The sequence below is a fragment of the Thalassophryne amazonica genome, chromosome 9, assembly GCF_902500255.1.
Source record: "Thalassophryne amazonica chromosome 9, fThaAma1.1, whole genome shotgun sequence".
NCBI lineage: Eukaryota > Metazoa > Chordata > Actinopteri > Batrachoidiformes > Batrachoididae > Thalassophryne > Thalassophryne amazonica.
Window position 1 is genome coordinate 46,198,790 of NC_047111.1, and position 72,089 is coordinate 46,270,878.

General features: G+C 41.6%; 2 long non-coding RNA genes across 2 annotated transcripts; one reads left to right on the forward strand and one right to left on the reverse strand.

Annotated features, from left to right (window-relative positions):
* Positions 1 to 20,924: 20,924 nt before the first annotated feature.
* Positions 20,925 to 48,566, reverse strand: LOC117517076. The gene is made up of 4 exons (XR_004562641.1): positions 48,536 to 48,566; positions 44,448 to 44,545; positions 23,401 to 23,407; positions 20,925 to 20,937 (listed from the first exon to the last, which is right to left on the reverse strand). It is a non-coding gene; the product is annotated as an uncharacterized LOC117517076 (long non-coding RNA).
* Positions 24,699 to 33,233, forward strand: LOC117517075. Its single transcript, XR_004562640.1, has 3 exons — positions 24,699 to 24,711; positions 25,276 to 25,279; positions 33,067 to 33,233. It is a non-coding gene; the product is annotated as an uncharacterized LOC117517075 (long non-coding RNA).
* Positions 48,567 to 72,089: the final 23,523 nt, after the last annotated feature.

Consider the following 72,089-nt stretch of genomic DNA (forward strand, 5'->3'; position numbering starts at 1 on the left):
ACACTAAGCATCACATCATAATCAGTCAAAATTCAACCTTCAGTTCTTTTACTCCCAGTCGTTAGCGGCTACGAAAACAAGTTGTGTAATAATAATAATAAGTACATTCAGCTTCTCATTCCCAGTTCAGATTGACCCCAGCATGCTAAAACAAGGTTGAATTACACGTACATTCTCGGGTTTAAGTGCAAACAGCACAACACCGTTTTCATAAGAAAGAAGATGAAGGTACAAATGTTTAACAGTGATAACATATATATATATATATATATATATATATAAAATCCTTAACAGTTATGTAAAAAATCCTACCAATGGGTACATGATCAAAGCGCCATAGCAGGGTATCAAACGTCATAAAAACGGCTTCAAGCTGACAAAGGCGTCATTCCAGAAAACCTTCTGAGTCGTGTATGACAAACGAAGTATTTTGCCTGACGGTCTGACTGAACCCTTTGGATATTGAAAATTTAGTCTGATTTTGGACAGCCTATCCTGTTTGATGCGAGATTGCAGACACCTTTCTCATGCCTGGTAACAGGACCAAGTGGATCAGGAAAAACTTTTTTTGTTAAATCATTATTGGAGGACTGTGATCATGTAATGAAAGATGTGCCGGAAAATATTGTATGGATTTACACCTCATTCCAACCCATGTACTCTGAACTGAGGGCGAAGAATAAAAACATTAAATTTGTGCGAGGTCTGCCTGATTCTTTCGACCTTTTTCCTTCTGGTTAGTCTCACCTGATAATATTGGATGATCTCATTTTTCAGGCAGCTGATGACCCCGGAGTTGTAAGAGTATTTACACAGTACAGACACCATAGGAATATGTCGATAATTTTAATAACTCAGAATGTGTTTCATCAGGGGAAATACAGCAGAACAATCAGTCTCAACACAAGCTATATGGTGCTCTTTAAAAACCCACGTGATGAGCTGTAGATGAATAGTTTAGCTCAACAAATGTTCCCTCAATAAAACAATATTTTTTGGAAAGCTTAGAAGACGCAACCAGCGAACCATACCAGATATTTATTCCTGGACTGTACACAAAACTGCCCAGATCAGTTTAGACTGAGAACGGAGTTGTTGCAAAATCAGTGGCTGGCTGTTTATATTGCAAAATCCAGCAGGAGACGATGAGCTCACTTTTAAAAAGGAACGCCGATATTCTTAAAACTCTAATCAAAGCCAGCCCACATCAGCGTCAAGACATTTTGAGAACGGCGGCTTCCGACCTTCTGCGTGCGTTATCTGAGATTGCTGTGAATATATAATATATAATATATATATAATATATATAATATAAGAATAATAAGGGTAATATCATCCTGAATAGGACACAATTCAGCACCCTGAAAAGGAGGAGAAAAGGTTTACGGCTTTTAGCGGCTAAAAAGACCAGCTTAAAGAGTAAACGCAGGAGTCTTATACAGACTGGAGGATTCTTGTTGCCACTACTGGCTGCTGCACCGCCGATTATTACTCAACTCATATGAGGATAAATGACGTCAAAATCGACTCAGAAGATGTTTCTGTAACGCCCCAGCAACTTGAACAGATGACCTCAAATACGCAACAGTTGAATCCTGGTGGGGCAAGACATCAGACAGTCCGCTGAAAATGATTTGGATTTTAAAATGAGGGCAGTTATAGCCAAGGATGGACAGAGTCCTTATGAGAAAATTAAAAAATACGAGGCTCTCCTGCAGCGTTATTTAATGCTTATCAGGCAGGGGGAGAATGAAAAGAGGGCACATGTTTCACCCTATGAAAAGGAGTCTGTTATTACATCGAAAGAGGAGGAGTTCACAGGTACCGTGAGGGAGGTGATAGAGAACCTGCCCTTGAGAGACCGTAAGAAGGCAGAGTATATTATGAGGAAGATTTCCACAGGTAATGCTGCTTGGACCGCATCGGGTGAATTTATTTAGAACGGGCGGGCTGTTAAGGGTTCCCATGCAACCGATCTCATGAAATATCTGAGCTCTTCCTTCAAAAAATCCAACCCTCCAACAGGCTGGGGCTGTTGTCTTACTGTTTTGAATGAATATAATATTCCTGTGACCTGCATTTCAAACCCTGCAGCCCACGAAGAACTGCAGAAATTTAACAAAAGCCAAAGTATATCGCCAGATGAGTCACCACTTGCAACCAAATCCCATTGTCTCTCATTTTGGCTTAGAGCCAGATATTCCACATCGTAGTTTCGGAGGTTAAACAGGGATAAATCCCTTTTTCCGCTGAAAGCACTGTGGTTCACTATACCCAGGACGACGTATTTCGGCATGACCCCCAGAAACAGATATTCCTGATTGGAAATTCTGGAATTGTGAGGGATAACATAGGTTTTCACATTAATCCGTGATAACGGATACAGCGTGTTCCCCTTCAATTACGTCGCATTGTGGCCGAGACGAACTGCTGGGGAGACTGAGACTTTTTTAACAAAAAGAGACGCTCCCAGGATGTTTAACTTAAAAGTGCTGTTATCAGCACACATCAGGCTGAAAGCGTCACCTGTGCGAATCTGCTTAACTCTAAGGTCAACATTATTTAACAACGACCTCTCGCAGAAAAAGATGTCTGTGTGTACGGACCAAGCAGCTGGATTTCTCTCGACTGAGCGGTGAGGTGCGCTCTGCTCACCAGACCTTCGTTGGGCCCATCATCAGCTGTCACGGTTGAATCCATCACGCCTGCCGTGTCTGGCCTGCTGTGAACTGAGATTTGAGTGATTCAGCTGAGAAGTTCAGTAGTGTTTCAATCATAGCCCTGTGAGGATATGTGGTGCTGGACTGCGAAATTAACCTGTCACCCAGAGTGACATCGCCCTGTGAAAAAATTGTGTTCAGGGGGTAATTTATTAGCCCCACGCTGCGTCAGCATCCAGATTACTCCCGTCAGCATTTGTAATTTTCACCCGGAGATGAATCAGCATATTACTTAAATCCAGGTATCTTTCTCCGTCTCCGGGGATAAAAAATTCGATCGGCCCGGTGTCAGTCAGCGCTGATATCGGAGTTATTTCCACATATTAACATGTATTGACATATTGACATATTAACTGTATATTGACTGTCCTCTATCAAGAGTTGTGTCGCTGGGATGGTAAGCAGGTCTAGCTCGCTCATGGCACAATCGGATGAATTATATCGTAACAGGCTCATCCTTAAGAAAAAATATCACGAGACGGTCTTCTCTTCTTGGGGTTCCAGTGGACTAGCTCACGTTTGTGCGAGACTCTTCGTTTTTTACCCCTGCCTATGCGTTTCCCAGGAGGGCGTTTCCTGGGGCGTCGCGAGAGTACTATGATCACAGATCCTTCCTGCATGCCAGCTTCTTGAGGACAGGACACCCTTTCAACCACACGGCTCACCACATCAGATGCGATATTTCTGGCGGCGTTTTTCAGGTGAGGTTTGGTAAGCGCATATCCTTGTTTAAATAAAGGGATGACAAAGTTGAATAATTTTGAAAATATGTTACCCAAACCTTTCCCGTACATAATGGGGGCGCCGGAAAAACCGTGACCGACCTGATTTTCATAATAAGGAACGAATCTATAAATATCAGGTTGCATTGTTTTTGTTCTTAACCCGTCGGTTTAAAGTGTAACGTGACATTCAGTTTCCCGTATGTGAATTTAACGGGCTCGTCTTGATCTGTATGAATCTCAACGCGTATCTTTTCAATATGTCTTTTAGAAACTGGAATATAATAAGCAGGGTTGAATCTTTGCGTGATAATTTCTCCAAACTTCCCTTGGATCTCGAAACAGCGGAGCAGAGGAGCAAAACTGTCACCCACCGTCTGAGCCTGAACAACGTCTGTGTAACAGAAAAAAAATGATATAACCTGCCTTTTATATCAGGGAAATGCAGGGAGGTCACTGCCCCCGGCCTGCATCTCAACCACTTATCAGGCTGTAACCCCAGCATGTACGCCGTTGGGGTTTCAGAATGTACGTGGCAGGTACCGTTTCCTTCCCACACAAAACCTTTTTGAATATCGTCATATTTTAAAGAGATCTTTGGATCTATATTCTTCAAACAAGAGTTTATCTGTGTTGCAATAAGGTCAAAGTTGTCATAATATCCTGCCTCAAAAGAAGTTGAGTGAATGGAGATTTTGTTCTTGGACGGAGGACCTGTAATTTTGAAACGTAGAGCAATGCTTTTCTGGAATATTTAACCAAGTGTGAGGATAAGAAATCTCCGTCAGCGCCACAACCCACTCTCCCTCTAAATCCAGGTGTCGAGCCAAGTCCACCTGGTAGCATGAAATCGTGTTATCTGGGAATACTTTTAGGCTGGTGTTTGAAGGCAGAGTCACATAAAATCCTTGTCTCAGGTCCCGATCTATTTTTCATATGCCGGCTGAAGATAGATGTCGTCACATTTATATGGCCATCAGTTGGTCTGCAGGAACCCAGGAGTTAAATTTTTCAGGCCAGTTCTTCCATCTGACAAATACAAATTTCTTCCCCTTGGTAAAACGTTCACGAATAATTTCTTGAACCTGATACAGTTTGTTTTTTGATATTTTAACCTTCTGCAATTCTGGTTCATAAAATGAACCTTCAATGATCTCGCCGTCATAGTCCCTTAATTTATAGACAGGTGAGAAATGTGGCATACATTCTGACACTGTGAACATTTCATCTGTAAGACTCTGTTGATATTTTTTATCAAAAACTCCCCTGAGCTTGGAGATCCTGACTATATCACCAACCTTATATTTAAACTTCATAGGCCTTGTGCATAGGGGAAAAGTCCCATACAAATTTTGAAACACTTGATCGACATTTTGAGCATTAACCTCAATCGGACTCATCTTAATGCTTTTATAAGACGCATTATAGGCTTTAAGCCGATCCTGCAGCACGTCAATGTAACGATGTGTATTGTTTGCAGTGAAAAACCTCCACATCTTGGTTTTTAGTGTCCAATTAAAGCGTTCAACGACTGAGGCCTTCAGATTGCTGGCAGTTGAAAACTGTTTTATGCTGTTTTTTTTTTCATGAGGGCTGAAAAAACCTTGTTGAACAATTCTATCCCAGCATCAGTCTGCAACTTCTGTGGGACTCCGCTTTCTTGTAAAATGGTGGCGAAAGTGTTTGAGACCTCACGACCTGTTTTCGTTTTGAGAAGCCCGGCATATGCTTTTTTGTAAATATGTCTATGACTGTTAAGAGATACTTATAGTCATCGTTATGAGCTGATAAAGCCTGCATATCACAGAGATTAGCCTGGAATTGTTTCATAGGTGCTGTAACAAACACCCTATTTCTGATAAAATTCATCCTTGCAGGTTTATGTAAAGTGTAAGCATCTTCCCCGCACAAAAAATACTCCACATCTTTCCTGGAGGGTTTAACCCCGGATTAGGCTTTGATAGCCTTCTGTAAGCGTTCCACACCGGCGAAGCTTCCAGGATTGGAAGGGTCATAATACACATTTCTCATCAGTCTTTCTTCAGTCATCATGTAAGGGATCAAGTATGTGAATGATGAAAAAACAGGCAATCCTAGTTTATATAGAGTATATCATTTTATTACAAACACGCAACTCAAAAAAACCCCAGAAATTATTGTTTTACACAGGCAACTTAAAAACAGAGAAATTATTGTTTTACACATTTTTTATCATTAATTTAAAAAAAAAAAAAAAAATAGAAAAAGAAGTTACTATTTAATCATCTGCAGGGTTTGGTGTAAAACATCCCCGCCATTATTCAGACAAATCGCTGTATTAAGTTTCTGTAGGACGGTCAGGACTGGAACTCTCCAGGAGTTGTTGTCTTACACTGTGACAAAGGACGTCCACGATAAATGTGTACAGTGTAAAGAGGTGGTAGGGATTAAATCAAGGGTAACCATAACGGAAATCCTGTGTAAGACAATGTAGGCAGAGTTATCCGCTATTTACGAAACGGTTCTTAGCTCGTTTTCCTCCCAAAACTCTGGAGCGGCCTGATTTTTAACAGAGTCCATATAAAAACAAAAAGCTCTGCAGGTGACGATCAGATCAGGCCGTGCCAGACATCCTCCATTTCATGAATGTGAGTGGGATTTTCATGCTCCAAACAGCTGGATATCTGGTTCAACACTCCACCAAAATTGTCACAGTGTTTTAGCTCGTTCAAGATGTTTTCAGCCACACCCTGGACTCTCGCCGGTGAGGGAAATATGTAATGGCTCGCCAGCAATTTGAGCACTGCAGGAATAAACCGTCCAGAGGCTTTTTATCACACGATGGAAATTGATTGGGTAAAAGAATTCAGATACCTCTTCCAGGCATTCGTGCTGCGTCGGACTCGGATGCTCGACCTGACAGCCGTAACAGAGTTCCTTTCTACAATTCGCAATCACTCCTGCCAGCAGATGGATGATGGCCAGTTTCGTTGTTTTCAAAAATTCGTCGGAGAGAAGTCCATCCGGCTGGTCACTGATGACTGGTGTGATGCATGTCCCGCCACACAGCGCTTCTTGTATCAGGTGGGGTGGGAGGGATGTTTCACCCCAGACCTCCACCGGAGCCGTAGGTTGACCCCCGACGTAAACACTGGGGGGTGATCCTGGTCCATCGTCTAAAATTACAGATAGTGACCAAGGGTACACCCCTTGGGCTTCTTCGCCCCACATCACCAATGCTTCAGCCGAGGAAAGCTCGCGGTAACCCGGCCAGGATTCTGGCGGTGAGGTGAAGAGGTCCTGCGAACAGCCTTCTTCCTTGTAGCCGGGGTAATGAACCTCACGATCGACGTCCTCCTCTGGTGGGGGTGAAGCTGGAGGAATGTGAGCTGATGTGAAAGCTTGAGTCATGATGTCGGTTGTCGAATGGTAGCACATCCTGGCCTGCTGATGAATATATATATAGTTGGGCGGGGTGGGAGTGGCCAGATTCCCCTTAACAAAAGAAAGGGGTCAGGTTTCTTCTGACTCCGATAATGTCTTTATATTCCAGCCAGCACCTAAAAAGCCCGCTGATTCTGTCCCCATATGCTGAAGACATTTTTTCCCACGTCGGTACCGGGGCTTCTACGATGGCCCGCTGATTATCGTGGATGCATTCGAAGGTCATCCTGGCTGTAGTGGGTATCCCAGCAGGATATCTTAAACAGAGAGCTGGCGTAACCGGTCCATGTAATCTGAAAATGTTTTTTGTTCTCAGCACGGATTGTCTGAGGAGCCGCTAAAACATCCTCTCTCAAATAAGCAGCGACCACGGTGGACATAACGCTCCAGTCATATGTGCACAAAGTCACTTTCGGGGTGTGGGGCTCGATCAACAAACCGGAGGGTAACATGTAAAAACTCAGGGTTGCTTTATACGCTTCGAAAATATACCTCAGACAGGCTCCTGACTCAAAATTCACTACCCCAGCCAGATGGTTAAGCAGTAGAGACGGTTTTACATGATTTATGTATAATTTTACCTTCTTAGGCGCTGCCCCATCCTTAGAGACAGTTGTAATATTTACCGGAGTTTCGGCTATGCAGCGCGAAATTAAAACACGTTGGGCCATCGCGGTTTGAAAAGCGAGATATTCCACCTCAGGACCAGCTTTAAAGGGAGACGCACACACACACACGCATGCATGTGCGCACGCACACATCACCTGCAATGAGCGTTTCTGTCAGAACCGTTTTTAAAAGGGTTAATCCCACAGGGCTCCCAGACTAACCAATTGTTTAATGGATTAAATAATTACATTTTATAAAGAATTAAATAGTTCCATTTTATAAATCATTATTTTATATATAATATTATAGCATCAGAGATTCACGGAAGGGGTGAACCCCAGTGGATGCAAATTGGGCAGACATACCCGTACTTGCTCAGACTAGCATTCAATGCAAATTAGGCTGATATGACACCTGTGTGTGAACTAATTATGGATGGGCGGGACTCCAGAGGCGGGCTCACGCTGATTGGCTGTGACATCATAGGGGTGAGATTAGGGGAGGGGTTAGGGGCGGGCTCATGCTGATTGGCTGTGACACGTCATAGGGGCGGGATTAGGGTAGGGTTTAGGGGTGGGGCTTATTGACATAGTCAATTCTGATTGGCTGTGACGTCATCCATCAAACTTCTGACAAGAGGTGGGGTATTATTCTCTCTGAAGCTAATGCCACTTTTAAAGTTGTGTTACAGTTCTTCAATCAGAAATCAAAGTAAAGAATAGCCTTTAAAAGCTAAAAATGAAATTATAGAATTTGGTGGTGACTACTGAAATTATACTCAACAAAAATATAAATACAACACTTTTGGTTTTGCTCCCATTTGTATGAGATGAACTCAAAGATCTAAAACTTTTTCCACATACACAATATCACCATTTCCCTCAAATATTGTTCACAAACCAGTCTAAATCTGTGATAGTGAGCACTTCTCCTTTGCTGAGATAATCCATCCCACCTCACAGGTGTGCCATAGCAAGATGCTGATTAGACACCATGATTAGTGCACAGATGTGCCTTAGACTGTCCACAATAAAAGGCCACTCTGAAAGGTGCAGTTTTGTTTTATTGGGGGGGGATACCAGTCAGTATCTGGTGTGACCACCATTTGCCTCATGCAGTGTAACACATCTCCTTCGCATAAAGTTGATCAGGTTGTCAATTGTGGCCTGTGGAATGTTGGTCCACTCCTCTTCAATGGCTGTGCGAAGTTGCGACAACGAACTGGAGTCAGGTCGAGACCCCGATGAGGACGACGAGCATGCAGATGAGCTTCCCTGAGAGGGTTTCTGACAGTTTGTGCAGGAATTCTTTGGTTATGCAAACCGATTGTTTCAGTAGCTGTCCGAGTGGCTGGTCTCAGACGATCTTGGAGGTGAACATGCTGGATGTGGAGGTCCTGGGCTGGTGTGGTTACACGTGGTCTGCGGTTGTGAGGCTGGTTGGATGTACTGCCAAATTCTCTGAAATGCCTTTGGAGACGGCTTATGGTAGAGAAATGAACATTCAATACACGAGCAACAGCTCTGGTTGACATTCCTGCTGTCAGCATGCCAATTGCACGCTCCCTCAAATCTTGTGACATCTGTGGCATTGTGCTGTGTGATAAAACTGCACCTTTCAGAGTGGCCTTTTATTGTGGGCAGTCTAAGGCACACCTGTGCACTAATCATGGTGTCTAATCAGCATCTTGATATGGCACACCTGTGAGGTGGGATGGATTATCTCAGCAAAGGAGAAGTGCTCACTATCACAGATTTAGACTGGTTTGTGAACAATATTTGAGGGAAATGGTGATATTGTTTTTTTGGAAAAAGTTTTAGATCTTTGAGTTCTTCTCATACCAAATGGGAGCAAAACCAAAAGTGTTGCGTTTATATTTTTGTTGAGTGTATTTTTAATGCATTCTGTCATATTTTATTTTAGGATTGATTATTATTATTAATATGCATATGTCGTGGACATGAACGAGCGCAGCCCAGTCTCACATTTTTTTTTCATGCTCCCGTGATGAAATAAGTCAAATTTTTGTGACGGGGCTTTTTTAAACTCACTATGACTAACCCTACTCCTAACCCCAACCCTAACCCTAACCATAACCTAATCCTACTCCTTCCTCCCACCCTTCATAACCACCCTCGACCCCGCCCGCTTCACTTTTAATTTCGTGCAGCCATCACACAATGAATTAGAATGAATTTGTGCTGCCATGATGAAAATGAGGTGCTTTTCGTCAAAATATCACAAACCATTAGATTAATGTATATTTCGTGCTGCTGAATCAGGACTTGGACTTTGACGAGCGAAGCTCGTCAGCATATCGCCATGTAATTTAGGTTCTTCATTCTTTATTTTGACTAAATGCTTCAGGGAAACATTAGCATGGCAAAAACCTCTCAGCTTTTGGGGGAGCACCGTCCCCCCAGACCCCCTGCCTTTTTAAGAATTTTTCTTTATTTGCCTATCACATGCCTGGAAAAGCTCTTTGCCATCTAACCACGTCATTGAGGTCCTTCAGACGTTTTTCAGTAAAATGGTTCTTGGGAGCATGAGCATAACTAAAACCTTTCAGCTGCTGGGGGGGGGGGGGGGGGCTCCTCCCCCCAGACTCCCCACCTTTATAAGCATTTTTCTTTTTTGTTTTTGCTTTTCAGCTGACCCCCCTAATTACAGCCCTCTTAACCCCCTCCTACTTTAAGCATTTTTTTATGTAGATGTAAATTAATATTCAAGGTTTTCAGATAGTTGACAGTAGGGCTGTACAATATGGCCAAATTATCGTATCTCCATATTGTCATATACATTGTCATGTAAATGTCACTTATATACATGCTGTCCATATTCTTGAGCCAATTAGGTGGGTAGGGAACGTTCCCATGGGATAAAAAAGCTTTTCAACCTACCATCCCTGTTTCTCAAGACCAGGCCTTGAGGTAGCTCTAATCTCCCTCTCTCTTTTTTTTTAAAGATATTTAAAAAAGTGTACCTTAGTAAACACGAGTAAAGTTCCACCTTATATTTGGAATGTATAATAGAAGATATACCTTACTGAATTTTCATATCAATATGATATATGATATGACTATGATCTGACACAAAATGCAGCAACAAAAAAGTAATAATACCACACTCATTTTGCACTGATCATAAGGTTAGGATACTGTGCCCTCCAAAAGTATTGGAACACTTGGAATTTCACACATTTTAATTTGTTTTTGCCATTTTAAATGCAAGAAATACAAAAAATAAAGAATAAAATTTCTAAACCTCAACCTCTATCTCTCAACCTCAAACTGAAAGCAAATCTCTAAAACTTGATAAAACCTGTAAATAATAATCAGTTTTATTGCCAGTTTTCTTCAGACAAGTCATTGAATATGTCTTGGACTTTATTTACATCAATTATTAAGAAATACAAAAGTTTCTTTCACCAAAACATCAAATCTAGACTTTCATCTCAAATGTACTTTCTGTCAGATTGTAGCTGAACTTTCAGGTCTTCTTTTTAAGAAAATCCTCCTCTACACCACTTCATCAGGAAGCTGAATTTTATATTTTTAATTAATTTATGTCAAGTTGTAGAGAGTTGCTTTCAGTTTGAGTTCAGGAAGATAATTTTAGGAAAAGAAAATGTATCTGAAATGGAATAAACAAATTAAATTGTGTGAAATACCAACCCCCAATCTTAATTCTCTTTTGTACCCCTACCCCTACGCCTACCCCTTTAAAACAAGGGGTAAGGAGAAGGGGTATGCCTCTAGCCCTATGAATTGAGACACCACTCTGCCTTATGAGAAAAAAAACTGCCCATGTCAAACTGCCGTCTTCACTGTTTGTTAACATGGCAACCGAAGCGAAACTTGTTGCAGTAGCCTGTTTGCTTTTTATTTTCTTGCCTTTCTGCGTAAATGCAATGAAATAGAAGAGGTCGCAGATTTCTTTGATGGCAATCATGTCATGTTAATTTATTTAATTAATTTGTAATTAATAATAATAATAATAATAGTATTAATAATTCATTAATAATTAATTGATGTTAATAATACTACTAATAATTAATCAATAATGGTAATAATTAATATTGTTTGATTAATCATGAATTGATTGATTAGTAATTAATTAATTAGTAATTAAACTAAATAAACACTTGAAATATATCAGTCTTTGTACAGTAATCTCATTCACATAAAATCCTTAGAAAATTGCCTTGCATCAGTGAGAAGTTGGATGTCCATAAACCTCCTGCTTTTAAACTCTGATAAGACTGAAATGATGATTCTTGATCCAGTGAGATATCAGCATCAATTTGACCAGTTAATGCTTAGCCTAGGCTGGTGTGTCATACATCGCTCTGACAAAGCGAGGAACCTTAGGGTAATTTTTGAACCTACATTTTCCTACAAGGACTGCTTTCGTCCATCTGCGAAATATAGCAAAGATTCATCCCATCCTGTCTAAGGCTGATTCTGAGACCCTGATCCATGCGTTTACCTCTTCTAGACTGGACTACTGCAATGTTCCATTTTCTGGTTTACCGCAGTCCAGCATCAGGGCTCTCCAATTGGTTCAAAATGCTGCAGCCAGACTTTTACCATGAAGCAGAAAGTTTGACCACATTACACTCATTTTGGCATCCCTTCACTGGCTTCCTGTCCCAGTGAGTCAGAATTTAAGGTTCTGCTGCTAGTCTATAAAATTATAACAGACTGGCACCTCCCTACTTAGCTGACCTAATTAAACCCTACGTTCTCAGGGTGCAGGACTACTTTGTGTCCCGAGGGTGAATAAGAAATCTGCGGGTCATAGAGCTTCCTCTTATCGTGTCCCTGTTCTGTGGAATGATCTCCCTGTATCAATAAAACAGTAAGATTCTGTGGAGATTTTCAAGTCCAGACTTAAAACACACTTATTTTCCTTTTTGTATGGATAGCATACTGGCATAGTATAGTTTTACGCTTTTTACCTCCGCCAAGGAGGTTATGTTTTCGGTCACGTCCGTTTGTTGGCTGGTTGGTTGACTGGATTGTTGGCAGGATTACTCAAAAAAATCCTCAACGGATTTCAATGAAATTTTTACCAGGGGTGTATCTTGGCTTAACTTAGAAGTGATTAAATTTTGGTAATGATCCGGATCCAGTCATTTTTTAAAGGATTCTTTATCATTGCAGGATAGGGCATTCAACATTTTTGCATCTAACTTCATGAAGACAGGTCACAAAGGCTCAACAAAAATTAAGTTACGACACAACAATAATTTAACGTTTGCTTCTCCTCACTGAATAAACTTATTAGAAAATAAAAAACTTGTGTAGTTCATGCAGTTTCTCTTTATAAATACATTTGCTGAAGATCTAAGGGTTTAACCCTCTGAGGCTGATGCCGTCGTATACGACAGCTGAGACCAAGCTTTACTAAATTATTAATAACTTTTTAATGATATGAGATAGAAACTTACTTAAAATGCTGCTGCCAGACTTCTGACATGAAGCAGAAGGTTTGACCATATTACGCCGGTTTCCGGCATCCCTTCACTGGCTTCCGGTCTCTTTGAGATCAGATTTTAAAGTATTACTATTAGCCTGTAAAATTGTTCACAGACTGGCACTCCCCTATCTGGCCGGCCTGGTTGAGTCCTATGTGCCGGCAAGGGCTCTGCGTTCACAGGGTGCAGGACTATTGTGTGTCCCGAGGGTGAAGAAAAGTCAGCGGGTTACAGAGCTTTCTATCACCGCGCCCCAGCTCTGTAGAATGATCTGCCTGCGCTGATACGACAGTTGGACTCTGTGGAGACTTTTAAAGCCAGGCTGACACATTTGTTCTCCCTGTTTTATCATTAGTATTTTATATGATTGTGTGTCTTTTTTTATTCATTTATTTATTTTACTTCTTTTACCTTTTTATGGTTAATTTTTTTTATTGTGTTTCAATCTTATTTTATTTTATTCTGCTTTTAAATGATGTTTGTGAAGCACCTTGAGGCGATTACTCGTGATTTGGCGCTATATAAATTAATAAATTATTATATATATTTTTTTTTTTGCTGAAAAGTTAACTCTGCGGACTTTCGAGCTACCGTCCACCATCTTTCTACTCCTCATAGAAGCTGTATGATGACGTGCGCAATGTGAGTGTCCAATCGGATTTGGTTCACCGTCACATGGTTTTCCAAAATCCAATCGTAGGGTAGATTCACCTCACCTGACACACCAAAGACTGTTTTTAGGAGTGATGTGTTCCAAGTTGGCCCGTTTGAATGGCCCCCTGGCTGCTCCAATGTGCCCTGTGCCATTACGCACAGTGACAGTGAAAGTGAGCAGACAGAGAGCCTCTCATACAATCTCACGTGCTCAAACAGAGTCCGTGAGTATCAGGATTGCTCGACTAGTTTTCCTGTGAATGTTACTGGATAAACCTGTGGCAAGCTCTCTCACTCCGGCGTAAAGCACTGTTTACTAGGGATATGAATCTTACAGCAACTCACGATTCAATTCAATTCCGATTCTTGGGGTGACGATTCGATTCAGAATCGATTTTCAATTGAAAGAGCTCTGAGAAATAGTTATATTACTTAAAAATGTTTATGTTTAAGAAAATGCAGCTTTACAAGGTTAATCAAGTGATTCTAAAGATGTCAATTTACTTATCTGCTTTGCTTGTTCAGAGTTGGCTGGCAGTTTATTGAAGTGATGGAGTGTGTGCTGGTCAGTAGTCGGCAGAGACCACCGCTCCGCTTCTTTTCCGTAGCATGTGGTCTTGAGGATTTTAAGTGTTTCCAAAGTACTTGACTTTCATTTTGCAGATTTTGCACACTGCATAAGTCATGTCAAGCTCCTTTTTACACAGCAAATAATAAAATCCAAAATGTGCCCAAACATTTGCCTTCAGCAAAGACAGTGCTGGCGGAATTAGCTCTTTGCCTGCCATGCTAAGCTGCAGCTCACGAATGTTTGAAGCACGCCGGCCCCTCCCCTAGCAAGGATGCTGCAGTATGGAGGCAGTTGCCTGACAAACAGTACACGCAGTGAGTAAGCAAAAACTGTTTTAAAAAATGCTTTTTAAAAATCGATTCTTGAACATTTTGGATCGATTAAGAATCTTAATAAATAAGAATCGCGATTTGGACATGAATCGTTTTTTTCTGGCACCCCTACTGTTTACCATATCAATGGAGCGAGGGGGAGGGGCCGCTCCTCAAACTGAAGAGCAGGAGAGAACACACAGTCAACTTCATAGAAGGAGAAGTTTGTGATGTGACCTTTGTGTAATAGCAGACAGAAATTCCTTTGAGATGAAGACAAACAAAACGCATCGACCATTTTGTATATATTGTTCAAAATGTGCATTTGTGTTTATTGTTTGAACCTCTTTGTTGTAGTCTTTCACACAAGACCCCAAATTACCTTTATAAAGTGTCAAAACAGTTGTTTATTATAGTTTGCTGTGTGTTTTGAATAAATGTGGATGGAAAATTATTTTCCCGCTTTACTTTTTCCTTTCTTATTTCTGATTGTAAACATTTATTACACTTATAAAACACAACTATAGCATATATAGTTTGAAAGTACAGGTTGTCCTGAAAAAAGAGACATAAAACTTGATTGTGAGATGCAGGGAGAGCTGTTAACAGCAATTATAAAACATTTATGCCAGGCGAGTGAACTGTACAAAAAAACGCCCTCGGACCCCAGAGGGTTAACCACTGAATCTGAAACATGATGGTAGATGCGTGAAACAACGTGGAATAAGTCTCTTTGCCAAAGGGTATTCCATGTGATGTCAGTGACCCTATGGCTTTGGCGGAGGTTTGCACTCTCCGAGTACTTCTAGTTACTCTTTTAATTCATTTCATTAGGAAACAGAGCATGCCGCAGCCTCAACTTTACCTAAATTCTGGGTCTTTTAGGGGAACTTAGGGCTAGTGGCCGGCGATCGCCTTTGTATTTCCTGTTTTTCTTGTTGTTTAATGCTGGCAAATTATACTGTATTTCTTGTCTTTCTGATGCCTGATTCTGTTTTTTCTCTCTGTTTAAGTTGCGGCTCCATCCAGAGGTGTGGCTCCATCCAGCTCCTGTCCTGTGCACCAACAGCATTTCCTGTATATTCGTTTTGTGAATTGTTCTGTAATTTATGTCCGTAGCATGGCTCAAGCAGAGGGTCACCCCTTTGAGTCTGGTCTGCTTGAGGTTTCTTCCTCAGAGGGAGTTTTTCCTTACCACTGCTGCTCTGGGGGTTAGTAAGGTGCTTTACTTGTGTGAAGCACCTTGAGGCAACTCTGCTATGATTTGGCGCTATATAAATGAAAAGAAATTGAAATTGAATAGTGCTGAAGTCCACAGGTTACATTTCAGTGAGATGTCTGGCAGTGTCATGCTTAAACACATGGTTAATGCACAATTTGTTGTAGTCAAAAAGTGAATTAACATGATTTAAGTGAAATGTTTGTCAATAAAAACAAAGCTAATGATATTGGTAGCGGTTACAGTCAAAAAGTAAGGAACAACTGATGAAAAAAATATGTTTTCAAAGTCATCATGAAACTGTAATGGTATCATTAAGTATTCATATCTGTACTCGGTATCGACGAGCACCCAAATGTAAGTACTCGTCCTTGGATTCAGTCTGGGAAAAAGTTGTATTGGTGCATCCCTTTCATATATATATATATATATATATATATATATATATATATATATATATATAGACACACACACACACATACATAAGCATTCACAGCCTTTTCCACGAAGCTCAAAATTAAGCTCAGGTGCATCCTGTTTCCACTGACCATCCTTGAGATGTTTCTACAGCTTAATTGGAGTCCAATTCACTTGACTGGATGTGATTTCAAAAGGCACACACCTGTCTACATATAAAGTCCCATAGTTGACAGTGCGTGTCGCAGTGCAAACCAAGCATGACGTCAAAGGAATTGTTTGCAGACCACCGAGACAGGATTGTCTCAAGGCATAAATCTGGAGAAGGGTGCAGAAACACTTCTGCTGCTTTGAAGGTCCCAGTGAGCTCAGTGACCTCCATTATCCATAAATGAAAGTAGGACTCTTCCTACAGCTGGCCGCCTGTCTCAACTGAGTGATCGGGGGAGAAGGGCCTTAGTCAGGGATGTGACCAAGAATCCTGTGGCCACTCTCTTCTATGTTTCTGGTGGGGCAGGAATTTGTCAAAATTCAGAAGAATCGCGCACTTTGTGACCAGTTCTTGAAATTTTGCATGGTGATAGGTATGGGCACAAGGTTCTCAAAAACCATCACAAGCAAGTTCAGATCACTCTCTGGAGGCCAGTTTGCATGAAATTCAACATGGCCGCCACCAATAAAAGTAAACAGTGTACTACAGTTCCTATTTGCACTAGAACCATGTGTAATATCACTTTTCCAATGGTTTTTTTTAGGGGGGGAGGGGTAGCAAGGATTCCATTTCTGATGTAATTTTTCTGTGTCAAGGTTAAAGGTCAAATTTAAGGAAATTCAGACAAAAATTACCCCAAAATGCACTTGCCTAGATATAGACAGATGATGTTGGGTTCTAGACCCATGTATTGGACATCTTTCCAGTTCTTGCACACCTACCTTGTTGTCCCTGTTTACTAAGAATTTTAATAAAGTGTTGAAATTGGCCTTATAAAATATACAAGGTGTAGCAGTAAATAATCATATGTTAGGATACCATCTTACAGATACTCTTGGGGACTATGTAACTATGTTCTGGTCCATCAAAATTATTTCCTTTACTTTAGTTTTATAGTTCTCATTTCAGTGGATGCAAATTACAATATTTCTACTACAATACAAAATTACAAGTTGGCTTTACTTTGAAATTTTATTTCTTCAATACAAAACCCATTATCTGGCATATAGTAAAGTGAACCTAAACTGAAATGATCCAATTAAATGTTTGATACTAAGACATGCATGTTGATATGTACCTTTATATTTCAGAGAGCCAAAGATTGCAGAGTCAACATTGATAAAAAGAGGAATATGATTCAGCTATGCATATGATGCCGTTAGAACAGATAAGATTGCCATGTCATTGTTTGTGCAACCTCCTTCAAACTTGCACAGTGGCCCACAGTGAATTCCTGGTCAACTGCACTTGCAGTTGCCCTTGCATGCGACCAAGCACCCACAGTGCAGTAGCAGTGTGCATCCGCGGCTGGCATCTGGTAGATTGGTCCAATATGGCATCCATGTCTTGGTTCTTGCATTTCATTCCCACCCCCATTCACTTGCATTTGGAATGTGGGGACTTCTGTAGAACGACTGCTTCCAGATGAATGCTGCAACAAGCAGTGCATGTTTTGTATGCTGAAACAAGGCATGCTGGGTTGGTGGGATGCATTCAAGTGCTTTGAGGCCATGAGTGAACATCAGCTTTCTTGCTTCATTGACAGAGTTTGCACTGTGCATTTTACTGTGCATCAGCATGTGAAATGTTCCAGACAGTGCATGTGCAGTAAGTTAAGTATGAGGTTGGCTGGGTCCTGTGTGATGGCTATGAAAGTTTCTGTGACCTCAGGGGAATTGGCCTATGCATTCCAGCCAGTCTTTTTGCCTGTGCCAGACATTGCCGAAGTTACATCACATCCCGTGTATGCATGAAAGAAGAGCAGTGCCTGGCAGCGTTGAGATCCCAGTTTACAGATGTGGTGGATTGGGGTTTCTTTGAATGTCTTGCCAGATCCAAATCCAACCCATAGCTCAGTCAGACCTAGCTCATGGAAGTGACAGATAGTCAGAATGACCACATCAGTGTCCACTATCCTCAGGTATGCCTTTGTGTGGCCCTGCTCAGCAGCATGGTGCAAATGGAGCACCATTCGTGTGTCAGCTTTTTGTTGGCATGGAGACAGAGCTGAAAGATTAATTGGATGGTTGCTGAGTACAAGTTCAACCTTTGTGATGAGGAGATGATACCTTGCACCTGTGGTTTCTTGGGCCAGTTGCTCACTGAGGAACTGACACAAGTCATCTTTGCTGTGAGACTCCTTTAGGAACTTCTGCCACTAAGCCACCTTTGGTATAGGTATCTTGGCTGAGACTCGAGTTCGCTGACCAAGAGTTTCTCCTCTTCTGGCACGAGTCTGTGATTTGAGACTTGCATCTTCAACTCAACTCAACCTTTATTTCTAAAGCACATTTAAAACGACAGCAGTCGACCAAAGTGCTGTACATAATTACAAGAATGGGCACCAAGTTACCTTGAATCGTAAATAAATAAATTAAAAATAACAATAAAATTACAATAAATAAAACAGATAAAAGACAAAGTAAAATAGAGTAAAAAGTAGTAGGAAATAATTTAATTGAATTTAATTATATTTACATAGCGACAAATCGCAACAACGCTGCCTCAGGTGTAACACATAAGTAAAGTCTTCAAGGTCTTGATATGTATCCCAAACAGCATCTAGTCTTGTGGTGTTGTTAGTCATCTGACTCTCCAGGAATGGTAGCAAGTGCTTCTGTCTGTACTGTCTTTGAACCTTGAACCAACTGAAGCAGTGATTCACAGATCGAAGCACTGCTTTGATCTGCTGCTTCGTTAATTCATTGTTTTATTTCACTTTATCTTAATTTTTCCCTGCTAAAACCCTAAAGAGCATATGTCTGTGAGTAATATTTACCTTTTTTATGTTAAACTGACCTGTTACTGTCTTCTGAAACAGTTGATAGATGTATTTTATTCTATTATTTCAAGTTAGCATTAAGCTGTTCACATCTCAGCACGCTTGTGTGCATTTGTTTTCTGTATAATAATTAATGGCTCAGCATTTGTCGTAAGAGTCAAATGTATTACAAAATGTAATATTTATTTTATTTTTGTTTATATTAATAATAATAATAATAATAATATTAGCAACAACAACAATAGTAATAACTAAAAATGCAACAACACAATTTTAGAGAAAGAGACAAAAGGAACCTGATAAAAAACACATCAGAAAATATAAATCCAACTAACAGTGAATATAAATAAATAAATAAATAAATATAGAAATAAATAAGTGTTTCCTGTGAACACCTAGTAACTCTTACACATCCACTTCAGCCCTGTTTTATTTAAGTTTAGTGACAATTTGTTTCTGTCAAACCATATTTTCAATTTGTTCATTTCTTAATTGATTTCCTCCAGAACTATCTGCCAAACTAGAAAACTGCTGCACCCTCATAAGAGCAGAATACAAATGGAATGAATATGAATAAGGAAAGGTGGGGGTTTTTTTCTCACCAAAATGGATGCTGCACTCGCAGTTTATTGTCTGGAATAGTCCCAGATTGGATTTCAGAGCTTCTAGAATTCAAACATTTTCATGCGGGTGGTGTTGGGGGTAGTTTTGGGTTACAGCTTTTTTGTTTCTCACCACATTCTTCCGAAATATGTCAATCGTGAGTCACTTTTGTGCAGATTAAAGTCACTAACTGGGACTCCTGTCTTGTTGTGAGAAAGAAACGAGAATCGTCCTCCGTTCTGTTGACACAGCTCCAAACACTGAATGTCTCTCTGCCAAGATAAATTAGAATGATAGAGTCCAGTCGGAATTAATAAATTCAAATGGAAATGCCGTTTAAATCAAATGACACCTCTTTCCAAATGCTGTAATACAAACAAACTGAAATTGATCAAAATGTTTTTTTTTCTCCCAAAATGAGAAGTCCTGCACTGAGGTGCAGTAGCCGGCTGAGCTCAGCTCAGAGGTACAGAGTGACACTCATGGCTGAAAGGAAATGCTTTTGACAGAAACTACAGATTTTGTTTATTTTTATTTATGTCCAGAGATCAAGGATACAGTGACCAATTTCATATTTATTTCCTTTAATACTCAATAAAATTTTGTTGACATAGAAAACCTGTAAAGCCTACTTTTGTACACAGAAATTTCACAAGAGGTATTGATATGGGAATCGTTAAGGAATTGGATCAATAAGCAGAATCGATAATGGCATCGATATTGAAAAAATCTTATCAATACCCATCCCTAGTGACTGTTGTGTGGGCCGCTGAAGAGGAGGTACTGCTGGCCCACCACCACCAGAGGGCGCCCTGCCTGGAGTGCGGGCTCCAGGCACCAGAGGGCGCTGCCGCATCATGGGAGTAGCCTGGGTGACAGCTGTCACCCATCACCAGACACAGCTGTTCTACTCAGCACCTAGGTATATCAGGAGGACAGCGTCTCCACCTCAGTGCCGAGATATCGCCTAAGACCAAGGTAGTATTCTCTGCAGTTATACATTGCATCATCAGCTAAGTCTGTTAAAACCTGTTTCAGGACTGGTGACTACTGAAAACCTCATTCTTTGGATAAGTACTCACCTTCCTGCTATACTTTGCCAAGAGGTGGAGGCGGCTTCTCCCCTCTCTGTTACTGGGTGTGTTCATCCACTCCTGTGTGTTGTTGCTCTCTCCTGCCAGCAGTACCGGATCCGACGAGCGGAGGCAGTGGCCACCTGGGAATTCGGGACTTGGCGGTTCCAGTATTTCCGGGGTTCGGTGGCAGAGGAGATCTGGGTGGTTCCGGTTCGACTGAGACAGACGTCTCCTACCTTCGAGCCTGCCCACACGACACCAGCGGATTCGACCCCAAATTGTGTTTGTTGTATTACTCGTGCTTGTTTCAGTAGTAAATCTTGTTATTTACTCTCTCCATTGTCCGTTCATTGCGCCCCCTGTTGTGGGTCCGTGTTCCTACACTTTCACAACAGTGACTAATACGTAGAAACACTGTTTTCACAATAACAAAGGGTAACAAAAGGAATACTCATAAAGTCACATAAAAGAGATGTGCAATAGATTAATTTGCAATATAAATTTTGTCTTTAGTTAACTATAACAACAGGAAAAGAAATTACAATTTCTCTCTTTTGTTAAAAGAAAGTAAATGTAAATGGACTATATTTATATGGCGCTTTCCGTCTCCATCAGACGCTCAAAGCGCTTTACACATCAATGCCTCACATTCACCCCAGTGTGAGGCTGCTGCCATGCAAAGCATCCACTACACACCGGGAGCAACGAGCAACTTGCAAAAGTATATTTGCATATTGAAAGGTCTGTGTCCTTCCTCATGGTGGCACTGTGGTTCCATACCAGTGTTGGTCATTTTTATGACCTTTGATCTTTTGTCATCGGGCCGTTGAGCTGATCTGTTTGAGAGATGCTTTGGGGGCCCCTTCTGGAGATGTGAGATGCAATAAATTGATTAGGGAGTACTTGATATTGTTGCTATTTCCTGGCATTGTTTTAACAATGATCCTTGATCAACAGTGACTGTTTGTTGAAGCTTTCCAGGGGCATCATAAATTTTGGCCAGGAAATGTTTTGAAGACTTATCGCTGTGTGAAAAGTCCTTCAACTTAAGACATTCCTGACACAGAAAAAATGTCTGGAGAGTCAGTTCTTTGATAAAAGTGGAAAATTAAGGCAACGTTTTATTCTGTAACGATATGCCTGCGGAAATATTCATTCCAGCCTTGAACAGAAATTGGATTTCAAATATTCTAAACAGGGGCAGTGCAATGGCTTAGTTTTAGCAATGTTGCCTCACAGTAAGAAGGTCATGGGATTGATTTCCAGTTGTGGCCTTTCTGTGTGGAGTTTGCATGCCCCGTCTTTATGTGGGTCAACTCCAGGTGCTCTGGCTTCCTCCCACATCCGAAGACATGCAGGTTAAGTGTTAAGTGGACTGGAAAGTTTAAATTGTCCATAGGTGTGCGTGTGGCTGTGAGTGTGATTGTGTTTGTGACCCTGAACAGACTGGCGTCCTGTCCACGGTGTACAGTCCACCGAAGTACAAAGAGGCTTCACAAAAGAAAAAACAGCCACTCTGAGCACGGGCCGAGCCTCATTATATTCAACATGAGCAACATATTGATGCAGAAATCAGCAACTCTAACTGGCGGGATCATGACAATGAGGAAAAGGTTGAAAGCCACATGGGACAACCCAAAAGGACATGGCATGATTTGGACAGTTCCCAGCATGGCGTGTGTTCAACAAGGGTAAAAGAAGAAAAAAATAATAATTTCAATGATTATTCTGAATTAACATCCTTTTCCTTCTTCTCTTCAAATTGTTGATATTGGACCATTTAGCAGAAATGCAGACATGGTGTTTGTCCAGCAATTGGCCTCAACTCAAAGTTGTGTGCTCCTTCTTGCTCACTGAAGACATCTCTTCATTATCTGTGGTCTGAGTGATTTTGTAAGGTCTTTTCTTTGAACAGCTGGAAGAAAATAAACCACAAGTTCAAAGTGTGAAGGAATTATTCAAGTGTTTTTCTAAATGAACAGCAGTAGATATAGAGATTATAATACTGCATTCATATATTATTGGTGAAAATAAGTCATTAAAAAATGTTTGTCATTATTGCAGGATCACCATCATTTGGAGCAGCAGACAACAGATAATGAAATAAGCCACAGTAATTTTGCACTGTTTTTAGTGAGTCAATATTTTGCAAATGAAAATATGTTTTTAAGGTTTTCACAATGTTAGTTTAAAAAGAAGCTCTTGCTCTGATTCTTAATTTCACTCAAAATAATATGCATATTTCACGGATATGAACGAGCATCTCACCATGTCATTTAGGTACTTCAGACTCTATTTTGAGTCCATGCGTCAGGGGAGCAATAGCATGGCAAAAACCTTTCAGCTCCGCCCCCAGACCCCCAGCCTTTTTAAGCAATTTCCTTATTTTGCCATTCAGCTTCTGGAGGGGCTCTGCCCCCATAGCCCCCACCTTTTTTAAGCATTTTTCTTTTATGCCTTTCAGCTGACCCCCCCCCCCCCCCCCCCCCCCCAATTACAGCTCTGTCACTTGCTCAATTGTCTTAAACCGGTTTGAGCCTGTGTCGCTTTCATCTATCACAAAAATTGTCACTCAACTTAAACCCTCCTCCTGTCCCACAGACATTGTTCCTCCTCGCCTCTTAAAAGAGGTCTGGGAGACCACTGGACCTAATGTCCAAAAAATTATAAATAGTAGTCTTGCTTCCGGTGTTGTCCCAGCATATTTTGAAGAAGTAGTTGTGGAACCTCTGCTAAAGAAACCAAATCTGGACACCTCAGTTCTTTCTAATTACAGACCGATCTCAAAGCTTCCATTCATTGCTAAAATCTTGGAGAAAACTGTATTTGTACAGCTGCAGTCTTTTTTTTGGAAGAACATGATATTCTTGATAATTTTCAGTCTGGCTTTAAAGCATTACATTGCACTGAGTCTGCACTTTTAAGGGTTTTTAGTGATTTGTTATTAACTCAGCTGTTATTATGTTTTTAGATCTCACTGCCGCATTTGATACGGTCGACCACACAATTCTCATTTCTCGTCTTGAGCACTGTGTTGGCACTGTGTTGTTCCACCCGATCCACACACACCTCCCCCAGCTCCTCCGGGGGAACCCTGAGGCGTTCCCAAGCCAGCTGAGAGACGTAGTCCCTCCACCGTGTCTTGGGTCTTCCTCGGGGCCTCCTCCCGATGGGACGTGCCCGGAACACCTGTCCAGCGAGGCGTCCAGGGGGCATCCGGAAAAGATGCCCAAGCCACCTTATCTGGCTCCTTTCAACATGGAGGAGCAGCGGCTCGACTCCGAGCTCCTCCCGGGTGACCAAGCTCCTCACTCTCTCTCTAAGGGAGCGCCCAGCCACCCTGCGGAGTGACTGATTCAAACTGATAGACTTTGTTGTTTTTGTGCAAATATTTGCTAATTTTGAAATGGATGCCTGCAACACAATTCAAAAAAGTTGGGATGGGACAACAAAAGACTGGGAAAGTTGATGAATGCTCAAAGAACACCTAATTGGAAACAGGTGAGTGTCATGATTGGGCATACAAGGAGCATCCCCAAAAAGCTCAGCCATTCACAAGCAAAGATGGGGCGAGGATCACCACTTTATGAACAACTGCATGAAAAAATAGTCCATCAGTTTAGGAACAATGTTTGGAATCCCTAAAACAAAATGTTTGGATGGAATCCCTAAATTCCTTGCAACTGAACTCAACATTCAGTTGCAAGGAATTTAGGGATTCCATCATCGACAGTCCATAATATAATCAGAAGATTCATAGAATCTAGAGAACTTTCTACATGTAAGCGGCAAGGCCGAAAACCAACATTGAATGCCCGTGACCTTTGATCCCTCAGGCGGCACTGCATTAAAAACCAACATCATTGTGGAAAGGATCTTACCATGTGGGCTCAGGAACACTTCAGGAAACCATTGTCAGTTAACACAGTTCACCACTACATCTACAAGTGCAAGTTAAAAATCTGCCATGCACAGCGAAAGCCATACATCAACAACATCCAGAAAAGCCGCCGCCTTCTCTGGGCCCGAGCTCATTTGACATGGACAGACGCAAAGTGGAAAAGTGTGCTGTGGACTGATGAGTCCACATTTAAAATTGATTTTGGAAATCATGGACGTTGTGTCCTCCGGGCAAAAGAGGAACAAGACCATCCAGATTGTTACCAGCGCAAAGTTCAAAAGCCAGCATTTGTTATGGTATAGGGGTGTGTTAGTGCCCATGGCATGGGCAACTTACACATCTGTGATGGCACTGTCAATGCTGAAAGGTACATCCAGGTTTTGGAGCAACACATGCTGCCATCCAAGCAACGTCTTTTTCAGGGACGCCGCTGCTTATTTCAGCAAGACAATGTCAAGCCACATTCTGCACGTGTTACAACAGCGTGGCTTTGCAGTAAAAGAGTGCGAGTACTGGACTGGCCTGCCTGCAGTCCAGACCTGTTGCCCATTGAAAATGTGGGGCGCATTGTGAAGAGCAAAGTATGACAAGGGAAACCCCGGACTGTTGAACAACTGAAATCGTACATCAAGCAAGAATGGGAAAGAATTCCACCTACAAAGCTTAAACAATTAGTGTCCTCAGTTCCCAAATGCTTATTGAGTGTTGTTACAAGGAAAGGTGATGTAACACAGTGGTAAACATACCACTGTCCCAGCTTTTTTGAAACATGTTGCAGGCATCCATTTCAAAATAAGCAAATATTTGCACAAAAACAAAGTTTATCAGTTTGAACATTAAATATCTTGCCTTTGTGGTGTATTCAGTTGAATATAGGTTGAAGAGGATTTGCAAATCATTGTATTCTGTTTTTATTTACATTTTACACACCGTCCCAACTTCATTGGAATTAGGGTTGTACAAGAAATACAAAAAAATAAAGAATAAAAATTTCTGAAATTATCCTCAAACTCAAACTGAAAGCAAATCTCTAAAACTTGATAATACCTGTAAATAATAATCAGTTTTATTGCCAATTTTCTTCAGACAAGTCAGGGGATGGAAACATGAAGAATATGTCTTGGACTTTATTTACATCAATTATGAAGAAATACAAAAGTTTCTTCACCAAAACATCAAATCTAGGCTTTCATCTCAAATGTACTTTCTGTCAAATTGTAGTTGAACTTTCAGGTCTTCTTTTTAAGACAATCCTCCTCAACACCACTTCATCAGGAAGCTGGATTTTATATTTTTTAATTAACTTATATCAAGTTGGAGAGATTTGCTTTCAGTTTGAGTTAAGGAAGATAATTTTAGAAAAAAAATGTAGTTGAAATGGAATAAACTAATTAAAATGTGTGAAATACCAAGTGTTTCCATACTTTTGAGGGCAATTGAGAAAAACTGAGGAGCAGCATGTTACATCTAATATATAGTGCAGCAGATAAGAGAATATTTAGAGTGGAATCCTGCAAATGGTGATACAAACATCAAATTTGGCACAAATAATCCACAGACATGAACTCTTTTGAAAAAAACTGATTGGTCACTTGCATTTTCAATAGGCACCCAGGTTGGGATCAATTGAAGAATTACACAGGGAATTACAATTAAAAGATGCTGGAATCATATAGAAATCATATTGGTTGAGTTTGCATCTTGTGTCATGCTTAGTTCATGTTACAGGGTAACATATGTCATGTCATAGAATCCAATGAACATTGACCTTGTTTGACCTTTACTTTGGAGACCAAGCATTCAGCGCTGTCAAAAGTATTCCATTTATTAATCCTTTTAACTCAGCCAATAATTTGCATCACTTTTTTACCAAAATTAGAACACCTCTTTACCTTTTGACCCCTGTACAAACTGAAATTGACCTTTGTCACCATTCTTGCCATTTTGACCCCAAAACTCCATAATATTCAGTCATAGATAGCCCAAACTATACCTTTTTGGAGACTTTATAATCAGACAAGTGATGTGCTGTAGTTTTGAATTTAATTGGAGCATTTTTAAGTTTGGACCCCTGTGTAATTCTTCAATTGACCCCTACCTGGCCACCTATTGAAAATTCAAGTGGCCAGTCGATTTTTTTAAAAGTGTAGTGTCTAAGCTGTATGTGTGCTGAATTTGATGCTTGTATCACCATTTGAAGGATTGTTTCAGTTATCTGCTGCACTAATAAGCCAACAGAGCATGAATTAGCTGCTGTCTGTTCGCTGAAACATGTGTATATAAGGCGACCCGAATTAAAGGCGAAATACTGCTTTTAACAACCAGGACCTCATTTCTGGAATAAAATATGGTCGTTTACTCACCAATATAAGTTTGGTGTCATTAGAAGGCCACAGTTCAAATGATGTGTTCAGTTCAAATCTGAGGCAAACATTTTTCTTCTTCTATGAAGGTGGATTAGAACTTTTGTGGTACACAGCACTAACTACTGGACAGGAGGAACCTAGCAGTCGATGTGAGTCACTAATTTCAAAATGCAGCTCTTTCAACCAGATGCGTGGTACCGTGACATGTCAATCATCTGTGTCCAATCAGATTTCAGAGGAGTCCAGTGAAAGCCTGGCTTCCGCTGTAGCTCCACCCATGCCAGGAAGTGTTCAACATTTGACATTTCCTGTTTCGCTGTGACTGAAAATTTGGCACTTCCGGTTTGAGTGTGAGCTTGACAATTAGTTCCCGCAAGATTCCATGGGATCTCGTCTGTCAATCCAGGAAGTGTTTGATATTTGAACATTTCCTGTTTTACTGTGGATTCTAAATTTGGCACTTCCTGTTAAGACTCCCTGTACCATGAGCAAGCTTCACGACACTGCGCGATGCTTCGCTTGTATCATGCAAATTTTATTTTTTGGGGAAGGGGGGTGAGCTGTTTTAAAAATAAAGTTGGGCCGAGTAATGAAAATTATTACTTGAATAGCTGTGTATCATTACTGGGCAACTAAACTTGACAATAAATTAATAATTTGTAGCAGTGGCATCTTGAAGCATTTAAATGTACTTCATAGTGAAGTCACATCTATTCTTCTTGAACAAAAACAAGAGATCATTGGTGTTGCTGGACAATTTCAAATTGATTTTAGAATTTTGTACTTGTATAAATTGTATAAACTCAGCCACATGGGGTGTGCAGCCAGTACATTCTGAGTTCAGGTCCCAAGCCTGGATGAATGAGGGGGACTGTGTCAGGAAGGGCATCCGGCATAAAACAACCCAACCCAACCACGCAGACTAAGAATCTACGATACATCTACTGTGGCAACCCCTAACGGGAGCAGCCTCAAGAAAAAGAAGAAATTGGAAAATCAATTTTATTATAATTTATGTTCTTTTTGCTTAATTACACAGTCAAAACAGGGGGAAGTACAACTCCAATCCAACTCAAATTGAGTTTATTATTGTAAAATTTTCTGAAGTCAAAATGACACAGGTTAAACTGAAACTGTCATTCAATTCATACACAAACTTTAAAGCTAAGCTGTAATAACACTGTTGTCTGGGCAACTTACCCGGGGAACTGTTGCATTTGACTAATGGTCTCTGGCAGCAGCATTCCAAAGGTTTCAGGGAGCAGGAGAGTCAGCAACCCTGACAGAACTGTAAAGCTGCCAATCAGGATGTACGGCAGTGAGACAGAATAGTTTCCTGATAAATGAAGATTGAGAAACCAATTGCATTCATTATGTCCTGCTCAGTGAAATCACTATTCAAAATAATATGAGATAACTTATACTAATGACTGAATGGATATCATTGAAACTTGGTGGGAATATTATTTGAATAGATATCTTGATATCTCTAAGTGATTAGTGTTGTGGTCCATGTCCCTGATGTTTGTCCGCTTTGTGTTTTAGTATTCAGTGGTGTGTTCTCAGTTTTTCAGTTATTTTAAAGTAATTCTGGTTTTGGTTAAGTTTGAGTTCTATGTTCTAGAAATTGTTTTTGGGTTTGTCAATGTGACTCTTTACTAGTTTTATTTCTGATTTATTCTTTTAGTGTATATAAGGTTTCGGTTTTGTTTCTAAGTGTTGTTGAGGTTTAGGTTTATTTCTAAATATCCTGCTTTGGTTTTATTCTGTTGGTCTGTCAGTTTCACTGTACTTCCTGTTTCACTTTGACACAGTCTTATTTGTTCTTGTTTGGATTATTTTCTTCCTGTTTGTGCTCACACTCAAACTCATTCAACCATCAGTGCACCTGCTGTCAATTGGAATAACCTCCCAGTCTACTTAAACTCTACTTTTCAGGTTTGTGGTTGCTGGTAGTCAGCTGTCTTTGCTATGGTATTTTTTTTGTGTGTTTTAATATCCTCCCAGTCTGATTTTGTAATTTAGACCTGCCTGGATTTTCTTTTGTGATGTTTGACCTGACTGTTTTATTTTTATTTTATTTATTTAGTTTTTTTTACATTTGTGTTTTGAATATTTTTGATCACCTGTGTATGACCCTGGCCTGCATTTTGGGCTTAGATTAAAGGACACTGTTTGAAAACTTCTAGCTGGTTCCCTGCATTGGGGTTACATCAGAATGTAACCACAACAATTAAATTTTGGTGTAGTTTGGTCAAAGGACAAATCAAAATCAAATCAATTTTATTTATATAGTGCCAAATCACAACAAACAGTTGCCCCAAGGCGCTTTATATTGTAAGGCAAAAGCCATACAATAACTACAGAAAAACCCCAACGGTCAAAACGACCCCCTGTGAGCAAGCACTTGGCGACAGTGGGAAGGAAAAACTCCCTTTTAACAGGACGAAACCTCCAGCAGAACCAGGCTCAGGGAGGGGCAGTCCTCTGCTGGGACTGGTTGGGGCTGAGGGAGAGAACCAGGAAAAAGACATGCTGTGGAGGGGAGCAGAGATCAATCACTAATGATTAAATGCAGAGTGGTGCATACAGAGCAAAAAGAGAAGGAAACACTCAGTGCATCATGGGAACCCCCCAGCAGTCTAAGTCTATAGCAGCATAACTAAGGGATGGTTCAGGGTCACCTGATCCAGCCCTAACTATAAGCTTTAGCAAAAAGGAAAGTTTTAAGCCTAATCTTAAAAGTAGAGAGGTTGTCTGTCTCCCTGATCTGAATTGGGAGCTGGTTCCACAGGAGAAGAGCCTGAAAGCTGAAGGCTCTGCCTCCCATTCTACTCTTACAAACCCTAGGAACTACAAGTAAGCCTGCAGTCTGAGAGCGAAGCGCTCTATTGGGGTGATATGGTACTATGAGGTCCCTAAGATAAGATGGGACCTGATTATTCAAAACCTTATAAGTAAGAAGAAGAATTTTAAATTCTATTCTAGAATTAACAGGAAGCCAATGAAGAGAGGCCAATATGGGCAAGATATGCTCTCTCCTTCTAGTCCCCGTCAGTACTCTAGCTGCAGCATTTTGAATTAACTGAAGGCTTTTCAGGGAACTTCTAGGACAACCTGATAATAATGAATTACAATAGTCCAGCCTAGAGGAAATAAATGCATGAATTAGTTTTTCAGCATCACTCTGAGACAAGACTTTTCTAATTTTAGAGATATTGCGCGGATGCAAAAAAGCAGTCCTACATATTTGCTTAATATGTGCATTGAAGGACATGTCCTGATCAAAAATGACTCCAAGATTTCTCACAGTATTACTAGAGGTCAGGGTAATGCCATCCAGAGTAAGGATCTGGTTAGACACCATGTTTCTAAGATTTGTGGGGCCAAGTACAATAACTTCAGTTTTATCTGAATTTAAAAGCAGGAAATTAGAGGTCATCCATGTCTTTATGTCTGTAAGACATTCCTGCAGCTTAACTAATTGTTGTGTGTCCTCTGGCTTCATGGATAGATAAAGCTGGGTATCATCTGCGTAACAATGAAAATTTAAGCAATGCTTTCTAATAATACTGCCTAAGGGAAGCATGTATAAAGTGAATAAAATTGGTCCTAACACAGAACCTTGTGGAACTCCATAATTAACCTTAGTCTGTGATGACGACTCCCCATTTACATGAACAAATTGTAATCTATTAGATAAATATCATTCAAACCACGCAGTGCAGTGCCTTTAATACCTATGACATGCTCTAATCTCTGTAATAAAATTTTATGGTCAACAGTATCAAAAGCAGCACTGAGGTCTAACAGGACAAGCACAGAGATGAGTCCAGTCTGAGGCCATAAGAAGATAATTTGTAACCTTCACTAATGCTGTTTCTGTACTATGATGAATTCTAAAACCTGACTGAAACTCTTCAAATAGACCATTCCTCTGCAGATGATCAGTTAGCTGTTTTACAACTACCCTTTCAAGAATTTTTGAGAGAAAAGGAAGGTTGGAGATTGGCCTATAATTAGCTAAGATAGCTGGGTCAAGTGATGGCTTTTTAAGTAATGGTTTAATTACTGCCACCTTAAAAGCCTGTGGTACACAGCCAACTAATAAAGATAGATTGATCATATTTAAGATTGACACATTAATTAATGGTAGGGCTTCATTGAGCAGTCTGGTAGGAATGGGGTCTAATAGACATGTTGATGCTTTGGAGGAAGTAACTAATGAAAATAACTCAGAACAATCGGAGAGAAAGAGTCTAACCAAATACCAGCATTACTGAAAGCAGCCAAAGATAACGATATATCTTTGGGATGGTTATGAGTATTTTTTTTCTCTAATAGTTAAAATTTTATTAGCAAAGAAAGTCATGAAGTCATTACTAGTTAAAGTTAAAGAAATACTTGGCTCAATAGAGCTCTGACTCTGTCAGCCTGGCTACAGTGCTGAAAAGAAACCTGGGGTTGTTCTTATTTCCTTCAATTAGTGATGAGTAGTAAGATGTCCTAGCTTTACGGAGGGCTTTTTTTTATAGAGCAACAGAATCTTTTTCCAGGCTAAGTGAAGATCTTCTAAATCAGTGAGACGCCATTTCCTCTCCAACTTACGGGTTATCTGCTTTAAGCTGCGAGTTTGTGAGTTATACCACGGAGTCAGGCACTTCTGATTTAAAGCTCTCTTTTTCAGCGGAGCTACAGCATCCAAAGTTGTGCTCAATGAGGATGTAAAACTATTGACGAGATAATCTATCTCACTCACAGAGTTTAGGTAGCTACTGTGCACTGTGTTGGTATATGGCATTGGAGAACATAACAAAGAAGGAATCATATCCTTAAACCTAGTTACAGCGCTTTCCGAAAGACGTCTACTGTAATGAAACTTATTCCCCACTGCTGGGTAGTCCATTAAAGTAAATGTAAATGTTATTAAGAAATGATCAGACAGAAGGGGGTTTTCAGGGAATACTGTTAAGTATTCAATTTCCATACCATAAGTCAGAACAAGATCTAAAGTATGCTTAAAGTGGTGGGTGGACTCATTTACATTTTGAGCGAAGCCAATTGAGTTTAATAATAGATTAAATGCAGTGTTGAGGCTGTTATTCTCAGCATCTATGTGGATGTTAAAATCGCCCACTCTAATTATCTTATCTGAGCTAAGCACTAAGTCAGACAAAAGGTCTGAAAATTCACAGAGAAACTCACAGTAACGACCAGGTGGACAATAGATAACAAATAAAACTGTTTTTTGGGACTTCCAATTTGGATGGACAAGACTAAGAGTCAAGCTTTCAAATGAATTAAAGCTCTGTCTGGGTTTTTGATTAATTAATAAGCTGGAGTGGAAGATTGCTGCTAATCCTCCCCCTTGGCCCGTGTTACGAGCATTCTGACAGTTAGTGTGACTCGGGGGTGTTGTCTCATTTAAACTAACATATTCATCCTGCTGTAACCAGGTTTCTGTAAGGCAGCATAAATCAATATGTTGATCAATTATTATATCATTTACTAACAGGGACTTAGAAGAGAGAGACCTAATGTTTAATAAACCACATTTAACTGTTTTAGTCTGTGGTGCAGTTGAAGGTGCTATATTATTTTTTCTTTTTGAACTTTTATGCTTAAATAGATTTTTACTGGTTGTTGGTGGTCTGGGAGCAGGCACCGTCACTACGGGGATGGGGTATTGGGGGGATGGCAGGGGGAGAGAAGCTGCAGAGAGGTGTGTAAGACTACAACTCTGCTTCCTGGTCCCAACCCTGGATAGTCACGGTTTGGAGGGTTTAATAAAATTGGCCAGATTTCTAGAAATGAGAGCTGCTCCATCCAAAGTGGGATGGATGCCGTCTCTCCTAACAAGACCAGGTTTTCCCCAGAAGCTTTGCCAATTATCTATGAAGCCCGCCTCATTTTTTGGACACCACTCAAACAGCCAGCAATTCAAGGAGAACATGCGGCTAAACATGGTTAGGAAAGGCTAAGGAAATCCTGGATTGAAAAAGAACTGGGCCCGTATTCACAAAGCATCTCAGAGTCCTCTCAGAGAGCTCCCAACTTAGCCTAAAGATTCCTAGCAAGGAATCTTAGTCTAAAAGTGATCCAGGAAGTGTCTGAGTGCAACTCTGAGCAAGGAGTGGACAGAAACTCTTATCTTTGTGTGGAGGCAGGGTTGACCTGTTGCTCGGTATGACACAGTCTTGTAAGAGCTGTGACTGGTTGTCACAAAAAGGGGGGAAAAACCCAAATGCATTCTGCACTCCTAGTTATGAATGGAGAGTGAAATGAACCAATCTTATAAGCTGAACTCTATTAAGAAATGTGGAATCATGAAAATAATTTAATGTCATGATGATGAAACTCAGCAAGTTAAATGAACTCTTACAAAGCTTCAAAATGTTTGAATGTACCTCACTCACATGGTGAGCCACGCTCGCTTCCTGATCATGTCGTTCTGGTGGAAAGTGAAGTTTGCTCTTTAACGTCTTGATTATTGTTCTTTACAACACTGTTTGTCCTCTTTGTTCGAGACTAATATATATAATATGTCTGAAATTCGGTTTGCGTTTATTAAATTCCACGCAGATTAAACGTAACAGACACGGATTATTTGTTATAATTGTTTTAGCAGGTTTTCAGGGTATCATGCAGCAGTCTCTTATTAACGTGACGAAAAGCATAAAAAATAAATTTTTGTAGTATATTAATTTACAACTGTCATCGTGTTGATTCTCTATATGTTGTTTGACTGCAGTGGCTCTCTGGCACGCAAGGGATTATGGGATACGTCAATAGGGCGAATGAACACTACTGGCCAGTAGATGGCAGTAGAGACCTTGAAAACTTGCCAAAACAAAATTTCAGATAATCTGTGTAACAATAACAACGTCTATAAACCCAGAGAATATATTCAAGAGAGTTTTAGGCACTAGAGTTTAATGCCGTTGTCCGTAGAGCCTGATCAGAGTGTTCCAAATGCATTTCTCATGTCATGAACGTACTGAGATTACCCTATCCTACCCATAATGCACTGCTGTGCACAGCATATATCCACACTAAAACCTTAAAAATTAGCGCATTAGTTTAAAACTAAGGCATATATCTGATATGTTCACTTTATAAAACTTCAGACATGACATTAATTTAAATAACTTGTCTGAAATTAGTTTGATTAAAAGTTGCACCATAAGTTAAAAATGTATGCCTCTGGATGACTTGGGTGATATTGCCTGCATATCAGTAAGGGGTTAAAAGAAATTAGTTTTTTTGGGGGGGGGGACCAGTTCTCCTTTGCCTGCAGAGGGTAGAGCGGTTTCTTCTTAAAGCAGCTTTTCTCTGTTTTGCAGAGGGTAGAACTACATATCAGCTCTGAAACATTTAACGGGTAGGTGCTCAACTGATTTTAAGTTTTATAAATATTTGTAGCTGTTCAGCTTTATTTACGACGTTATCGGTCTAAAAATTATCGGACAAAAATTTATTGCAAGATAATTAGTCCGATAATGGTTTTTAAAGTTATCTAAAAAGATAATCTGATAATGAAAACATTATCTTCGATAATTATCGGTTATCGTAACTGTACCCACCACTGCTAATACCTCATCACACATCGTAAGAATGCACACAAACCAGGCCGGCACAGTAAAAATGGCCATAATCCGGACGCAGTCGTGAGGGAAAGAGGCGTGTAGACTGTGGGAGGATCCTGTCCAGACTATCTCATCCACACCTGCATGGTCGCATCCAAAGTGTATTTAGACAACACTTAGATGACACAGACTACTGTCAGACAGCCATAAAAGGCTCTGAAGACTGCTTGATGACCAAACGTCTGGATAGCAAACACAGGACCGGAGTGGGAGACAGTGCTGTGTCCCCCCCGGTACTGGACATCGGAGTACAACCAACGTATGGACCGGACTCATGCCATATCTGTCCAAGTTGGAATCAGTGCGGTCACTTCACTGCCACGCAATCACATCTTCACTCATCCTCTCCTTCCCAGCACTCACTGACCTCATGTGCATGCATAGAACAGGTGCTGAAAAGGTGAAGCATAATAAGAAGCACAACACAACTCTGTACACCACGATGTCTGGTTGCATTATCACATGGGATTTATTTATGCCATGGTTGTTTGCAGCACACAGCAGCTGGATGAGAAGCTTTTCACCACAGGCTGTGGTCCCTGGCTCCTGTCCACCCTGTGCTGTGAAACATTCTTGGTTCCATGCTGGAGGTGAGATTCATGTTTAATAATATTGTTATGTCCTGGTGATACAGTTTCGCATCATACCTCCTACAGAGTTTAGATGGTGATCAAGTAATTATATTACAGCGGTGAGATCCATTCATCTCTGAGCCTCTGACGTGTACCATGACACATCGCATTCGCATTACTGCATATGCGACCACGATGAGGCACACCTGCCCGTGGTATCACAGATATGATTGGTACAATATTTCACATTATTTATGTCACCCATGGGAAGGAATGGAAATATATCTGTACTGTAAGGTTGATTATGGATATAACAGCCTGTTCAGATCTGCGGCAGTGTGCGTTGTGCGATGCATTGACCTGCAGTGGCACATGGTGCTTTCGGTTTGATCACATTCACTGTGCATGATGAATGCCTGCCACATACATGCTATTACATATAAATGTTTCCTTTGACCTCCCTGGCCAGAGTGACACAGGCAGGACGTGCCAGCAGGCTTTGCCGTGACCGATCTATCTCAGAGCTCAATCAACTGTGATCAGATCGTTTCAAATGCTGTTATGACACCGTCAGAATATGTAGATTGCGATCAGATAGCGCATAAACTGCACATAGACTGCTGTCAGATGTGCATCCCATCTTGACAGCGCCAAGAGTGTTTTGAACTGTGCAACATACTCGGGACATTTGATCGAATGGGACCAACGATGTAGACTTCCATCTGTCCATCTTCAGACCACACCTCAACACTTCCCAACTGTGGCTGGTTGTGTCATTCTGACGCCATTCGGCCACAATCGGCCAATGGCATCAGAATCGGCCAATCTTTTCGGCCAAGACTTTCTTAGAATGACGTCATGAAAAGGTACTTTTAGTCTTAGGATGCTTTGTGAATACGGGTCCTGATCTTTTGAAATGTTTGAAAAATCCTGCAGTGGCATCTGGTTGTCAAATAAATGTATAATTTTTATAATATTATACTCAAACACTGGAATTTTAATGAGTTTTCTTGTCTCTAGTAAGGTTTTGTATTGATTTATAGTATCATTTATCAGAAACATTATATTATCCTCTTTTTATGGAGAGATATTTTTAATTTTTTATTCGGTCAGTATTTGTATGGAGCTAAATCCAAGCCAAAAGTTTAGTAATCTGAAAATACACTCAACAAAAATATAAACGCAACACTTTTGGTTTTGCTCCCATTTTGTATGAGATGAACTCAAAGATCTAAAACTTTTTCCACATACACAATATCACCATTTCCCTCAAATATTGTTCACAAACCAGTCTAAATCTGTGATAGTGAGCACTTCTCCTTTGCTGAGATAATCCATCCCACCTCACAGGTGTGCCATATCAAGATGCTGATTAGACACCATGATTAGTGCACAGGTGTGCGTTAGACTACCCACAATAAAAGGGCACTCTGAAAGGTGCAGTTTTATCACACAGCACAATGCCACAGATGTCGCAAGATTTGAGGGAGCGTGCAATTGGCATGCTGACAGCAGGAATGTCAACCAGAGCTGTTGCTCGTGTATTGAATGTTCATGTCTCTACCATAAGCCGTCTCCAAAGTCGTTTCAGAGAATTTGGCAGTACATCCACCCAGCCTCACAACCGCAGACCACGTGTAACCACACCAGCCCAGGACCTCCACATCCAGCATGTTCACCTCCAAGATCGTCTGAGACCAGCCACTCGGACAGCTGCTGAAACAATCGGTTTGCATAACCAAAGAATTTCTGCACAAACTGTCAGAAACCGTCTCAGGGAAGCTCATCTGCATGCTCGTCGTCCTCATCGGGGTCTCGACCTGACTCCAGTTCGTCGTTGTAACTGACTTGAGTGGGCAAATGCTCACATTCGCTGGCATTTGGCACGTTGGAGAGGTGTTCTCTTCACGGATGATGCGAAGGAGATGTGTTGCACTGCATGAGGCAAATGGTGGTCACACCAGATACTGACTGGTATCCCCCCCCCCAATAAAACAAAACTGCACCTTTCAGAGTGGCCTTTTTTGTTGTGGGCAGTCTAAGGCACACCTGTGCACTAATCATGGTGTCTAATCAGCATCTTGATATGGCACACTTGTGAGGTGGGATGGATTATCTCAGCAAAGGAGAAGTGCTCACTATCACAGATTTCGACTGGTTTGTGAACAATATTTGAGGGAAATGGTGATATTGTGTATGTGGAAAAAGTTTTAGATGTTTGAGTTCATCTCATACAAAAAGGGAGCAAAACCAAAAGTGTTACGTTTATATTTTTGTTGAGTATACATATGTACATACATATACGAGGTCTATTAGACAATAAACCGACCCTTTTATTATTTTTTTTAACTACATGGATTTGAATGACGTGCGATTACACCAATCATGCTTGAACCCCCGTGCGCATGCGTGAGTTTTTTCACGCGTGTCAGTGACGTCATTTCCCTGTGGGCAGGCCTTGAGTGAGATGTGGTCCCGCCCTCTCGGCTGAATTCCTTTGTTTCACACGCTGCTCCAGACGACGCGCGTTGCTTTATCAAAAATTTTTCTGGACCTGTGAGGAATATCCGAGTGGACACTATTCAAGAAATTAAACTGGTTTTCGGTGAAAAGTTTAACGGCTGATGAGAGATTATGGGGTGTTTCTGTCGCTGTAAGGACTTCCCACGGAGCGGGACGTCCTGCAGCGCTTCCAGGCGCCGTCGTCGGCCTGTTTCGACCTGAAAACATCCTAATTTAAGACTTAATTCACCCAGGACGTCGTGAGAGAACAGAGAAGATTCAGAAGAGGCCGGCATGAGGACTTTATGCGGACATTCCACTGTTTAAGGACATTTTTTTAATGAAAGACGTGCGCGCAAATTCGCCGAGTCGTTTCCGTGACGACTCGACAAATCTCTGTGCACCGCGACAGGAAAAACACCTCCGTGTTGAAAACCATTTGTAAAATTCAGGCGGCTTTTGATGGCTTTCAACAAGTGAGTAACTGAGAAATTGTTTAACAGCTTGGGCATGTTCCAACTCGCCCGTTAAGGTTTCCAACAGCGCAGATTGCCGTCAGGCACCGTGGGCCGTCCTTAAAGTGACACTACCAGACCAAAATCTCTCATCATATATATATATATATATATATATATATATATACACACACACATATATATATATATATATATATATATATATATATATATATATATATATATATATATACATACATATACATACGAGTGGCCTCCATCATTTGTAAATCAAAGATCTTCAGATCCACCAGGACTCTTCCTAGAGCTGGCTGCCCATCTAAACTGAGCGATCAGGGGGAGAAGGACCTTAGTCAGGGAGGTGACCAAGAACCTGATGTCACTCTGTCAGAGCTCTAGTATTCCTGTGTGGGGAGAGAACCTTCCAGAAGGACAACCATCTCTGCAGCAATGCACCAATCAGGCCTGTATGGTAGAGTGGCCAGACAGAAGCTACTGCTTCGTAAAATGCACATGGCAGCCCACCTGGAGTTTGCCAAAAGGCACCTGAAAGACTCTCAGACCATGAGAAACAAAATTCTTTGGTCTGATGAGACAAAGATTGAACTCTCTGGTGTGAATGCCAGCCATCATGTTTGGAGGAAACCAGGCATCATCTCTACCGTGAAGCATGGTGGTGGCAGCATTATGCAGTGGGGATGTTTTTCAGCAGTGGGAACTGGGAGACTCATCAGGATTGAGGGAAAGATGAATGCAGCAATCTACAGAGACATCCTGGATGAAAACCTGCTGCAGAGAGCACTCTTGACCTCTTGTCAGGATTCTCGCTGAAGCATTTTGAACCATTTTAAGACCTTGAATGTTTGTATGTGGCAAACCAGAAAACATTATAATCATTGAATACAAATACAAGCTGAAACAAAAAGGCATGGATTAAGATCTCTGCATCCATCATTGATAGAATAAGTCGAATCTTTAATCGATTACAAAAAATTACAAAGCTGTCAGGCTGAGTGGAGGCGAGGCACAGACAGAGGCTGGACACAAAATGCAGACTCACAGGCAAGATGTATAAATAAAAAAATGCAGGCAAGGGTTCAGTATACAGGTAGGCAGTTCACGGGGAGATTACAGCAACAGAACTTCGCAAGTGGAGAAAATAAATAAGTCAACAAATGAAAAGAACAAAACAACCAAGAAATAAAACTAATGATTACACGAAAACACAACTGGCACGATAAATTAGAACAGGACTGAAAAAGAGCTGGAGTGTAAAATGTAACTAAATGGCAAACAAACTAAAGGCTAAACATTGCCTACATGTAGAACAGAAACAAAACCCGAGACTATTGAATAGCAGAGAAAGCAATAAATGACAACAGAAACAAAAAAAACCCTAGAGACTACAGAATAATACACAGAGAAGGGATGACCAATACCAAACTAGAATGAGAATCACAGGTGACAGAAAATAAACAACAGACAACTCAAGACCGGGTCAGACAGAAGGAAAAGGGGTCAAATGAAAACTGGCACCCAAATGGGATCGAAACCTGGCAAAGCACTTATCCATCTGTGTAATATCACAAAGAACAGAGAATTATCAAAAGCACTCCTGAATCTTTTGACATCATAGTATGTTGAATGGACTGCTTTTCAATTAAGGACTGTTTTTGTTGCTGTTCTGTTTGTGTTAAATCCCTGTAACTGTCAGAATGGCCTTAGTGGGTCACCTCTCCAAGACTGGTCTGCTTGAGGTTTCTTCCTCATTATCACCAGAGGGAATTTTTCCTTAGGGTCCTTTCACACATGATATGAATAAGTACAAATCAGGGTTAATCACGGCGGAACAGCTCCTATGAGCAAACCATGAAAACATCGAGCCGACGGGCAGGCTTGCACGATCCCGCTGCAATGGTATTGTGCACGCGACGGCGTCGTGCGAGCAGGAACACAGTGTGAGCAGCTGGGACATGGTGCACCACATCGAGCCGCTGATGTGGAGAAAAATAAAATCAAAATCAGCTGTGAAATTAGTGAATATCACTGGGCTGATATAAATAATAAATAAAAAGGATGCAATACAGAACCCCGTGGTTAAATAACCTGGATAAATAAAAAATAAATGCCGCTCAAGGGAATCAAACCTGCAAGCTCTGATTACCAGATGGAAACTTTACCACGGCGCTACAATCACTGTCTTATAACAGGAGCATGAAATGGCTAAATTTCTGTTATTTGTTATGTAATTGCATATGTAAGTATTGTCGTAATTATTCATATAACTGTCCTGGCAGTGGATTCTGTGTTTTTAATGTGTGCAGTGAACCGTCATCCAGCTGTCAGTGTGCCGTGATCAGCTGACAGGCCCCTCCCCGTGCTGTGTCCACTCAGACCTCGCTGTCCGGTGTCCCAGACTGAACGGTCCACCCCTAAAAATTGATCTGCCTTTTGCATCAGCGCATGCGTTATTTCAGACTACAGCAGCACGTCTGAGACAGAGTCTCTTCACCCAAAGCAATCAGATGGATTAATGTGATTATTAACCATTAGATGATAAAGGTAAAATCTCTTAAATCATTCTAAAGTCAGTTTTAAGCAGAAACGAGACCGTTTTAAGCAGAAAGTCAGCAAAATTCCGTGACGCTTTGAAATGTCCAATGCGCAGTGAATCATCAGCTAGCACCTCGTTTAGTCGCGGAGCTCTGGTCGCTTCTGCCACCTTTTATGAAATAATGCTGAATTTATGTGGAAATGATTGTTGTAAAAAAGCTTCAGATATCTATTGCTGAGATAGATGATGACTGGAGTGCAGTTTTTTTTTAGCAGAAACAAGGTTTTAATCTGTGAACCACGCCATCAGGGGGGACCGATTTTTAGGGGGACCATTTGGCCTGCAACACTGACCCCCATGTGATCAGATCTGTACATACATATCAGCAATTTATGCAAGTGGGGGAGGCGCAACACACATGCACCACACGTGTTTTTCACGCCACAGTCGTGGGGCCACTTAGACAAATTTCATATCCAGCTCAACAGTGATCATCTGGTGACTGCTGTCATGTTAACAGTGCAAATGGCCAAACATTTTATAAGTGCCAAGTGAGCAGTGTTAGATGTGCGTGTGTGTCACCTGGAATTTGGCAACACCTGCCGCGAGAGGGATCGACCGCGCTCTCACAGCCACACTCTGTCTTTCATCTGCTGGTGTGCGCAATAGTTGTGGTAATAGGTGTATGACACATTTGAGGCAGCTACGAATTTACACGTGTTGCATATGATTCCTGCTTCATGCGCATTTCAACCACATTCGTAATATGTGTGAAATGTCCCTGACCACTGTCACCTGTGTGTTTGCTAAGGGGGGTTGGTAAGATTCGACCTTATTCATGTGAAGTTTCCTTGAGGCAGCGTTTTTTGTGATTTGGTGTGATATAAATAAGATAAATTGAATGGCAAATACAACCAGTCTCATAACAAAACAAACTGATGGTAATGCTTTGCAGATCAATAACCATCAGTTACATTTTTTCCCTATTTAGAGAAGGTTTCATCATTTCATCAAAGATGGCTTCTTTGATGAACCAACCATCTTCCCTGACTAAAGCCCAGGTTACACATAGACGGTTTTGTCCGCGGGTAGTACGTAGACCGAAGTTCGCGTAGTTCCGGCTGTTTTCGCGGTGGAAAGGGGCGGAGCATTTCGCCGGCGTTTTGAGCGCTGTACTAGCCGCAAATACGCGGCTAAAACGCAGCTAAAAACGCCGAATAAAGCGGAGTTTTGACGCCGTAGCATCCGGCACACGTCAGGCAACAGAGGTTAATACTCAGTTCTATCCTTTACAATCGCAGGTTAAGACGCGCGTGAGAATGGCGGTGTTCTGCTGCCGCCGATAATGCCCTGTGTACCACTGGATTTATCCAGGCAAATCCTGCGTTACTCCAAGAACCTTTGCTTATAGGCACCGCCCCCAGAGTATAATAGGCTGAAGCAACTGTCAGTGCAGGGGGAGGGAGTGACAGGGAGCTCATCTCTCAGCCTTTTCTTTTTCTCCTTTTTCCCCCTCCTCACCGTGTTGCTTGTCTGCACCACAGGACTACCCTATGCTTCTGAACCAGACCTCTTGGTAAGTCCTTGCCACTGCCAGTTTTATTTTAGGAGGTATACTGGAGCTTCTCTGCAAAAATATCTGGAGCTGGCCGCGAGTGAAAGACCCGCATGCAGCGCGCTAGCGTTTTTATACTGACCGCCGCCTATTGGCCGTTGGAACGCCGTTAACCGGGAGGTGGTGTTTAGAACAGTGTACTGTCTGCTAGCGCCGCCGTTTTGTCTGCCTCTGTCAACCGGTTAAAAATGCCTTTGAGGACGCCGATGTGGGCTCTATCGTCATTTTACACGCCGTTGGTTAGGGATACAACGCTGGCCGCCAATTACGGCGGTGTAAACTGCGGGACTACAGGAAGGGGTGGGATGACACGGCGATTAACAAGTATCAAACGCCGTTGTTCGTGTGTGTCTCCGTCGTCAGGCCACTTCTCCGGGAGCGCTCCTGGAATTATTCAACCATGTTGAATAATTTTTCGACGATTCCCAGTGAAGCTGGAACCAAACCACGCCCCCGTGCGCCAGCGTTAACTACGGCTTGTGATCCATAAGCCGGGACGCTTCCGGGAGAGTTTACCGTCTATGTGTAAACGGGCTTAAGATATAAACATTGTATCTTCAAAGCCGTGCCCTTTTTCTTTCAGATACAGATAAAATGGCGTGTGTCATGACCAGAGGAATTGGGCTTCCTGTATTGAGACATTGCTTGTTGAGTGGCTTTTTGGTTTCTCCAAAGTAGAGCACATGCATTCTTCACTGCAGTGAAACGCATATCCCATATTTTTTGTATGACAGCATTTCTCAAATTGCTCTTGTTCAGTTGGGTTTTTGATCATCATGCTGCCAACTAATGGTGTTGTGCCCGGACGTCCCACACAGTAAAGTTTTAAGTGGCATTTGTCAATGTGATTTGGCATTGCCAGGCTTGACCAAAAGTTTTCCAAAGTAATCATGTGCCCATGGGTTTATATCAGCAATTGAATAACTGTTCTTAATGCAGTGCCATCTGAGGGATTGGCACTCACGGGCTGTTTGTCTGAAGCCTGCCTCACAGCACGTGTGGACATGTACAGGTCGCAAGGATTGACAGCCTGCAGGTGTGCTGCAGCTCTTTCAATTTATTTTATAATGCTAAATGACAACAAAAACTGTTCAAGTCACTTCACACGAGTAAGGTTAGACCTATCAACCCCCCCCCCCCCCCCCGAGCAAGCTATCCAGAGGAAGTTTGTGAAAGAGTATGAGCATTGTACTTGTCATATATAGGCTGAACAGCTGTCGAACACGAGACATGGGGAATAATGCATCATCAGCCCGTGGCAATCGCATGTCTGGATGCACGTGAAACAATGCGTGTGTCTTGCAATTAACCAGTGTTGAAAGTCAGGAGTAGCTGTGATGCAAGTGATCCACACGTGACAATCACTCCTGATGAGTGCCAGCAAAGCCAATATCACTTCAGCCCAATCTCAGTTCTCTTTTGTACTTCTTCCCCCTGCCCCTTTAAAACAAGGGGTAAGGTGCAGGGGTATGCCTCAAGCCTGATGAATTGAGACACCCCTGCGCCTTAGGAAAAAAAAAAAAAAAACTGCCCGTCCTCATGAGTTTAACATCATCATGTTGCGTCGCTTATAGTGCCATCTTCACTGTTGTCAACAAGCGCAACTTGTTGCAGTAGGCTGTTGCTCTTTTTATTTTCTCACCTTTCTGCATCAATGCAAAGAAGCAGAACAGGATGCAGATTTCTTTGACGCATCGCTATCATGTCGGAAAATTTTGTGGTATGTATTCAGTGTTGATATGCCTTTTCTCTGCGCGAGTTTGAGCCAACCTACAACAATGTTACCGCAGCTGCTCAACATGATTGCACAATGAACATCATTTCAACTGTTTAGAGAATCACTCCATTTTGCACTAACACTGACTTTAATGCAGCATTGCTTTTGTAAAAGCGTATGGTGTGTTACATGTATATATGTATATATATGTATATATATATGTATGTATGCATGTATATATAGTGGGCACACTTGACTGAATCTGGAGGTAAAACAAATAAAAAAAAAACATGGGACTCACCAGATCAACCACAGTGTAACAGAAATCCAACTGATGTTACTGGAACTACACAGGTCACAAATGTTGTGGGCTTTCTTTTTCTCAGTTTGAAGATTTGTCTGCAGGGGAAAACAAATGGAACAATCAATATTTAATGAGCAGATCCAACAGCCTAGAAATTATGTCACTGTCGAAAAAAAAAAAAATCTCTGCATATATCTCTGCATATAGTTATTTATTATATAGTTACATCTCTGCAAATAATTATTTAAAATAAATTAGGCAGGTGCATAAATTTGGGATTAAAATACATTTAGCACTAATTATTGGAAAAAAAAATATTTGGTAAGCTCATTGACCCTTGACCTCCTTACACAGGTGAATCCAATCATAAGAAAGGGTATTTAAGGGGGCCATTTGCAAATGTTTCACCTCTAAAATTGAGTTATTTGTACATAACAAGGGGCGGTATGCATGGCTGAAAAAGACACAGCATTCTAAGAAAAACACTTGCTACTTACAGTAAAATTTGGAGGTGGTTCCATCATGCTGTGTGGCCAGTGCAGGTCCTGGGAATCTCGTTAAAGTTGAGGGTCACATGGATTCCAGTCAACATTGGCAAGATTGTTGAGAACAATGTTCATGAATCAGTGACAAAGTTGAAGTTGCGCCAGAGCTGGATGTTTCAACAAGACAACGACCCTAAACTTTGCTCAAAATCTACTAAGGCATTCATGCAGAATAACAAGTACAACGTTAAGGAATGCCCATCTCAGTCCCCAGACCTGAGTATTATTGAAAATCTGTGGTGTGATTTTAAGCGGGCTGTCCATGCTCGGAAAACCAACCAACCTGAGATGTTTTGTAAAGAAGAAATACCTTCAACCAGAATCCAGACTCTCATTAGAGGCTATAGGAAATGTTTAGAGGCTGCTATTTCTGCAAAAGGATGATCTACTAAATAGTGATGTATGTTTTCTGTTGGGGTGCCAAAATTTATGCACCTGCCTAATTTTGTTGAAAGAATTATTGCAGACTTTCTGTAAATCCTATAAACTTCATTTCACTTCTCAAATATCACATGTTTGTCTGCTGTATGATATATTTAACTGAAATTGCTGATCCAAACAACCAGTGATTTATAAAGGAAAATTCTGAAAATCATCAGGGGTGCCCAAACTTTTGCAGACAACTGTCAAGTTCTTTCAGGCTTTTTTCTGTCTCTGGGATCACCACAACAGCTCTGGATGTGTGCATTGATTTGGCACAGGTTTTACACAGGATGCCCTTCCTGACACAAGTACACATTAAATGGAGACTGGGAACCTTCTGTTTTGGAAGCAAGAGCTTGAGAGGTGCTGCAAAGAGGCACCAAGCTTGTGGCACCATATTCAAGAAGACATGAGCCTGTATTTCAGGTGTGTAAAACTCATTCCATAAAGGGCCGAGAGGGGTGCAGGTTTTCTTTGCAACAACCAACTCCATCAGGTGATTTCACTGATTAACATGACCTTGAGCAGATGAAACCAGTTAATCAGTGAAATCACCTGGTGGAGTTGATGGTTGCAAGGAAAACCTGTGTGTGTGTTGTGTGTGTGTGTGTGTGTGTGTTGTGTGTGTATGTATGTATATATATATATACACTCACAAAAATATAAACGCAACACGTGTGACCACCATTTGCCTCATGCAGTGCAACACATCTCCTTCGCATAGAGTTGATCAGGTTGTCAATTGTGGCCTGTGGAAAGTTGGTCCACTCCTCTTCAATGGCTGTGCGAAGTTGCTGGATATTGGCAGGAACTGGTAAACGCTGTCGTATACGCCGGTCCAGAGCATCCCAAACATGCTCAATGGGTGACATGTCCGGTGAGTATGCTGGCCATGCAAGAACTGGGACATTTTCAGCTTCCAAGAATTGTGTACAGATCCTTGCAACATGGGGCCGTGCATTATCCTGCTGCAACATGAGGTGATGTTCTTGGATGTATGGTACAACAATGGGCCTCAGGATCTCGTCATGGTATCTCTGTGCATTCAAAATGCCATCAATAAATGCACCTGTGTTCTTCATCCATAACAGACGCCTGCCCATACCATAACCCCGCCGCCACCATGGGCCCCTCGATCCACAACATTGACATCAGAAAACCACTCACCCAATTTCGGGATTCCATCATCTACAGTCCCATAATATAAACCGAAGAGTCACAGAATCTGGAGAACTTCTACACATAAGCGGAAAGGCCAAAAACAACATTAAATGCCTGTGACCTTCGCTCTCTCAGGTGGCACTGCATTAAAACAGACATCATTATGTAAAGTACCTTACTTGCGTGGGCTCAGGAACACTTCAGAAAACCATTGTCAGTTAACGCAGTTCGTTGCTACATCTACAAGTGCAAATTAAAACTCTACCATGCAAAGCGAAAGCCATACATCAACAACATCCAGAAATGCCGCTGCCTTCTCTGGGCCAGAGCTCATTTGAAATGGACAGACACAAAGTGGAAAAGTGTACTGTGGTCTGATGAGTCCACATTTTTGGAAATCATGGACGTTGTGTCCTCTGGACAAAAGAGGAAAAAGACCATCCAGGTTGTTACCAGCGCAAAGTTCAAAAGCCAGCATCTGTGATGGTATGGGGGTGTGTCAATGCCCATGACATGGGCAACTTACTTATCTGTGATGCCACCATCAATGCTGAAAGGTACATCCAGGTTTTGGAGCAACACATGCTGCCATCCAACCAATGTCTTTTTCAGGGACATCCCTGCTTATTTCAGCAAGACAATGCCAAGCCACATTCTGCACGTGTTACAACAGCGTAGCTTTGTAGTAAAAGAGTGCACAGTGGCGGCGCCAAGGGGGGGCTTGGGGGGGCTTAAGCCCACCCAATAATGAACCAAGCTCCCCCTCAGCCCCCCCAATAATTCTGCCAATAATGTGAATAGCGACTGACATATTTGTGGATCTCAACTGCAGTTTTGCACTGAGAATGTCTCAATATTGCGTAACTGAGCAAAATGATGAATGTGTGTGTTCGCTGATTCACCAATGCTGAATCACCCTTCACAAACAGAATTTTCAGTTTTGCAAATAAACATTTATTTGTAAAAACCCACACACAATATTACAAACTCAGAAATTTGTGTTGTGGATCACAAAGCACGTGTACAAAATCAAAGGATATTTGTAAGATCACCCTCTGTGCATTTGCAAGTATTAATGAGACAAATTTAAGTCCATACTCCAAAATTTAGGTTTCCTAATATCTATTATGGCCACTCTTAAAACTTCACTTATCTTTATTTATACCTATGTCCAAGTTTACTGAACTTGCAATCATTCTAAGTGATGTGTGTGTGCATTGAGACCACATTTTAGAGGAGGCACGGGTGACTAAAACATATTCCTTGGTATTTATAAAGAAATTTTCTATATATTGTTTCATTTCGACGACATTTTGTGGACCCTCCAAACTTTTAAACCCCAGCTCACCCCTCAGCCCCCCCAACAAAAAGTTCCTGGCACCGCACTGAGAGTGCAGGTACTCGACTGGCCTGCCTGCAGTCCAGACCTGTCGCCCATTGAAAATGTATGGCGCATTATGAAGCGCCAAATACAACAACGGAGACCCCGGACTGTTGAACAACTGAAGTCATACATCAAGCAAGAGTGGGAAAGAATTCCACAACAAAGCTTCAACAATTAATGTCCTCATTTCCCAAACGCTTATTAGTGTTAGAAGGAAAGGTGATGTAACACAGTGGTAACATACCACTGTCCCAGCTTTTTGAAATGTGTTGCAGGCATCCATTTCAAAATACGCAAATATTATGCACAAAACAATAAACTTTATCAGTCTGAACATTTAATATCGTGTCTTTGTGGTGTATTCAATTGAATATAGCTTGAAGAGGATTTGCCAAATCATTGTATTCTGGTTTTATTTACATTTTACACAACGTCCCAATTTCATTGGGAATTGGAGTTGTACATGACATGAATACCACAACCATACAGTTAGAAATGTGAAAGACCTTTGTATGCATGTGTGTGTGTGTGTGTGTTCAACCAACATTACTGAGTCACAGTTAAGACGTCACCTGCAAAGGACTTAAGATCGTGAGCGGTGCCATCAACTTTGTTCTTCTTAGCGGCACTTCTTAAATGTCCTCAGCTTCTTCTCGTTTTCCCTGAGAGACCAGCCATCGAAGAGATTCTGGGATGAACCTGCACATTACCCAGAAGAAGAGGTGATTCATAAACTCAGTCCACTTAAAGAGAAGAAATGAAATAAAAGCATAATTGTGTGTTTGTACTCATTAACTGGATGAGACATTGCAAATAAATAAACCCCAGGTAAAAGACAGTAACCTTCTCCGCCAGCTAAGCGAGTATAAATTTACGCTTGACGTGTGGATGATGTGCAAGTTGTAAATTTAGGCCAGGCTCAGTCAAGATTGCAGTCATTGGGATGTTAGTCAGAGATGGAGAGATAAGTGAGTAAATTGAGTCAAATGGGATCAATAATCTGAGTCTAACATTACTACAGTTTACTGTACATTTCTTCACGTGGCGCTATGTAGCAGGCTAACTGATCATTCTAAAATTGACTTACTATAGTAGGCCATAGGCTAGCTCTCATGAAGAGCTTAGAACTGACTTCGTTCGAGTATCTGGGACTTCTGAAGTCCCAGATTCATGAAAATTTGGACATTTTTGGCCTCTGGACACGTTTTTAACCGTTGTTATCTCAAAAAGTAATGAGGCCATACACTTACAACTTAAGACTTATAGAGACATCCCAGAATGGTTGATATGTGTAAAATTAGGGTGGACAAAAGTGCTTGTTAAAGTATTCTTATTTTTAAAAAATAACAAATTCAGAGATTCTCTGTCATGGAAATAAACAGAAAAGGGGACCTAATTTTACACATACATTTAGATTAAACAAACAAAATTGAATGAGTAAATTGCTCTGAATAAGTTCTCAACAGTATTTAATTATACGAGTAAAGAAGATCCTAAGGTCAATTTTATAGAAATATATAAACAAGGGAAATACTGTATATACAAAGTCAATAAGCAACATATCACAATCAACATCAAAGGTCTTGCGATCTCTCAAACTACCTTGCTCACTGAGCAGAATATTGCTGACAAACTATTTCAAATTCATTATCATATCAAAATGTAATTACAACCCCTATTCCAATGAAGTCGGGACGTTGTGTAAAATGTAAAATAAAAACAGAATACAATGATTTGTAAGTCCTCTTCAACCTATATTCAACTGAATACACCACAAAGACAAGATATTTAATGTTCAAACTGTTAAACTGTATTTAAAGCGCAAAATATGACAGAGACCCCGAACTGTTGAACAACTGAAGTCGTACATCAAGCAAGAATGGGAAAGAATTCCACCTACAAAGCTTCAATTAGTGTTCACAGTTCCCAAACACTTATTGAGTGTTGTTCGAAAAAAAGGTTTCCAAAAACGTTTTTTCCACTTTGTGTCTGTCCATTTCAAAGGAGCTCAGGCCCAGAGAAGGCAGCAGCGTTTCAGGATTTTGTTGATTTATGGCTTTCGCTTTGCATGGTAGAGTTTCAACTTCCACTTGTAGATGTAGCGACGAACTGTGTTAACTGACAATGGTTTTCTGAAGTGTTCCTGAGCCCATGCAGTAAGATCCTTTACACAATGATGTCAGTTTTTAATGCAGTACTGCCTGAGGGATCGAAGGCCACGGGCATTCAATGTTTGTTTTCGGCCTTGCCACTTACGTGTAGAAAGTTCTCCAGATTCTCTGAATCTTCTGATTATATTCTGGATTGTAGATGATGGAATCCCGAAATTCCTTGCAACTGAACATTAAGAAACATTGTTCTTAAACTGTTGGACTATTTTTTCACGCAGTTGTTCACAAAGTGGTGATCCTTGCCCCATCTTTGCTTGTAAATGGCTGAGCCTTTTGAGGATGCTCCTTTTATGCCCAATCATGACACTCACCTGTTTCCAATTAGGTGTTCTTTGAGCATTCATCAACTTTCCCAGTCTTTTGTTGTCCCATCCCAGCTTTTTTGAATTGTGTTGCAGGCATCCATTTCAAAATTAGCAAATATTTGCACAAAAACAACAAAGTCTATCAGTTTGAATATTAAATATCTTGTTTTTGTGGTGTATTCAATTGAATATAGGATGAAGAGGATTTTATAAATCATTGTATTCTGTTTTTATTTACATTTTACACATCATCCCAACTTCATTGGGATTGGGGTTGTATTAAATGTTAAATTTTGTATGCAATACAGTACATCAGCATACAATGTCAATTAGGCACAATCAAATATGAAAGCTATATCCAATACTTCTAAAATGTAACTGTCAAATAAATTAAATCTAAACTGACATCATGTGCTACAAAACATCACTTTGTAGCACATTCTCCTGATTTTCACTTGCAGCTAAAGAGCTGTAGCGCCTCTCTAGGAGCAGGATCATTGTTCATCCAATTGATGGATATTTCGTTTTCATGGATATTCCAACCATGACCTTATGGTGATGGAGCACATATTTTGGCCTGCAGAGCACGACGATGAATGGCAGCTTGTGAGTTTGCCCTTAGCGTGTGCAACTTAAGAGCATCAGCAGTAGGAGGTAAAATTGCTCGGTTGACTTTCCAATGACACGAAACGTGCAATACCTGGCTTCATTTACACTTTCCAAGTCCTGTCCATACAAGTTTGCAGACAAATCTTTCCAAAGTGCTCAGTGTCTTGACATCAATATCAAAGCTTCCTCCGAGGTCGCAAAATGCTTTGATGAATTCCTGGTCACTGATGGCAGTCTTGAAAGCTTTTTCCTTCCCCTTTCCACAGAAGGAACTGACAGAATCACAACCAGTGAAGATATGGAGACCAATAAGAGACTGGCATGATTCTTTGGACAAGGTGTTGGCAGTCATTTGGAGATTGATTATCCTGTTTGTTTTTGGTTCCAGTGAGGAAGTAAGAATCAGCTTGCACTGATGCACTGTGTGCTAGTGCCATCACTGCGACATCAGTATCAGGACTTGGGATGGGTCTTGATAAGATTTTTTCATCATCGATGCCATTATCCACCCTCCCTCCTACAGGAGGGAGGTGGACCGGCTGGTGACCTGGTGCAGCAGCAACAACTTGGAGCTCAACGCCCAGAAAACAGTGGAGATGATCGTGGGCTTCAGGAAAGCCACAGCCCCCCGCCCTCCCTCGCCCTCACCAACAGCCCCATCACCACTGTGGTCTGTCACCGCTTCCTCGGCACACCATCACCCAGGACCTCAAGTGGGAGTCAACCATCAGCTCCCTCATCAAGAAGGCCCAGCAGAGGATGTACTTCCTGCGGCAGCTGAAGAAGGCCAAGCTGCCTGTCCAGCTGATGGTGCAGTTCTACACGGCCATCAACGAGTCCATCCTCTGCTCCTCCATCACGGTGTGGTACGCCGGGGCCACAGCCAGGGACAGACACAGACTGCAGCGCATTGTGGCCTCTGCTGAGAAGGTGATCGGCTGTAGCCTTCCATCTCTTAAGTTTTTAAATATTTTGTAGCTGTTCAGCTTTATTTACGACGTTATCGGTCTAAAATTATCGGACAAAAATTTATTGCAAGATAATTAGTCCGATAATGGTTTTTAAAGTTATCTAAAAAGATAATCTGATAATGAAAACATTATCTTCGATAATTATCGGTTATCGTAACTGTACCACCACTGCTAATACCTCATCACACATCGTAAGAATGCACACAAACCAGGCCGGCACAGTAAAAATGGCCATAATCCGGACGCAGTCGTGAGGGAAAGAGGCGTGTAGACTGTGGGAGGATCCTGTCCAGACTATCTCATCCACCCTGCATGGTCGCATCCAAAGTGTATTTAGACAACACTTAGATGACACAGACTACTGTCAGACAGCCATAAAAGGCTCTGAAGACTGCTTGATGACCAAACGTCTGGATAGCAAACACAGGACCGGAGTGGGAGACAGTGCTGTGTCCCCCCCGGTACTGGACATCGGAGTACAACCAACGTATGGACCGGACTCATGCCATATCTGTCCAAGTTGGAATCAGTGCGGTCACTTCACTGCCACGCAATCACATCTTCACTCATCCTCTCCTTCCCAGCACTCACTGACCTCATGTGCATGCATAGAACAGGTGCTGAAAAGGTGAAGCATAATAAGAAGCACAACACAACTCTGTACACCACGATGTCTGGTTGCATTATCACATGGGATTTATTTATGCCATGGTTTGCAGCACACAGCAGCTGGATGAGAAGCTTTTCACCACAGGCTGTGGTCCCTGGCTCCTGTCCACCCTGTGCTGTGAAACATTCTTGGTTCCATGCTGGAGGTGAGATTCATGTTTAATAATATTGTTATGTCCTGGTGATACAGTTTCGCATCATACCTCCTACAGAGTTTAGATGGTGATCAAGTAATTATATTACAGCGGTGAGATCCATTCATCTCTGAGCCTCTGACGTGTACCATGACACATCGCATTCGCATTACTGCATATGCGACCACGATGAGGCACACCTGCCCGTGGTATCACAGATATGATTGGTACAATATTTCACATTATTTATGTCACCCATGGGAAGGAATGGAAATATATCTGTACTGTAAGGTTGATTATGGATATAACAGCCTGTTCAGATCTGCGGCAGTGTGCGTTGTGCGATGCATTGACCTGCAGTGGCACATGGTGCTTTCGGTTTGATCACATTCACTGTGCATGATGAATGCCTGCCACATACATGCTATTACATATAAATGTTTCCTTTGACCTCCCTGGCCAGAGTGACACAGGCAGGACGTGCCAGCAGGCTTTGCCGTGACCGATCTATCTCAGAGCTCAATCAACTGTGATCAGATCGTTTCAAATGCTGTTATGACACCGTCAGAATATGTAGATTGCGATCAGATAGCGCATAAACTGCACATAGACTGCTGTCAGATGTGCATCCCATCTTGACAGCGCCAAGAGTGTTTTGAACTGTGCAACATACTCGGGACATTTGATCGAATGGGACCAACGATGTAGACTTCCATCTGTCCATCTTCAGACCACACCTCAACACTTCCCAACTGTGGCTGGTTGTGTCATTCTGACGCCATTCGGCCACAATCGGCCAATGGCATCAGAATCGGCCAATCTTTTCGGCCAAGACTTTCTTAGAATGACGTCATGAAAAGGTACTTTAGTCTTAGGATGCTTTGTGAATACGGGTCCTGATCTTTTGAAATGTTTGAAAATCCTGCAGTGGCATCTGGTTGTCAAATAAATGTATAATTTTTATAATATTATATCAAACACTGGAATTTTAATGAGTTTTCTTGTCTCTAGTAAGGTTTGTATTGATTTATAGTATCATTTATCAGAAACATTATATTATCCTCTTTTTATGGAGAGATATTTTTAATTTTTTATTCGGTCAGTATTTGTATGGAGCTAAATCCAAGCCAAAAGTTTAGTAATCTGAAAATACACTCAACAAAAATATAAACGCAACACTTTTGGTTTTGCTCCCATTTTGTATGAGATGAACTCAAAGATCTAAAACTTTTCCACATACACAATATCACCATTCCCTCAAATATTGTTCACAAACCAGTCTAAATCTGTGATAGTGAGCACTTCTCCTTTGCTGAGATAATCCATCCCACCTCACAGGTGTGCCATATCAAGATGCTGATTAGACACCATGATTAGTGCACAGGTGTGCGTTAGACTACCCACAATAAAAGGGCACTCTGAAAGGTGCATTTTTATACACAGCACAATGCCACAGATGTCGCAAGATTTGAGGGAGCGTGCAATTGGCATGCTGACAGCAGGAATGTCAACCAGAGCTGTTGCTCGTGTATTGAATGTTCATGTCTCTACCATAAGCCGTCTCCAAAGTCGTTTCAGAGAATTTGGCAGTACATCCACCCAGCCTCACAACCGCAGACCACGTGTAACCACACCAGCCCAGGACCTCCACATCCAGCATGTTCACCTCCAGATCGTCTGAGACCAGCCACTCGGACAGCTGCTGAAACAATCGTTTGCATAACCAAAGAATTTCTGCACAAACTGTCAGAAACCGTCTCAGGGAAGCTCATCTGCATGCTCTCGTCCTCATCGGGGGTCTCGACCTGACTCCAGTTCGTCGTTGTAACTGACTTGAGTGGGCAAATGCTCACATTCGCTGGCATTTGGCACGTTGGAGAGGTGTTCTCCTTCACGGATGATGCGAAGGAGATGTGTTGCACTGCATGAGGCAAATGGTGGTCACACCAGATACTGACTGGTATCCCCCCCCCCCAATAAAACAAAACTGCACCTTTCAGAGTGGCCTTTTTTGTTGTGGGCAGTCTAAGGCACACCTGTGCACTAATCATGGGTGTCTAATCAGCATCTTGATATGGCACACTTGTGAGGTGGGATGGATTATCTCAGCAAAGGAGAAGTGCTCACTATCACAGATTTCGACTGGTTTGTGAACAATATTTGAGGGAAATGGGTGATATTGTGTATGTGGAAAAAGTTTTAGATGTTTGAGTTCATCTCATACAAAAAGGGAGCAAAACCAAAAGTGTTACGTTTATATTTTGTTGAGTATACATATGTACATACATATACGAGGTCTATTAGACAATAAACCGACCCTTTTATTATTTTTTTTAACTACATGGATTTGAATGACGTGCGATTACACCAATCATGCTTGAACCCCCGTGCGCATTGCGTGAGTTTTTTCACGCGTGTCAGTGACGTCATTTCCCTGTGGGCAGGCCTTGAGTGAGATGTGGTCCCGCCCTCTCGGCTGAATTCCTTTGTTTCACACGCTGCTCCAGACGACGCGCGTTGCTTTATCAAAATTTTTCTGGACCTGTGAGGAATATCCGAGTGGACACTATTCAAGAAATTAAACTGGTTTTCGGTGAAAAGTTTAACGGCTGATGAGAGATTATGGGGTGTTTCTGGTCGCTGTAAGGACTTCCCACGGAGCGGGACGTCCTGCAGCGCTTCCAGGCGCCGTCGTCGGCCTGTTTCGACCTGAAAACATCCTAATTTAAGACTTAATTCACCCAGGACGTCGTGAGAGAACAGAGAAGATTCAGAAGAGGCCGGCATGAGGACTTTATGCGGACATTCCACTGTTTAAGGACATTTTTTTAATGAAAGACGTGCGCGCAAATTCGCCGAGTCGTTCCTTCCGTGACGACTCGACAAATCTCTGTGCACCGCGACAGGAAAAACACCTCCGTGTTGAAAACCATTTGTAAAATTCAGGCGGCTTTTGATGGCTTTCAACAAGTGAGTAACTGAGAAATTGTTTAACAGCTGGGCATGTTCCAACCTCGCCCGTTAAGGTTTCCAACAGCGCAGATTGCCGTCAGGCACCGTGGCCGTCCTTAAAGTGACACTACCAGACCAAAATCTCTCATCATATATATATATATATATATATATATATATATACACACACACATATATATATATATATATATATATATATATATATATATATATATATATATATATATACATACATATACATACGAGTGGCCTCCATCATTTGTAAATCAAAGATCTTCAGATCCACCAGGACTCTTCCTAGAGCTGGCTGCCCATCTAAACTGAGCGATCAGGGGGAGAAGGACCTTAGTCAGGGAGGTGACCAAGAACCTGATGTCACTCTGTCAGAGCTCTAGTATTCCTGTGTGGGGAGAGAACCTTCCAGAAGGACAACCATCTCTGCAGCAATGCACCAATCAGGCCTGTATGGTAGAGTGGCCAGACAGAAGCTACTGCTTCGTAAAATGCACATGGCAGCCCACCTGGAGTTTGCCAAAAGGCACCTGAAAGACTCTCAGACCATGAGAAACAAAATTCTTTGGTCTGATGAGACAAAGATTGAACTCTCTGGTGTGAATGCCAGCCATCATGTTTGGAGGAAACCAGGCATCATCTCTACCGTGAAGCATGGTGGTGGCAGCATTATGCAGTGGGGATGTTTTTCAGCAGTGGGAACTGGGAGACTCATCAGGATTGAGGGAAAGATGAATGCAGCAATCTACAGAGACATCCTGGATGAAAACCTGCTGCAGAGAGCACTCTTGACCTCTTGTCAGGATTCTCGCTGAAGCATTTTGAACCATTTTAAGACCTTGAATGTTTGTATGTGGCAAACCAGAAAACATTATAATCATTGAATACAAATACAAGCTGAAACAAAAAGGCATGGATTAAGATCTCTGCATCCATCATTGATAGAATAAGTCGAATCTTTAATCGATTACAAAAATTACAAAGCTGTCAGGCTGAGTGGAGGCGAGGCACAGACAGAGGCTGGACACAAAATGCAGACTCACAGGCAAGATGTATAAATAAAAAAATGCAGGCAAGGGTTCAGTATACAGGTAGGCAGTTCACGGGGAGATTACAGCAACAGAACTTCGCAAGTGGAGAAAATAAATAAGTCAACAAATGAAAAGAACAAAACAACCAAGAAATAAAACTAATGATTACACGAAAACACAACTGGCACGATAAATTAGAACAGGACTGAAAAAGAGCTGGAGTGTAAAATGTAACTAAATGGCAAACAAACTAAAGGCTAAACATTGCCTACATGTAGAACAGAAACAAAACCCGAGACTATTGAATAGCAGAGAAAGCAATAAATGACAACAGAAACAAAAAAAAACCCTAGAGACTACAGAATAATACACAGAGAAGGGATGACCAATACCAAACTAGAATGAGAATCACAGGTGACAGAAAATAAACAACAGACAACTCAAGACCGGGTCAGACAGAAGGAAAAGGGGTCAAATGAAAACTGGCACCCAAATGGGATCGAAACCTGGCAAAGCACTTATCCATCTGTGTAATATCACAAAGAACAGAGAATTATCAAAAGCACTCCTGAATCTTTTGACATCATAGTATGTTGAATGGACTGCTTTTCAATTAAGGACTGTTTTTGTTGCTGTTCTGTTTGTGTTAAATCCCTGTAACTGTCAGAATGGCCTTAGTGGGTCACCTCTCCAAGACTGGTCTGCTTGAGGTTTCTTCCTCATTATCACCAGAGGGAATTTTTCCTTAGGGTCCTTTCACACATGATATGAATAAGTACAAATCAGGGTTAATCACGGCGGAACAGCTCCTATGAGCAAACCATGAAAACATCGAGCCGACGGGCAGGCTTGCACAATCCCGCTGCAATGGTATTGTGCACGCGACGGCGTCGTGCGAGCAGGAACACAGTGTGAGCAGCTGGGACATGGTGCACCACATCGAGCCGCTGATGTGGAGAAAAATAAAATCAAAATCAGCTGTGAAATTAGTGAATATCACTGGGCTGATATAAATAATAAATAAAAGGATGCAATACAGAACCCCGTGGTTAAATAACCTGGATAAATAAAAAATAAATGCCGCTCAAGGGAATCAAACCTGCAAGCTCTGATTACCAGATGGAAACTTTACCACGGCGCTACAATCACTGTCTTATAACAGGAGCATGAAATGGCTAAATTTCTGTTATTTGTTATGTAATTGCATATGTAAGTATTGTCGTAATTATTCATATAACTGTCCTGGCAGTGGATTCTGTGTTTTTAATGTGTGCAGTGAACCGTCATCCAGCTGTCAGTGTGCCGTGATCAGCTGACAGGCCCCTCCCCGTGCTGTGTCCACTCAGACCTCGCTGTCCGGTGTCCCAGACTGAACGGTCCACCCCTAAAAATGATCTGCCTTTTGCATCAGCGCATGCGTTATTTCAGACTACAGCAGCACGTCTGAGACAGAGTCTCTTCACCCAAAGCAATCAGATGATTAATGTGATTATTAACCATTAGATGATAAAGGTAAAATCTCTTAAATCATTCTAAAGTCAGTTTTAAGCAGAAACGAGACCGTTTTAAGCAGAAAGTCAGCAAAATTCCGTGACGCTTTGAAATGTCCAATGCGCAGTGAATCATCAGCTAGCACCTCGTTTAGGGTCGCGGAGCTCTGGTCGCTTCTGCCACCTTTTATGAAATAATGCTGAATTTATGTGGAAATGATTGTTGTAAAAAAGCTTCAGATATCTATTGCTGAGATAGATGATGACTGGAGTGCAGTTTTTTTTAGCAGAAACAAGGTTTTAATCTGTGAACCACGCCATCAGGGGGGACCGATTTTTAGGGGGACCATTTGGCCTGCAACACTGACCCCCATGTGATCAGATCTGTACATACATATCAGCAATTTATGCAAGTGGGGGAGGCGCAACACACATGCACCACACGTGTTTTTCACGCCACAGTCGTGGGGCCACTTAGACAAATTTCATATCCAGCTCAACAGTGATCATCTGGTGACTGCTGTCATGTTAACAGTGCAAATGGCCAAACATTTTATAAGTGCCAAGTGAGCAGTGTTAGATGTGCGTGTGTGTCACCTGGAATTTGGCAACACCTGCCGCGAGAGGGATCGACCGGGCTCTCACAGCCACACTCTGTCTTTCATCTGCTGGTGTGCGCAAATAGTTGTGGTAATAGGTGTATGACACATTTGAGGCAGCTACGAATTTACACGTGTTGCATATGATTCCTGCTTCATGCGCATTTCAACCACATTCGTAATATGTGTGAAATGTCCCTGACCACTGTCACCTGTGTGTTTGCTAAGGGGGGTTGGTAAGATTCGACCTTATTCATGTGAAGTTTCCTTGAGGCAGCGTTTTTGTGATTTGGTGTGATATAAATAAGATAAATTGAATGGCAAATACAACCAGTCTCATAACAAAACAAACTGATGGTAATGCTTTGCAGATCAATAACCATCAGTTACATTTTTTCCCTATTTAGAGAAGGTTTCATCATTTCATCAAAGATGGCTTCTTTGATGAACCAACCATCTTCCCTGACTAAGCCCAGTTACACATAGACGTTTGGTCCGCGGGTAGTACGTAGACCGAAGTTCGCGTAGTTCCAGGCTGTTTTCCCGCGGTGGAAAGGGGCGGAGCATTTCGCCGGCGTTTGAGCGCTGTACTAGCCGCAAATTACGCGGCTAAAACGCAGCTAAAAACGCCGAATAAAGCGGAGTTTTGACGCCGTAGCATCCGGCACACGTCAGGCAACAGAGGTTAATACTCAGTTCTATCCTTTACAATCGCAGGTAAGACGCGCGTGAGAATGGCGGTGTTCTGCTGCCGCCGATATGCCCTGTGTACCACTGGATTTATCCAGGCAAATCCTGCGTTACTCCAAGAACCTTTGCTTATAGGCACCGCCCCCAGAGTATAATAGGCTGAAGCAACTGTCAGTGCAGGGGGAGGGAGTGACAGGGAGCTCATCTCTCAGCCTTTTCTTTTTTCTCCTTTTCCCCCTCCTCACCGTGTTGCTTGTCTGCACCACAGGACTACCCTATGCTTCTGAACCAGACCTCTTGGTAAGTCCTTGCCACTGCCAGTTTTATTTTAGGAGGTATACTGGAGCTTCTCTGCAAAAATATCTGGAGCTGGCCGCGAGTGAAAGACCCGCATGCAGCGCGCTAGCGTTTTTATACTGACCGCCGCCTATTGGCCGTTTGGAACGCCGTTAACCGGGAGGTGGTGTTTAGAACAGTGTACTGTCTGCTAGCGCCGCCGTTTTGTCTGCCTCTGTCACCGGTTAAAAATGCCTTTGAGGACGCCGATGTGGGCTCTATCGTCATTTTACACGCCGTTGGTTAGGGATACAACGCTGGCCGCCAATTACGGCGGTGTAAACTGCGGGACTACAGGAAGGGGTGGGATGACACGGCGATTAACAAGTATCAAACGCCGTTGTTCGTGTTGTCTCCGTCGTCAGGCCACTTCTCCGGGAGCGCTCCTGGAATTATTCAACATGTTGAATAATTTTTTCGACGATTCCCAGTGAAGCTGGAACCAAACCACGCCCCCGTGCGCCAGCGTTAACTACGGCTTGTGATCCATAAGCCGGGACGCTTCCGGGAGAGTTTACCGTCTATGTGTAAACGGGGCTTAAGATATAAACATTGTTATCTTCAAAGCCGTGCCCTTTTTCTTTCAGATACAGATAAAATGGCTGTGTCATGACCAGAGGAATTGGGCTTCCTGTATTGAGACATTTGCTTGTTGAGTGGCTTTTTGGTTTCTCCAAAGTAGAGCACAATGCATTCTTCACTGCAGTGAAACGCATATCCCATATTTTTTGTATGACAGCATTTCTCAAATTGCTCTTGTTCAGTTGGGTTTTTGATCATCATGCTGCCAACTTAATGGTGTTGTGCCCGGACGTCCCACACAGTAAAGTTTTAAGTGGCATTTGTCAATGTGATTTGGCATTGCCAGGCTTGACCAAAAGTTTTCCAAAGTAATCATGTGCCCATGGGTTTATATCAGCAATTGAATAACTGTTCTTAATGCAGTGCCATCTGAGGGATTGGCACTCACGGCTGTTTGTCTGAAGCCTGCCTCACAGCACGTGTGGACATGTACAGGTCGCAAGGATTGACAGCCTGCAGGTGTGCTGCAGCTCTTTCAATTTATTTTATAATGCTAAATGACAACAAAACTGTTTCAAGTCACTTCACACGAGTAAAGGTTAGACCTTATCAACCCCCCCCCCCCCCCCCCCCGAGCAAGCTATCCAGAGGGAAGTTTGTGAAAGAGTATGAGCATTGTACTTGTCATATATAGGCTGAACAGCTGTCGAACACGAGACATGGGGAATAATGCATCATCAGCCCGTGGCAATCGCATGTCTGATGCACGTGAACAATGCGTGTGTCTTGCAATTAACCAGTGTTGAAAGTCAGGAGTAGCTGTGATGCAAGTGATCCACACGTGACAATCACTCCTGATGAGTGCCAGCAAAGCCAATATCACTTCAGCCCAATCTCAGTTCTCTTTTGTACTTCTTCCCCCTGCCCCTTTAAAACAAGGGGTAAGGTGCAGGGGTATGCCTCAAGCCTGATGAATTGAGACACCCCTGCGCCTTAGGAAAAAAAAAAAAAAAACTGCCCGTCTCATGAGTTTAACATCATCATGTTGCGTCGCTTATAGTGCCATCTTCACTGTTGTCAACAAGCGCAACTTGTTGCAGTAGGCTGTTTGCTCTTTTTATTTTCTCACCTTTCTGCATCAATGCAAAGAAGCAGAACAGGATGCAGATTTCTTTGACGCATCGCTATCATGTCGGAAAATTTTGTGGTATGTATTCAGTGTTGATATGCCTTTTCTCTGCGCGAGTTTGAGCCAACCTACAACAATGTTACCGCAGCTGCTCAACATGATTGCACAATGAACATCATTTCAACTGTTTAGAGAATCACTCCATTTTGCACTAACACTGACTTTAATGCAGCATTGCTTTTGTAAAAGCGTATGGTGTGTTACATGTATATATGTATATATATGTATATATATATGTATGTATGCATGTATATATAGTGGGCACACTTGACTGAATCTGGAGGTAAAACAAATAAAAAAAAAACATGGGACTCACCAGATCAACCACAGTGTAACAGAAATCCAACTGATGTTACTGGAACTACACAGGTCACAAATGTTGTGGGCTTTCTTTTTCTCAGTTTGAAGATTTGTCTGCAGGGGAAAACAAAATGGAACAATCAATATTTAATGAGCAGATCCAACAGCCTAGAAATTATGTCACTGTCGAAAAAAAAAAATCTCTGCATATATCTCTGCATATAGTTATTTATTATATAGTTACATCTCTGCAAATAATTATTTAAAATAAATTAGGCAGGTGCATAAATTTGGGATTAAAATACATTTAGCACTAATTATTGGAAAAAAAAATATTTGGTAAGCTCATTGACCCTTGACCTCCTTACACAGGTGAATCCAATCATAAGAAAGGGTATTTAAGGGGGCCATTTGCAAATGTTTCACCTCTAAAATTGAGTTATTTGTACATAACAAGGGGCGGTATGCATGGCTGAAAAAGAACACAGCATTCTAAGAAAAACACTTGCTACTTACAGTAAAATTTGGAGGTGGTTCCATCATGCTGTGTGGCCAGTGCAGGTCCTGGGAATCTCGTTAAAGTTGAGGGTCACATGGATTCCAGTCAACATTGGCAAGATTGTTGAGAACAATGTTCATGAATCAGTGACAAAGTTGAAGTTGCGCCAGAGCTGGATGTTTCAACAAGACAACGACCCTAAACTTTGCTCAAAATCTACTAAGGCATTCATGCAGAATAACAAGTACAACGTTAAGGAATGCCCATCTCAGTCCCCAGACCTGAGTATTATTGAAAATCTGTGGTGTGATTTTAAGCGGGCTGTCCATGCTCGGAAACCAACCAACCTGAGATGTTTTGTAAAGAAGAAATACCTTCAACCAGAATCCAGACTCTCATTAGAGGCTATAGGAAATGTTTAGAGGCTGCTATTTCTGCAAAAGGATGATCTACTAAATAGTGATGTATGTTTTCTGTTGGGGTGCCAAAATTTATGCACCTGCCTAATTTTGTTGAAAGAATTATTGCAGACTTTCTGTAAATCCTATAAACTTCATTTCACTTCTCAAATATCACATGTTTGTCTGCTGTATGATATATTTAACTGAAATTGCTGATCCAAACAACCAGTGATTTATAAAGGAAAATTCTGAAAATCATCAGGGGTGCCCAAACTTTTGCAGACAACTGTCAAGTTCTTTCAGGCTTTTTTCTGTCTCTGGGATCACCACAACAGCTCTGGATGTGTGCATTGATTTGGCACAGGTTTTACACAGGATGCCCTTCCTGACACAAGTACACATTAAATGGAGACTGGGAACCTTCTGTTTTGGAAGCAAGAGCTTGAGAGGTGCTGCAAAGAGGCACCAAGCTTGTGGCACCATATTCAAGAAGACATGAGCCTGTATTTCAGGTGTGTAAAACTCATTCCATAAAGGGCCGAGAGGGTGCAGGTTTTCTTTGCAACAACCAACTCCATCAGGTGATTTCACTGATTAACATGACCTTGAGCAGATGAAACCAGTTAATCAGTGAAATCACCTGGTGGAGTTGATGGTTGCAAGGAAAACCTGTGTGTGTGTGTGTGTGTGTGTGTGTGTGTGTGTGTGTGTGTGTATGTATATATATATATATATACACTCAACAAAAATATAAACGCAACACGTGTGACCACCATTTGCCTCATGCAGTGCAACACATCTCCTTCGCATAGAGTTGATCAGGTTGTCAATTGTGGCCTGTGGAAAGTTGGTCCACTCCTCTTCAATGGCTGTGCGAAGTTGCTGGATATTGGCAGGAACTGGTAAACGCTGTCGTATACGCCGGTCCAGAGCATCCCAAACATGCTCAATGGGTGACATGTCCGGTGAGTATGCTGGCCATGCAAGAACTGGGACATTTTCAGCTTCCAAGAATTGTGTACAGATCCTTGCAACATGGGGCCGTGCATTATCCTGCTGCAACATGAGGTGATGTTCTTGGATGTATGGTACAACAATGGGCCTCAGGATCTCGTCATGGTATCTCTGTGCATTCAAAATGCCATCAATAAAATGCACCTGTGTTCTTCATCCATAACAGACGCCTGCCCATACCATAACCCCACCGCCACCATGGGCCACTCGATCCACAACATTGACATCAGAAAACCACTCACCCAATTTCGGGATTCCATCATCTACAGTCCATAATATAAACCGAAGAGTCACAGAATCTGGAGAACTTTCTACACATAAGCGGAAAGGCCAAAAACAAACATTAAATGCCTGTGACCTTCGCTCTCTCAGGTGGCACTGCATTAAAAACAGACATCATTATGTAAAGTACCTTACTGCGTGGGCTCAGGAACACTTCAGAAAACCATTGTCAGTTAACGCAGTTCGTTGCTACATCTACAAGTGCAAATTAAAACTCTACCATGCAAAGCGAAAGCCATACATCAACAACATCCAGAAATGCCGCTGCCTTCTCTGGGCCAGAGCTCATTTGAAATGGACAGACACAAAGTGGAAAAGTGTACTGTGGTCTGATGAGTCCACATTTTTGGAAATCATGGACGTTGTGTCCTCTGGACAAAAGAGGAAAAAGACCATCCAGGTTGTTACCAGCGCAAAGTTCAAAAGCCAGCATCTGTGATGGTATGGGGGTGTGTCAATGCCCATGACATGGGCAACTTACTTATCTGTGATGCCACCATCAATGCTGAAAGGTACATCCAGGTTTTGGAGCAACACATGCTGCCATCCAACCAATGTCTTTTTCAGGGACATCCCTGCTTATTTCAGCAAGACAATGCCAAGCCACATTCTGCACGTGTTACAACAGCGTAGCTTTGTAGTAAAAGAGTGCACAGTGGCGGCGCCAAGGGGGGGCTTGGGGGGGCTTAAGCCCACCCAATAATGAACCAAGCTCCCCCTCAGCCCCCCCAATAATTCTGCCAATAATGTGAATAGCGACTGACATATTTGTGGATCTCAACTGCAGTTTTGCACTGAGAATGTCTCAATATTGCGTAACTGAGCAAAATGATGAATGTGTGTGTTCGCTGATTCACCAATGCTGAATCACCCTTCACAAACAGAATTTTCAGTTTTGCAAATAAACATTTATTTGTAAAAACCCACACACAAGTTACAAATCAGAAATTTGTGTTTGTGGATCACAAAGCACGTGTACAAATCAAAGGATATTTGTAAATCACCCTCTGTGCATTTGCAAGTATTAATGAGACAAATTTAAGTCCATACTCCAAAAATTTAGGTTTCCTAAATATCTATTATGGCCACTCTTAAAACTTCACTTATCTTTATTTATACCTATGTCCAAGTTTACTGAACTTGCAATCATTCTAAGTGATGTGTGTGTGCATTGATACCACATTTTAGAGGAGCACGGGTGACTAAAACATATTCCTTGGTATTTATAAAGCAATTTTCTATATATTGTTCATTTCGACGACATTTTGTGGAGCCCCTCCAACTTTTACCCCAGCTCCCCCTCAGCCCCCCCAACAAAAAGTTCCTGGCACCGCCACTGAGAGTGCAGGTACTCGACTGGCCTGCCTGCAGTCCAGACCTGTCGCCCATTGAAAATGTATGGCGCATTATGAAGCGCCAAATACAACAACGGAGACCCCGGACTGTTGAACAACTGAAGTCATACATCAAGCAAGAGTGGGAAAGAATTCCACCAACAAAGCTTCAACAATTAATGTCCTCAGTTCCCAAACGCTTATTAAGTGTTAGAAGGAAAGGTGATGTAACACAGTGGTAAACATACCACTGTCCCAGCTTTTTTGAAATGTGTTGCAGGCATCCATTTCAAAATACGCAAATATTTGCACAAAAACAATAAACTTTATCAGTCTGAACATTTAATATCTTGTCTTTGTGGTGTATTCAATTGAATATAGCTTGAAGAGGATTTGCAAATCATTGTATTCTGTTTTTATTTACATTTTACACAACGTCCCAATTTCATTGGAATTGGAGTTGTACATGACATGAATACCACAACCATACAGTTAGAATGTGAAAGACCTTTGTATGCATGTGTGTGTGTGTGTGTGTTCAACCAACATTACTGAGTCACAGTTAAGACGTCACCTGCAAAGGACTTAAGATCGTGAGCGGTGCCTCAACTTTGTTCTTCTTAGCGGCACTTCTTAAAATGTCCTCAGCTTCTTCTCGTTTTCCCTGAGAGACCAGCCATCGAAGAGATTCTGGGATGAACCTGCCACATTACCCAGAAGAAGAGGTGATTCATAAACTCAGTCCACTTAAAGAGAAGAAATGAAAATAAAAGCATAATTTTGTGTTTGTACTCATTAACTGGATGAGACATTGCAAATAAATAAACCCCAGTAAAAAGCAGTAACCTTCTCCCCAGCTAAGCGAGTATAAATTTTACGCTTGACTTGTGGATGATGTGCAAGTTGTAAATTTAGGCCAGGCTCAGTCAAGATTGCATTCATTGGGATGTTAGTCAGAGATGGAGAAGATAAGTGAGTAAATTGAGTCAAATGGGATCAATAATCTGAGTCTAACATTCTACAGTTTTACTGTACATTTCTTCACGTGGCGCTATGTAGCAGGCTAACTGATCATTCTAAAATTGACTTACTATAGATAGGCCATAGGCTAGCTCTCATGAAGAGCTTAGAAACTGACTTCGGTTCGAGTATCATGGGACTTCTGAAGTCCCAAGATTCATGAAAATTTGGACATTTTGGCCTCTGGACACGTTTTTAACCGTTGTTATCTCAAAAAGTAATGAGGCCATACACTTAAAACTTAAGACTTATAGAGACAATCCCATAAATGTTGAATATGTGGAAAATTAGGTGGACAAAAGTGCTTGTTAAGTATTCTTATTTTTAAAAAATAAAAATTCAAAGATTCTCTGTCATGGAAATAAACAGAAAAGGGGACCTAATTTTACACATACATTTTAGATTAAACAAACAAAATTGAATGAGTAATTGCTCTGAATAAGTTCTCAACATTATTTAATTATACGAGTAAAGAAGATCCTAAGGTCAATTTTATAGAAATATATAAACAAGGGAAATACTGTATATACAAAGTCAATAAGCAACATATCACAATCAACATCAAAGGTCTTGCGATCTCTCAAACTACCTTGCTCACTGAGCAGAATATTGCTGACAAACTATTTCAAATTCATTATCATATCAAAATGTAATTACAACCCCTATTCCAATGAAGTCGGGACGTTGTGTAAAATGTAAAATAAAAACAGAATACAATGATTTGTAAGTCCTCTTCAACCTATATTCAACTGAATACACCACAAAGACAAGATATTTAATGTTCAAACTGTTAAACTGTATTTAAAGCGCAAAATATGACAGAGACCCCGAACTGTTGAACAACTGAAGTCGTACATCAAGCAAGAATGGGAAAGAATTCCACCTACAAAGCTTCAATTAGTGTTCACAGTTCCCAAACACTTATTGAGTGTTGTTCGAAAAAAAGGTTTCCAAAAACGTTTTTTCCACTTTGTGTCTGTCCATTTCAAAGGAGCTCAGGCCCAGAGAAGGCAGCAGCGTTTCAGGATTTTGTTGATTTATGGCTTTCGCTTTGCATGGTAGAGTTTCAACTTCCACTTGTAGATGTAGCGACGAACTGTGTTAACTGACAATGGTTTTCTGAAGTGTTCCTGAGCCCATGCAGTAAGATCCTTTACACAATGATGTCAGTTTTTAATGCAGTACTGCCTGAGGGATCGAAGGCCACGGGCATTCAATGTTTGTTTTCGGCCTTGCCACTTACGTGTAGAAAGTTCTCCAGATTCTCTGAATCTTCTGATTATATTCTGGATTGTAGATGATGGAATCCCGAAATTCCTTGCAACTGAACATTAAGAAACATTGTTCTTAAACTGTTGGACTATTTTTTCACGCAGTTGTTCACAAAGTGGTGATCCTTGCCCCATCTTTGCTTGTAAATGGCTGAGCCTTTTGAGGATGCTCCTTTTATGCCCAATCATGACACTCACCTGTTTCCAATTAGGTGTTCTTTGAGCATTCATCAACTTTCCCAGTCTTTTGTTGTCCCATCCCAGCTTTTTTGAATTGTGTTGCAGGCATCCATTTCAAAATTAGCAAATATTTGCACAAAAACAACAAAGTCTATCAGTTTGAATATTAAATATCTTGTTTTTGTGGTGTATTCAATTGAATATAGGATGAAGAGGATTTTATAAATCATTGTATTCTGTTTTTATTTACATTTTACACATCATCCCAACTTCATTGGGATTGGGGTTGTATTAAATGTTAAATTTTGTATGCAATACAGTACATCAGCATACAATGTCAATTAGGCACAATCAAATATGAAAGCTATATCCAATACTTCTAAAATGTAACTGTCAAATAAATTAAATCTAAACTGACATCATGTGCTACAAAACATCACTTTGTAGCACATTCTCCTGATTTTCACTTGCAGCTAAAGAGCTGTAGCGCCTCTCTAGGAGCAGGATCATTGTTCATCCAATTGATGGATATTTCGTTTTCATGGATATTCCAACCATGACCTTATGGTGATGGAGCACATATATTTTGGCCTGCAGAGCACGACGATGAATGGCAGCTTGTGAGTTTGCCCTTAGCGTGTGCAACTTAAGAGCATCAGCAGTAGGAGGTAAAATTGCTCGGTTGACTTTCCAATGACACGAAACGTGCAATACCTGGCTTCATTTACACTTTCCAAGTCCTGTCCATACAAGTTTGCAGACAAATCTTTCCAAAGTGCTCAGTGTCTTGACATCAATATCAAAGCTTCCTCCGAGGTCGCAAAATGCTTTGATGAATTCCTGGTCACTGATGGCAGTCTTGAAAGCTTTTTCCTTCCCCTTTCCACAGAAGGAACTGACAGAATCACAACCAGTGAAGATATGGAGACCAATAAGAGACTGGCATGATTCTTTGGACAAGGTGTTGGCAGTCATTTGGAGATTGATTATCCTGTTTGTTTTTGGTTCCAGTGAGGAAGTAAGAATCAGCTTGCACTGATGCACTGTGTGCTAGTGCCATCACTGCGACATCAGTATCAGGACTTGGGATGGGTCTTGATAAGATTTTTTCATCATCGATGCCATTATCCACCCTCCCTCCTACAGGAGGGAGGTGGACCGGCTGGTGACCTGGTGCAGCAGCAACAACTTGGAGCTCAACGCCCAGAAAACAGTGGAGATGATCGTGGGCTTCAGGAAAGCCACAGCCCCCCCGCCCTCCCTCGCCCTCACCAACAGCCCCATCACCACTGTGGTCTGTCACCGCTTCCTCGGCACCACCATCACCCAGGACCTCAAGTGGGAGTCAACCATCAGCTCCCTCATCAAGAAGGCCCAGCAGAGGATGTACTTCCTGCGGCAGCTGAAGAAGGCCAAGCTGCCTGTCCAGCTGATGGTGCAGTTCTACACGGCCATCAACGAGTCCATCCTCTGCTCCTCCATCACGGTGTGGTACGCCGGGGCCACAGCCAGGGACAGACACAGACTGCAGCGCATTGTGGCCTCTGCTGAGAAGGTGATCGGCTGTAGCCTTCCATCTCTTCACGACCTGCACGTCTCCAGGACTCTGGGCCGAGCAGGTCGGATCACAGCTGACCCTTCTCACCCTGCACACGGTCTGTTCAAACCACTCCCCTCAGGCAGGAGGCTACGGTCCATCCGGACCAGAACCTCCCGCCATAAGAACAGTTTCTTCCCCTCTGCCGTTAGACTCATGAACTCCTCATAACTCAGTCACCTTAAGCTTAACTCTGTCACTTTATCATTTTATCACGGGTCACTTTAGACAGTGTACTTTGGTTTCTAATTGCACTCCTCCCACTGCACTGTTTTTTTCTGTTTTTCTGTTTTTCTGTTGCACACAGCCTTTCATATTTCTTTTTTTATCTTATATTTTATCTTATTTTGACACATATGTTATATTTTATCTTAGCATTTTATCTCTTCTTAATGTTGCAACATTGTACAAATTGTACAAATTCCTAGTCTGTGAATCCTGTTTATTGGCAATGGCAATAAACTTCTTCTGATTCTGATTATTGATTCCCTTATCGGTACCTCATGAATTTTCTGTGCAAAAGTAGGCTTTACAGGTTTTCTATGTCAACAACATTTTAAATTGGTCACTGGATCCTTGATCTCTGGACATAAATAAAAATAAATAAAATCTGTAGTTTTTGTCAAAAGCATTTCCTTTCAGATATTTTGGCATGAATATCACTCCATACGTCTGAGCTGAGCTCAGCCAGCTGCTGCACATCAGCGCAGGACATCTCATTTTGGGAGGAAAAAAAAAAATACCCTGGATTTGGTTCTTGTACGTGGTATTGCTGTCATGAATATTGGCATCTTGCCCCTTCCATCAGTGGTCTCTGACCACTCACTTATTAGATTTACATTTACGCTGCAGCGCTTCATGGAGCAACAACATTACATGTTACTACGGCGACGCATTCAACCTTCAGCTAGGACTGAACTCGAAGCTAGATCGCCTGATCTTTTAGCTTCAAATTTGCAGAATGCTCAATCAGTAGACAGTATGGTGGATAATCTAAATTCAGTACTCAAACACTACACTTGATAAGATTGTGCCTCCTCTATTAAGGCATTGCCTTCCCAAAGTGCAGTTGTCTTGGTTCAGTGGTTACTTGCGGGATCTCAGGCAGAAGGCTAGAAGTCTGGAACGCAGGTGGCATAGCTCTAAATTAGAGGTGTTCCACCTTGCATGGCATGATGCAGTTGTAGCGTATAAGTATGCATTATGGATGCCTACTATTCATATTTGATCAATGAAAACAAGCACAACTCAAAATTTTTTTTTGACACAGTAGCATTTCTTATCCATGGACGCCCACTTGTTTGTCATTCTCCGTTTGTAGCTCAGGACTTCTTGAATTACTTTGAGAAGAAAATAGAAGACATTAGATTGAGCATATCTCAGCATGCCTTGGCTCAATTATTGCACCCTGCTATGGAGGTGGGTGTTATCAATGAGGTGACACCTAGACTTCCAGAATTTGATAATATTTCACGAGACGTGCTGGTGAAGCTCGTGATGTCTACAAAAAGCACAACCTGCTTATTTGCTCCTATACCAACAAAGTTGTTTAAGGACTTATGGCCTGTTCTTGGGCTGACTGTGCTGGAAATTGTTAATCTTTCATTAACCTCTGGTTCTGTTCCTAGGTGTTTTAAATCTGTACTGATTAAACCATTGCTTAAGAAATCTAGCCTTGGCCCTGGTGTATTGAATAATTATAGGCCGATAACAATTCTGTCATTCTGCTCTAAAATTCTGGAAAAAGTGGTTTCACGGCAGCTTGTGGACCATCTTACTGAGAATGATCTTTTTGAGCCACTGCAGTCTGCTTTTAGAAAACATCACTCCACAGAGACAGTGCTCATTAGAGTGGTGAATGATTTTCTGCGTGCAATGGATTCGGACACCACAATGGTTTTTGTGCTTTTAGATCTTAGTGCTGCATTTGATACTGTGGATCATGGTGTTTTACATGATAGGCTGGAAAATTACTTTGGGATTACTGGAAGTGTCCTTGCTTGGTTGACATCATACTTGTCCAGTCGTTCTCATTGTGTTGTGTATAATAATACTACCTCTGGCCTTGGTGAAATGAAATTTGGGGTTCCACAGGGGTCTGTGTTAGGCCCCTTGCTTTTCTCACTTTATATAGCACCCCTTGGGTATATTCTGCGGCATTATGGGAATGTCTTTCATTGCTATGCTGATGATTGATGATGATTGTACATGCCAATAACTGCTGTTAATCTTACCCATATAAAATCCTCAGAAGATTGCCTTGTATCTGTGATAAGTTGGTTGTCCAGTAACTTCCTACTCTTAAATTCTGATAAGACTGAAATGACGGTTCTTGGTCCAGCCAGACATCTGCATCAATTTGACCAGCTGGTGCTTAGTTTGGGTTCGTGTTTCTGTGTAGGCTCTCAGTTGTCCAGGTGGTTTCCGTAAATGGTCCCATTTAAGATTCATTATCAAGCAAAGGTGACGTAGTTGTCTGACTTCATGCTGGTGTAAGGTCTATGTTTCACTTACATCCAGTAACAAA